We start from the raw sequence: 72,089 nt of genomic DNA on the forward strand, positions 1-72,089 counted from the left end.
TGTACTAACTGTTGACAGATCTAAAGATTCCTTCGGAGGCATAGAACTCAAGAACGTAAAAATAGCAAACTCGTTTGATTACGTCTGTTTGTGAGATAAAATGAATGGCCGTGCCATGGGAAAACAACATAGGGGTGTGCGACCAGCATGGATCCAGACCAGCCTGTGCATTCGCGCAGTCTGGTCAGGCTCCATGCTGTTCGCTTTTAAAGCCTATTGGAATTGGAGAAACTGTTAGCGAACAGCATGGATCCTGACCAGACTGCGCGGATGCGCAGGCTGGTCTGGATCCATGCTGGTCGCACACCCACTATGTTGGTTTTCCCATGGCACGGCTCAATGTGAAATTCTCTCAAGCATTATCTAAAACTGTCCATGCTCTCAATCAAATTTCTACTCCATTGGTTTACGTATATGTATCAGCATGAAAAATGGTCCTTTTCATATTTTTGAATCAGCTAAACAATTATTCCTTCACATTGACATCAGGCTATTATAAGAATTTGTAACCGCTCTTCAAGTGTTTCAATATCTCAATTTTGTAAATATTTGTTTATGTTGGTTCTTTAGATGTCATAACTTCAAAAAGGCTTGATAAATGTCAGTGAATTTGATAGTATATCGAATGTTATTAGTATGATTTTATGACTGTGAATATAGGGGCAAAGTATGTTTGTTTTCCTGTTACAACACCTTTAGATTTCCCAGCGATTGGTTGGTGATAGAACCGGTGGAGCAAACTTACCAATGTATCACGAAAAGATCTACTGATGTTATAATATAAACAATTGTGAGCTAATGCTATTGTAGCCTTAAACGTGTAAAAATAAATATATTGTCAATTAAATTCAGTGCGGAATGTTAGAATGAACTACCCTTATGTAGAAATAACTTCTTACCCTTATATAAAAAAATGAATAAACTCCATAGCACTTCACAAACTATAGATGGGTTAGTCTGACATAATTTATCAATCGGCATTATTTGTTTATTATAAATCGATCATTTTGAATTTCAGGTCTCTTCTTCATGCTCTTCTCATCCTGCAGAAGTTATTTTTACGCATTTTATATCTCTTGGTAACTAAAATATATGAATGGCTAATGTTTCAGTGTCAAGACACAAGCTTTGTTTTCACAATCTTATCAAGGACATCCTGTCTGAAACCATGTGTCAGATCTGTAAATTGTTACGATCTGATTCGTTTTTCAACTTTGGTTTGAATAGGAAGTGAGAGTGTAGAAGCAAAGCCAAAGATAAAAAAGATCGAAACAGAAATAGCGTGGTGAATTTTTAGAATAAAATGATGCAAATATCGCATTAAGAGCTTCGGTGATAGAAAATCTAGTTCTTGAAATGTGCTACTTAATTTGAAATACCTAAAATATGATGACAAGTGCCAGACTTATAGTAACAAAAGAATTATATTACAGTAAATCAAGGGAATATTGTATAGATTAACTAGTTGAAATCCTACATATCTGTTCTGATTAGTTAATTATCGTACATGTACTGTGTAAACCGATCCTCTCACCAATATTTCAGTTATTCTCTAAATGGTCCTATTTAACCATCGTCACGTGGACAAATTAACATAAACATATATCATTTAATGAATCATCACCAGATTTGAAATCATTTCTTAGGGCTGGAGAAGGATTCCATATAATATTATAAATGTTACTTTCAACATTATTTCAGTCATGTAACGGCGGTCAATTAACTAATCAGTGTTCTGGAGTCTCTACAAGTAGTAGATTTTTCCGTGCAAGTAACTGCCATTTCTCCAAATGATTCAGAAAGTGGAGGACAAAATCACTCTGACAATGTCTATTATCAATCGTCATGGAGAACATTCACCTCTCCGGGATTGAACTCACGACCCATAGATCTGCGCTCTACTGATTGAGCTAAAAATACTTGTTTGTATACATGAAATGTAAAGTGATTTTAACTATTTACGTGAGAATTTATACATTATATGTAATTCATTTCCGCTTTAGTCTTCTTCCTCAAAACTATCATATTTTCTTCGCACACATTTCTCAGAAGGTGTACAATATGTAAATATTCTTTTTATAGTTAGTTCAAAGCTTAAATTCAGTTTGTATTGCTGCTGAAATGCAAGAAATGCATTTGCAGTGTCATTTGTAATCATTTGCTCAACAATTTTTCTAACTGCACACCTGACTTTTGTTTTTATCTCTGCCAAATGTTGACAGATTTGAATGAAAATTGGACACATTGTTTAATGACCAGTTGAATTAAATAAACATAACAACGATATTCAATTTTTCGTACATTCGTTGTGCCATGACAGTTTAAATAAGGTACCCCCCCCCCCCCCGCCCACCTACCAAAAAAAATAATGTCATTGAATGAATGCAACTTGTTGCTGGTCTGTATGCGGCAAGTACTGTCATCTGCGGGATTAAACAATTTTGTCATTAATTTGGTGTTATTAATGACGTCACAAACCTGATAAAATTAATATGTACATATTGAAAATATTAACAGATGTTCCATTACAACTAAACAGAGTTGAACATTCAGAATATAATATTTTTGATATCATTGAATTAATAGGATCAAAGTGTACTACTGTGATTTGGAATTTACTAATATGACTTTTAATTTCAGGGTTACCTTATTGTTACCTTTACAGTTAATGAATTTCCATCAGGCTATGATCGTTTTTGTGTTAATTATAATAGAATAATCATTAACATTGTGTAAACATTCATTCAAATCTGTCAAAATTTGGCAATAAAGGGAAAAACAGGTGTGGAGTCAGAAAAGTTCTTGAATATATTGTTAATATATGCACCATTTTGCTACCGTTAATAACTTGGAAGTCATTTTTAAAAGTTCAGTTTTGACCTTGACATGTCTGTGACCTTGAAATTACATTGAAATAACCCTTGGATAAAACATTTCCAAAAATATTTCTCTAGTTCATCCACATATAAAGATTAGCAAACATGTCAAGTAAAACACACTTTGCCATCGTATGCCACTTTCCCCAGATATATATTATTCTATATAATATTATATATATATTAGATATACATTTTATATATTATCATCAGTTTCATTTACAAAATAGTAAAGGGCATCGAGACGCACTTTTTAAACCAATTTAGATGGTATATGAAAATAAAATGAGTGCACAGCGGCATAGTTTATTTGTAAATGCACTCATTTGACCTTTGACCCCATTGTACTGTAATGAGGAACCCTAGAAGGCGACAGCCCCTTTTAAATTTTATGTTCGATTCTAAGGAACACTTTAATACCAATATCCGAGCATTAACAAAAAATGCCATCAGAAGTCACATTTTCCCAAGATATTGGCAGACTATAAGCTTTTTGTAGTTAATTAAATTGAATTATCGTTAAACTACATAATCTTTTTATAATTTTGGACTTGAATTATCGTTATTGTTAAACTACATAAGTTTTTTGTATTTGATGGATTTAAATAATTGTTACGTATGCTTTAAACTATATTGTATTATCAAGGGGTGCAGTATTCCCATATACTGCTTAAGGGATTACTTTCGTTGTTTCTGAACTAAACGAATATTTTAGTAAATTTTGTAATTAGAAATTGAATTAAAATATGTAATTGAAATTTTGTTTTGCTTATTTATTTAAACATGAGCTGTCAAAAGTAGGTTTTATTTTGGTGGTTTCACAACGTTAACCAACAACGTTGTCACAACGTTGATACGACTCCACATTTTTACGTTGTCACAACGTTGTATCTGACCGCAACACAACGTTATGCCACAACGTTGTCGCAACGTTGACACGACTCCACACTTTTACGTTGTCACAACGTTGTTTCTAACGTTGTCACAACGTACATCACAACGTTGTAACAACATTGTCACAACGTTACTGTGCTTCCTGGGATATCAATATTCTGTTCCTTTGCAGACATTACGACGGCCGACCTCCTTACCAAAAGTTACTGACAGTGACGTATGTCTGCTATCTTTTATACTGTCGATGGTATCCCCAAATTTTATATCGTTTTCATGATCATAAGAATTGAGTGTCTTGTGGTGGTTTATTTGACAAAATGCATCAGCAATGTTAAATTGTCGATGACCAACGTTGCTGTGTTTAGCATGCTTGTGTACAATATGCTCAAAACATCAATGGATTACACACTCATGCTGACAAGATTAACGGCTAGATAAAAGTTATGGTGCAACGTTTGACTCTTTATAAAATATCCGCACAGGATATTCTTACATGGCAGCTTGTGTATTTTAATGATGGAGTAAATGGGCAGTTCTAGTTTTAGTCGATAAATTTCATCTTACTCCTCCTATTATCCCTCTATTGTTATTCTGTTCATACAAAACAACGGACTATTGTGTAGACTAGGTCAATCGTACTTGACAGTCCCGACTGGAAAGTCTGTTTTATGTAAACATTAATGATTGACAGTTTCGGACTCATCCGTTAGCTTGCCAACGCAATATGTGAATTACAAAGGTCCTGCAAAAGATTCCGTCACTAATAGACTTCTGTAGTTTTATCCTAAGTATATTATAAAACGCTTCATTGTACTGGAATGGTGTGTCCAAAAGCTCACGATATCCATGCAAATTGCTTTTCAAATGACCGAGTTGTTTAAAATTGAAATACATGCCATCTTGTACACTGACCAATGCACTTGTCACATCGTAAAATGGACGAAATACTAAAATTCATAGCTATATTTAATGCCGCATTAGGCTTGATATAGACTCAAAGCAGATATTTGATGAACTGTGTGGTATATTTGGACCTCGTGCCATTTCAATGCACACAGATTATTTTAGGTGGGTTAAAAATTTTATAGTTGATAAATTAGCTGTCGAAGATAACACCCGTTCTGGTAGGCCTTAAACCTCTGTTACCAAGGCAAACATCGCTGCTGTAAAAGATGTGGTTGAACAGGATGCACGATTGTCGGTAACAGATATAGCATATCAGAAGGCAGTTTGCAAACAATTATGAAAAAGCGCTTGGACCTGAGAAGTGTTTGCGCTAGGTGTGTTCTTCATTTGCTCATTGAGCAGCGAAAGAAACAGCGCCTTAAATGTACCGGGGAACTTCTGAAAACATACAGAGGTCGTGACAGTCGGGTTATTTCTAACTTGCTAACAGGTGACGAAACCTGGGTGCACATGTTTGAGCCACAGAGACGAAGGGCTGATAAAAAGCAATGGAAGCGAAAAGATAAAATATGCTCCTGTATTGCTAAAAGAACCATAAGTTCGAAAAAGATGTTGTACGCAATTTTCCTGAATTGTCCATCTTGACATACAGTCACTGGAAGATTCTACAAGAACTCTGTACTGAAGAAAGTGAAAGAGTTTTACAATAGGAAACGTTCAATCAAAAGATGGACAGGAGTCCATCTTATACACGACAACGTCTCCTCCCACAAGTTGAGTCTTTTTTGGTTTCTGAAAAGGCGGAAGGTGTAAACCATCCTCTTTATTCATCTGAACAGAGGCTTAAGAAAATGCTTTCTTGAAGTTCAGAAGTTCTCTTGGCAGCGCCATTTATCATCGTCTCCGGCAAATGCCAAAATAAGGACTATTTGCTTTTCGCGGTTGGGTTAAAAGTTTACAAAAATGTGTTATGGGAAAGGGGTTATACTTTGAAGGTTTGTAAAAAGAATAATTTTGATAAAACGTAGCACTTAAGAAATCCGAACCCAATGAAAGAACATTTTGCATGACCCTTGCACTCTTAAATATTTTATAAATCGTATGTTGATATTAAAACCATTTTATTAATAATTAAAACCTTGGAATAATAATTATTGACATTTTTTCTTTGGAAAGTCAAGCAGTAGAGTGAACAAGATTCCTGCCATTTTCGTTACTGCGAAACGAATTCGTTGTTGGACTTTTTCTAGATGTACACTGAAACTGACTTTTAAATCCCTGCCTGAAATTTCTATTCATGAAACCGTAGGTGATGGGATGAATAAATGAAGACGTATATGCAAGCAGAAGCATTAATGATTTGGCCATCGGTGAAATATGACGAAGGACGGACTTGAAGTCAAAGGCATTCCATGTGGTAAGAAGATATATCGGTGTCCAACATATAAAGTACTGTAGAACAATGACAACCAACATCCGGATCACTCGCTTCCGGTTTGTCAGAATATGTGGCTGCAAGGATGGGCGTTTGCTAACAACAGAACATGTCCGAATTCCAAACTTATCCTTCCGGGACTTACAACGAGGAGACGTATACTCAGTTGTAGCTTTTGGATTCTCTGAAATACATAAACTGACAGTGAATGTTCCAAAATGTATCTAATAGACTGAAAAATCTTATGAAATAATAAAATTATTAAAACAAGCTGTTAAATGTTTGGCATATATCAAAGAGGCTGATGAATGTCTAAAACACAACGAAATAAACTGACGAATGTTCTTAAATACATTTAATAGGTTGACTAATGTTCTCAAATATATCAAATAAGCTGGTAAATGTTATAAAATCGTCAACTAGGCTAGTCAATGTTCTAAAATACACCATATAAGCTGGTAAATGTTATAAAATCGTAAACTAAGCTAGCGAATGTTCTAAAATACATCACATAAGCTGACACATGTTATAAAATTGTCAACTAGCCTAGTGAATGTTCTAAAATGCATCAAATAAGCTGGTAAATGTTATTAAATCGTCAACTAGGATAGTGGATGTTCTAAAATACAACATATAAACTGGTAAATTTAATAAAATCGTAAACTAAGCTAGCGAATGTTCTAGAATATATCAAATAAGCTGACACATGTTATATAATCGTCAACTTGCCTAATAAATGTTCTAAAATACATCAAATAAGTTAGTTTGTGTTCTAAGATACATCAATTAGGCTGGTAAATGTTTTGAAGTACATCAAATAGGCTGGTTAAAATTAAGTAATACTATGCACTGATATTTTGGATTAAAACATGGTAATATTATAAAATTATGACGTATACAAAATTCTTTTTATGGCTATAATACCATTTTCTACATTTTCAAAATGAATAAGTATTTGCTAGCAGCAATATTCTTTTTTAATTTGCGGTAAATATCTTTATCTACTGGACAGCAAAAGAAAAAAAAACTATCCAGATGTATAACTGGGGTATTTTTAATAAAAAAAAACTTAAATTTATAAATTTGACTTTTTTTTTTCGAACCACTTACACTTGAACAACATCACATGTTAAATTTTAAAAAATCGATCAACAGTGAAGTCAGTAGTCCCATACTAGCCGTTTTGCACAAAATTCTGGCTATATCTAGCACGTAACAAATTGCGCGCTAGCGCTGAATTTGATTCAGTTTTGCCATGCAACCAACAATATTTTTTTAACTTTAAGCTGTTTTCCGAGTGAGTCAATCATCAATGTTTCCAGTGACAATACAATTTCACAAAGAAATTTTCTTAATTACACGCGCACGTGAATTTCGTGCAAAACGGCTATTGGGGGACTACTGACTTCACGTTTGATCTTTTTTCTTTTTTTTTAATTTAATACGTGAAGTTCTTCAAGTGTAATGTGGTATCACTGGCGCCAGACCAGAAAGAAAATGCCTCTATACATGTTATACCCTACCCATAGGTATTCTATAAGAACCATCGTCATGTAGGGGAAAATATGCTAACTCGTTTCAATCGTACATTTCTCAACTTAAACGCGCAGTTCGGTGAATGGGTACCTAGTATTTTTTACAAGCGATGTTTATCTTCCATCGTGCACCAGTCATATTGTCTCAATATTCCATATTGCTGAGATTATCAACATATTTTACGCTTTCATCTACGTTACAGAGAAAACTTGCGTGATCTTCCCTAATGAACATCCGGTCTAGAGGTCACGGCAGTGTGCACATGTTAGGCGAAATGTAAACAAAAACAAAATTTAAAACAAAAATCACAATTTTACACTAAAACTCGAAATGATGAAAGAAATCATCTTGTATATGATATTTAATTTGAAATCGTACATTGGTCTGGATCTGTTCTGTTTATTTTATTCATTTTGCACATTTATGCTGCATTTTCACATTTTAGCGGACACGTGTAGTAAAATGATGACTGACATACATTTTCACAACAGCCAATCAGAATAGTTTTGTAATCTAGAACGGAACTTCACCCGGGAATTTCAAGGAAGTTTTTTGTGTAACGTTGAAATAACTATAAACTACGTGTTGTTTCTCTTAGATAAGATGTATTGAAGAAAAGTGACCGGTACACAATGGAAGATAAATTACCACTTGTGTGATATCCATAGTACACATTTACCGAACTGCGTGTTTTATGTATGAAATGCGCGATTGAAACGGGTTAGTATATTTTCCCGTTCATGACCATGATTCTTATAGAATACCTAGGGGTAGGGTATAACATGTACAGAGGCCTTTTCTTTCTGGTCTGGTGCCAGTGTGTGGTATGAAGAAAACAAGTCAAATTTATAAATTCAAGTTTATTATAGTAGTCACAACTTGACCGCGATGGTTGACCTTAGGCTGATTATTCATATCGATTATTTCATTGTAGAAATAAGGGTAGCTTAGGGTAGCTGTGTATATTTATATGGAATTAGTCTGTATACGTACGACCCTTTTTCAATTAAAGGTTGTGCCTCATTATGTATTATAATTCAAAGGTCAACTATCGGGGTCAAGTTGCGTCCACAATACTAAAAATACCCAAGTTATACATCTGAATAGTTTCTTTTGCTGGTCAGTATATTTGATTTCCCTTTCTATATTTGTTTTATTTTCTCTGTCCATCATGAAATAATGCTAACATTATTCATAAATTGCATATAAAGGTAGTGTACACTGCATTAAGTTGAGCGAGAGGTGTTGCACATTTCATTACCTCTCATGAACAGACTCAATCAAACCGAGTCTGCTATTTTTTCTTGGTTGCATTCTTTGCTTCCAAGGGATCTTTTTACAGTTTTTATCAATATAAAAAGATAAAATAGTTTTTACCCAGAAATAACAATACCCAATGAAATCTTTCAAGTATATCTGTTTATTTGGTAAGCTTGAACAACGCAATGGGCGCATCATCAACATGAAGAACATGGATTTTAAACGATAAAATATAATATCTTCAAAATACTATCTAAACCCATCAAACATGCAGATGTACTTGACGGATAGAGTGTACTCGGCAATAAGAAGAAATTGGACAACTACATATCAAATTGAATAGGCATATTTGTAGAAACGTACCTATGGTGGGAGAATAGTTGCATTGATTTGTTGATATCCACAGCTTCTTGCTGACCAATCCGTAGAAGAGTCCCATCATAAGTAGTGGTATCAGCAACAGGAAAATTGACAAAGCAACATTGTAGGCTAGCTCCATTTTGTATTCTACTAGGGTCTGGTAAATACAATAGTTTTATTTCTTAACACCCATCGATATATAGATAATGAAGTTTGTATTCGAATACAATAGTTTAATTTCATAACACCTGCTGATATATAGTGAATGTTATATAAATGCCTCAGAATTGTTATCTTCCGTCCTTTCTGGGTATTCAAAATTAATAGATCAGGGGCTTCATTTTTATTATAACTTCTACAAACAATCAGTTTCATTAATTTTATTGATATTGATACTGTTTCAAGTTTTGGAAATCGATAGTTCTTCTTTATGTGCAATGGTTTGTTTTAACATTTTGCACATTTATAATTTGCAGTTGAAGTCATCAGCTGTCAGGAATTAAAGGCATTTTGCGAGGGTGTTCAATAAATTCTTAAATTGTTTTCCGTATGCCTAAATCATCAATCAAATAAAGACAATTTTCATGTCTTTCCTCGGTCTCTTTTCTGTACACCCACGCACACCGTTGGAGTCTTACTTTAAATGACCTAAATGCCGCAAAGTAGTTTCCAAGTGATATGCCTTTAATGCACTGACAAAAGGCAGAATCAAGAGTCAGAGGAATTGAAAAGTAAGGTGTTCAACTTTTAAATTAATAACAGGAGGACTGTCCTATTTGACTGCTTCGGGTGGACAAATTATCATGAATAATCTGTAATGCTTTTCAACCTACTCTGACGTTTATTTTGATACTAAAAGTAACATTGGTTTGACAACTATCGGTACATTTATTTGTGTAGGACCTGCCTTTGATGATTTTACACACTTTGCAAGGAATTTGTACAAATTGCCATGGGCCAAATTTTGTACAAAAGCTTCTTGTCACTTTTGGCCTTGACCAGCCTTGTCTGACTTTTTTACACGACCATTGCTTGTTATTTATGCGTCGCTGGGACTCAAAATAATAAACCAAAGTTTCATCACCAGTGAGCAGCCAAGAGGTTCTTTTGGGATGCAAAATTAATTTTTTTCCAGCAAAATTCTAAATGCTTGATCTTTTGATGTGGTGTCAAGAAAATGAATATCTATCTGAAATAAACATTCTTAAATTGTAAACGGTAAGTCAGAATATTATGGACGGTCCAAATCTGAAATGACCTTTGTTGAAGCTTTTTGGGAAAAAGTATATTGATAATGTTTTTCTTTGTTGCTTGCTATCGGCTCTACAACAACTCAGAAAATCTCCTTTTTTTCCAAAGTAAGCCCTCATTTCGAATGTGTGTATAGATGAATAATAATAAACAATGAATAATTTAGTAAGTTTTAAGTGTATCATATCGATTCTTCACAAGTATGTTGAGCAAACATTTTTTATCAAGTACAAGAAACCCAGTGTTGTTAAGTAAAATTATGGTTCCTATCGAAAATAAGAAGTTACAAAATTAAGTACACCATCGCATAGCAAAATCTGTAAGTAAAACAAATTTGTAGTCTGCGACGCAGAAATAAGTTAAGAAAACGAGAAATGATAATCAAACTTACATCAGGCCATATTTCGCGACAGGCGTGAACGCCGGTACGAATTTCGATGACACTATGAAAGGCTGCTATTGGACTCATTAAAGCCAGCACTGCTATCCAGATCCCGATGATCATCCGTCGGGCATGTGAAAGCGTTTGCCACCTTCGAGACCTGAGTGGTTGACATATGGCGTAGTAACGTTCTAGAGAAATGGCTACAAGTGTATAGCAGCTGACACCAACAGATACAGCTGAAATATAGAAATAATATGTATAAAAAAACTGTTAGACTTGCATGTTTTGAAAATTCAAAATCAAGTATGAAAGACTGATTTTGCATAAATATTCTAACTGAAAACACTAACTTTTTAAACAAAAGTTAATTATTTAAGATTCATAATTATACTGCTTCGTACAATATATTTCAGAAGATTATTGATGAGTCGAGAAATGACTGTTTCATTATGTTAAGGTTGTTCTGCATATTCGGATCATTTTTTTCTACTAATAGTATGTGCAATTTGCTTACACCCTGGATTTTTAAAATATACTTAGAAAATTTGGCAAATAAATGCTATAGAGTCTTGTGTTTAATTCTTGCTACATTGATTTGAAAAGCAAGGACCCCACACAAGTTTGCATAATGAACGTTAAAGGATGATAATATTTTCGCGAATAAATTTTTTTAACAATGTAGATTGTAACGAAAGTTCTCGCAAAAACAAGTAAACATGTGGTCTATAATATGGTGAACTAAAATGTAAAGATCAGTTTGCTTGTTTTAGAGATATTTGCGCATGATTAAAGAGCTCCGCTCATGACACGCTGGTTTTAAGACATTATTTTGAATCGTTTTACATGTCAAACGTTTTTATATCATATTGTATCTTTAACAGAAAGTAATGCTGCCGTTTGAATAAATCTTCTCACGTATTTTGCCATTTATTCATGAAATGATTTTTATTTCCGTATACCGAGTCCAAGCTTCATTCTACGTTTTCCGGATAAAAGACGTTACTCCGTTACTTCCGGTTTATCAAACGTGCAGAACTATCTTAATAAAGAAGAAGTAACTATATAAGTCACCCTAGTAAATACCATGATATAATATTATGATATTTCTTGGTCTGATATTCGTAAACATTTAAGACCCTTTCTGCCTCCGTTAACTCAAAATGTTTTGGATCAGTATGTGATTATCTATTCTTACACGACCCGTCATATTTTGTGATTTGTTCTTGAATAAAGTCACTGTTTGTCGTTCTGAAGTGTATTATTACATCATTCGGACTGCACCCTTGTGATATGATTCCTTCGCATATGAACTCCAAACAATGATTTTATTCAATGACAAATAACAGAATGAGATATATTATTTCTTAAATAGTATTAACCATTAATAAAGAAAAGTCGAAGTGTGCAGCCTCATTTTTAAAATGTCAAAAACATTGTAAACGGTCGTTAAGGCTTTATTAAACAAGATATAGTATTTCAATTTAAAAAAGAGAAAGGGCTGATAAAATTTAATAAAATAAATGTTCTTAAATTATCGTACAAAGTATTTGCAAAAGCCAATACTGAAGTTATTGCTAACAAATCTTTGCGAATTTTAAAATTTCAGTAATTTCCGTTAATTTAGCATATAACGTGATCGTTAACGCATCATTCAATTAATAAAAATAATATATTGAAAACATTCAAGAGCATTTATACTAGGAATTACAATTTGGTATAGCGTTGTGTAATAGCTGACGATCAACCTAACCAGTGAACCTTAATTATGTACCAGTACTAACCTGTTATCTGCAAGTAACTACCCAAGTCTTCATATGAATAAAAAAAGAGCAAGACGAATGATTTTATCAAATGGTCATGGAGATGGGGTAAAACTTTAGATTCATAGACCTATTGACCTAAGCTGGAGCACCACACAGCTGGTACTCTACAACCCAACTGAATTTCCTCCTAACTTTTTGATATTAGACTAGCTTTATTTGTGTGTATTTTGAATTATATCATTTTATTTTCACTGTTTTCCTATGAATTCGAAAACAGACAGATAATTCATAAAACTAAAATGTGAAACAAAACACAACTTGGTTGTTGAACATTTTTTAATATCACAATAATCATATTTGTACAATCTCCGAAGTATATGAAAGTCCTGTATGAAAACGATACGAATTGAACTTTGCCTTTATATTATCCTTTACACATAATAATACATAATCGTTGTTGTCTTTCGTCTTTCAAATAGTGCGGATTCAAGTCTGGTTTCGTGATATTTTTTCACAATATCTAAGACCCGTTGGAAACATAAATCAAACCAAGAAAAACTAATTGCAGGCTATATAATCTTAGTAATTAATAACACCACAGAATTCAGAATATAATGGACGTTTTACGGATCAGACCATATTTAGGATAGTTAAACAAATTTATACTGAGGTCTTTAGGCAACCAACGCAATGATTATAGTCTTTTACAAAAATAATATCGTATCCTGACAATAATTATGTCTTTTGTAAATTAGGTACAAAGCTATTTACAACTTTGTAGTTATGAAGAGATTCAAAAGTTATTGACATTTAATCTCAGTTATTGTGTAACAATGATAATGGATTCATTATTCACTATCGTAAAAATATGAAAATAAAAATGCCATAATAAAGGTATTTACACATACCAGTAGAAAATCTACTTATATATGTAAAACAATGATACAAACATATTCCAATGAAACGTGCGGTGCCCCTAAAGTGACATGTTACACACTTTTTTTTCAAGTTAGGTAATGTGAGACTTTTTTTTATTTCGTTTAAACGAAATAAGTTATTTCGTTTAAACGAAATGATTAGTAAAATGCAGTGTGAATAATATGTGATATAATAAATATATTATATTTTTATCACATATTTTCAAACCTGAAAATGCCGCCACCATTACATTTTAAGGGAATATTTCTTTAGATATCTCATAATTTAGGAAAACTTTAAAACAAATTCTGGCCGAGGAAGATAGTATGTGTTTCTACTCTGATTTTCCTTGTTTCTAACGTAATATCTTTTAATGGAGCAATATTTGCATCTGGAACTACTGAAGTATGATTTTCAAGTTATTTCGGCAAAGAGTGGTTTGGCAATTGAACTAATTTAACGATATTGAACAGTCAGAAAACACATCTGAATTTCTGACTAATAAATAAATTGACAATCTTTCAGTTGAAACATTTTTTTACGTTTCATATTATATAAAAAAGGTTCCCTCCGGGGTGGCAATTTTGAAGCTACGCAAATCTATTGCGCCAGTATGTCTTGTGTTAATATGAAAATGTAATATCCCTAGATTTTAGATGAATTAACACTTTCTCTCAAAACCATCCGCTGAGAGTACAGTTATTAACAAAATGAAAAACAAACAAACCATAATGCAATAATGATTACAGCATCAATCAATCTGGACAAACCCTAGATTAAATACAAACATATTAATTCAAATAATATTTTTTTGAACAGCCTATAAGTAGAGATTTTAATTTTGTTCTTAATGATTCTTTTTTTGAAATTCTACAGAATGTATTTTGGTGACCCGCAACTAGAAAAGGTCAATAATACAAAATATCTCCTATCACTCGGCTGTGAATAAATCATCTTGTTATGAAGAAAATCCAACATAATTGACAGTATTGCTTTTAAGAATAGCACATTATTCAATTTAATCATTTCCTGAAATCCAGCGGTAATATGACATAAAAATGCAAGAGTTTGAACCGGAATAGAAATAAAAAGATATAAATCACCCCAGACTTACTCTTGTTGTCAGTGCCATATGGTAACACAGCAAAGACAAATCGGAAGGATGGAGATATTTTACATTTTAAAATAGAGCGCCGTTCGGTGTGTTGATGTCTTCTATTTCTTACAAATCTGCATATAAATATACCTATATATTGTAACCGGTATGAAAATAAAATCACATTTTTGTTAAAACATCCACTATTATCTTTTCATTTTTTTCGAAGCAAATGTACGCTACCGAGGACACCTACACTAGTATTAAATCCGTTCAGGGACAGAACTATTTAGATTTCCACTTATTGTGCCTCTCAAAAGTAATAAAAATATGTGCTGATGGAAAAATATGAAAAGACCAAATTGTTATCTGGTTAGGTGTCGCAAACCGACATAATTAAGGTGAAATGCTGACATTTCCAGCTTTATGTGGTGAAGGCAGACTGCGGATGCCCCTCCAGGCAGTGTTTCAGGTATGGGCAGGTTCTTTTGTAGAACCATTTACCCTCCGTAAACAGGTTGGACGATTTCTGACATGAAAAATTAAACAATCCAAGCAAGGTTTCGACAATCGTATATATAGTTGTATAAGCAACGGTAAGAAGACAGATCTAAAACCTTTCATCGTTACGTGATAATAGTCAAACATTTGAAGGATATTACAGACGTTTTATTTTGATAATGTGTATTGATTTAACTGATGTCTGCTCATAAATATTGATAGACAAATATAAATATTACATACCAAATAGATGTTATCATAAACAATCCCAGACAAATGAATAATTGTTTTGTATTTATATAATAATTCATCAATTAACAAGAAGTCAAGGCGCATAATAAAGTTATTGCAATATCAATATGAAGTTCAATACATCGTGATATATAAAGAAAGGATATTTCGTTGAGAATGTGTATGCTACCGTAGACTTATTTTAAAACTATAGTCAAAACCTGTAATAAGCAATTAAACAAGAGACCTTTACCATCAGGCTGCTTAATGTATGGGATTAATTAAGACAAGACGAAAGGAGAACAAAACTTTTAGTTAGCTGAATGTCTGCTTACATGTATAAGCAAAGTGGCTATTTAATACAGGTGGTCGCTAAATCATGTTCGTCTGTGTTCGCTTCTATAAGACTCAGACGTTTTCAATAAAAATAACTAGATATACTATGCAAAACTATAAAAAGATAGAGAATGTGCTTGTATGACTAGACAGACATTGTGTGAACTGTTATGCCTTGTTCTTGCAAATAAACGTTTTCAAATCGATTGAAAATATTCAGAAATGATTAAATTAAAAAAGTCTTGTTTGATGTTTATGACAAATATATTTCACTAATCACTCAAACCATCGGCCGTCAAACATTAAAAGACAAGACTACATTAACACCACGCGAGAATTTCATGTCTGATAACATACAAAGTAGGAAGCATGTTCAACTTGTGTAAAAGATAATTATGTTTTAGCTGATAGCAGAAAGCAAGAATCAAACTGTCAATTTTATAATACTTTACAAATAGGGAGACAAATAAAATCATGATTCTAACACGATCCGATTCATTTTCCTATTAAACAAAGAAAAAGAAAACAGTGAATTATTATACAACAAATCACAGTTCTGACGTCATAATTATTACGTCATGGCGTCAAACTGCATAGCGGCACGCTGGAAAAGAAACCGATTGAAAACGGGCAGATATTTAATGAATGTCATCAAGGGTGTACTTAAAAATTCTTACTAACGTGCTAGAATCGAAATAATATATCTCATTTAGTGATTTGCTCTTGAATAAATCATTGTTTGTCGTTCACATGCGTATTATTTAAGAAATAATATATCTCATCCAGTGATTTGTCGTTGAATAAATCATTGTTTGGAGTCCAGATGCGAAGGAATTATATCACGAGGGCGCAGCCCGAGTGATATAATAAAACACATCTGAACGACAAACAATGATTTATTCAAGAGCAAATCACTAAATGAGGTATATAATTTCGATTCTAACACGTTGCCAAGGATTTTTAAGTACATCCTTGACGACATTCATTAAATAGTTGCCCATTTTCAATCGGTTTCTTTTCCAGCGCGCCGCTATGCCGTTTGACGCCATGACGTAATAATTGTGACGTCAGAACAGTGATTTGTTGTATAATAATTCACTGTTTTCTGCCTTCTTTGTTTAATAGGAAAATGAATCGGTTCGTGTTAGAATTTATAATTCCTTCGCATCTGAGCTCCAAACAATGATTTATTCAACGGCAAATCACTGGATGAGATATATTATTTCTTAAATAAAAAGCTGTGTTGTATGATTAACATATTAGTATAATTGTGTTTATTCTGGGATAATTATACATGTCGATGCCAAGCAAATAAGCAATTGCAACAGAACAATTTTATAACAACAGAACAGGGTAGATGATAATCAATTTATATATAAGTAAAATGATTGAGGAAAACATCCATATTGTTGCAATGTTTATTTGTTCGCTTGCTTTGGATTTGGCGCTGTTTTTGCAACTGTATTGAAGTTAAAATGTAACCGATCTTCCTTGACGCTATACCAAAACCAATCTTTTCGTCACAAGTAACTTTCCACTTTCTCCATATTAATGCTAGACGAATGATTTTAGACAAGAAGAACGTACACCGCGCCTATGGGATCGAACTAACTATCCCAAGATTTGTAAATCTCAATTGTTGCCTTATTGAGTTAAGCAGGCAAGCATCCATAAAAAGTTGCCCTACCTAAAGCAACTTGGAAATCATTGTTCTCTGATTTCAATCCATATAAAAAGAAGTGATAAACGTCAACTATTTTTAATGGTTAATTATTTTCATTTATTATTTCAAAGTAAGTACTGTTACACAAAAAATAACAATGATTTTCAATTTTCAAATTTACGAAAATATCAGTTTATGTTATTCTAGATATCAATCAAGGGCTCTCACTATAGATGATAAATGCCCCCAAAGCGGACCCAAGAATGCTACAGTTGTCTGCACAGAATATGTCAGAATAGTTTAGGCATGAATTAGTTTGTGAACTTGGCCTCGACCTAAGAGAACCGGGTCATAAGCATGACGCACCTTCTCAATATGGATAACATTGGTGTCAAATTATTTTCAAATTCCTTGATACATAGCAGAGTTATGGACCAGACAAGAAAAAGACCATGTTAACCTTTGACTTCCAAGTGTGACCTTGACCTTGGAGCTAGGGGTCTGGATCTTACGCATGACATGTCAGCTCATTATAGGGAACATTTATGCCAAATAATTTTAAAATCTCTTCATCGATGGCAGAGTTATGGACCGGACAAGAAACAGACCATGTTAACATTTGACCTCTAAGTGTGACATTGACCTTGAAGCTAGGGGTCTGGGTCTTGCGCATGACACGTCGTCTCATTATGGTAAACATTTATGCCAAATTGTTTCAAAATTCTTTTATGGACGACAGAGTTACAACCCGGACAAGAGTTTACACGGACGCACGGACGGACGGTGCGATTTTAATATTCCCACCATCGCAGGCATAAAATACAGTGAAGGTATACAGAAATACGTTTCACACACGCACGAGGTTTACTAATTGACAAAACACAAAAAATCAAAACAACTTCAAGGTGCCGTTCTCGTGTTAATGGAAGTCGTAATTAAATCTTGAGGGTTATCTTTAAGAGAAAGAGTACTAAAATTCTTCATCATAAACTGGTAACTTGCATTAACTGTTTCTCGCCACATTGTGATACGAACTAGAGTAATTAAGTTCTTTTCAGAAACAAAAGTCATATATTAACGCTTTTCATTGCTTTAAAGTAAGACATTTCCGTCGCAGCATGAACTAATTCGAACATTTCTCATCAAACGAATGGATTAGTCATCATCTTACAGAACCACCCTTCCAAATAGCAAAATAAAATGAAAATGCTAGTTATCAAGTTCACACTGTTTAGTTAATTATGCAATGTGCAAACGTTGCAAACTAGAAGCACTATATCATGTTGTAATCTTGTATACTTAGTATAACTGGAAACGGTCGAACTCAATTGTGTATTAACAAAAAACGTGATTGCAAAGTATATGTTCCATCCTATTTTACCAACAGGCTAGAATATAAACACTTAACTGTAATCATTGTTGTGTTTAGCTATCCGCAAATAAAACGAAAGAAGTTACACAATTTTAATTTTGTATCACGTAAGTGTCACTTCTATAACAACTCATTTTGTTCTGTAGATTTTTACTTTTTGACGTACGAATTGATATTTTTCCCTGACAGGACTGTTGATATATTGAAATTAAGCGGGTTTCTGCAAAATTACACCGATTGTTTAAGGCGTAAAATGATTGATTTGGTGAAATGCTGAACGGATCTTAGGTAAAGTATAGTTAAGTTTCTACGAAATACAGAACAAATACCTGTAAAGTTTTTCTGAAACTTAGGGATACTCTCACAACACAAAAATCTTAACCGGCTGCATTTCATTTTACAAATTTCTTTCTGCTAAATTAAATGCTATTTATCGCATGACACACTATTTTGAGGTCTAAATTTTTTATTTTATCCTCATAGACTAACAAAATCTAAAAAACAGTTTCCTTGATGACTTAAGTTTGGATTTTGAAACAAATTAGACTGTTGTCAAAAGAGTGCTGATGGGACATTTAAATGAAAATGGCAACATTGTCTTAATCAACGTCTACAACTGATAAATTTTGTGGTCTGATGAATAAAATGAAAACGGAGATATTAACAGTATAATTTATGCGTATTCTAACGTTAAGCAAATATTGTTTTCCCGCTAGATTGTTTTAATAAATAACCTCCTGTATTTCATGGTTTTATGAACGAGTGTCACTATTCTTGATGTATTGTTTTCAGATGAGTAAGTAATACTAGTGGATAGGAGTGATGATACTTCCAAATGACACTTAATATATCAAGCATAATTTCAGACGTCTATAGATATACGTAAAACTGGCTCCATTGGTCTAAGACTGAATTGGAATCTCAATGGTCAATCTATATTTTACCACGTAATATCGCTCTGTAAATATCATGTAGCCCTTTCATGAACGAGTTAGGTTTATATAGTGATTATTATACTTTGCGTTGTAAGGATATAATGCGTAATATTTTATGTATACGCTTTTTGTTGGAACCTCGATGTGCTTTCTGTAAATGGTTTGCTTTCGTTTCTTCAAACACTTTTCTTTGGTTTGTATTAATTTGATTTTTATCGATTGTAATAACGCTCCCAGATTTTTAATCTTTCTCAAGTCCGCTTCATTGAAAGGCAGTGCGAGTTTGAAATAAGAAGGTTTTTTCCATGAAAGAATATCAAGATATCTCAGGTACAACTGATCATGCTGAGTAAAACTTGAATAGATCATTTCTGCTCCATTTGAACACGAATGATAGCGTCTGGTCTTAACGCAGAATCAAAACATTCAATCTAGACAATTTTTCTCAAATCATTCATAAAACAGAATTACGTTTTGCAAGATAATTTTTAAAAACCTAAAGACTCCGAATATCCTTTTCGTGCAGAAGATATTGAATTAGACACTTCTTATGCGTTACTCAATTTCCATATAAACAGAGAAAAACAGAAGTATCAAAACTGTAACAATAGCTGAAACAGTTGGTTTCTACACTCATTAATCATTACCCTCGTGGGTATAGCTCACTTATTGAAATGGATGGTCAGGACAAAAGAGGAAACAACTTATGCGTTTTTCGCTCAAATTCTAAATTGCCCTAGAAGTTTTACATTTAAGGCAATTTTCTTTTGCAATTTAGCATGCATGATTATGAAAATAAATTGTGCGTCAAAAGCTATTACATTCTTACTTGATGAATTAAAGAATAGATGTTTGTTAAAGCTGTTTTTTCACAATTGTTATCTAACGGGAAGATTTGTCAGGTAGATATTATAATACTAATAGATCGAACCATACAATCATATTTTTTTTACTGCACTGCAGCTGACGATACAAATGTATATATCTGCAAATTAGAAAAAAGATTTTACGATTGTAATTTGCAGATCTTTTCATACACATGTGCCGTTACTCAACTTAATAAAAGAAGCAAATTGTGCCTGGTTATGATTTTTACCATACTTCGAATGAAAATATAGATAACATATTTAACATAATTAATCTTAGAACAACACAGGAACCTCACCACCTGAGCCTTAGGATATTAAATCATCCAGGTCACTACAATTTTACAAACTTAAGTGCAACAACTGTATGAAGACGTCAAGAAGTGATAGTAGAGATTGTTATGTAATATGGAATATGTACTATTCTTTCGCAATTATATTGTTCTATATAATACGATGTTTTATCACATTTTGTTTGTCCTAAATATGTGGGTATATATGATGTTTTCAGTCGATGCTTAATGAGAATTTGTTTACTGTTCTTACGTTATTACCTGGAAAGAAAGTAATAATAACAAATGTGCTGTTAATGTACTTCAATCTGCAGTTCCAACTGTAACTTTATAGCAACTAAACACACTAATAGCTATTCCATGTTCCGGATATACCGGACAATTCAATAATCTCTTAAGGCTGTAGTAATCGCCGGTTTCTGAAACAACTGTACAATTGTCAATATTATTACTTAACCAATTTCCTGTTTTTGATATACATTCATTGCACAAATTACTCGCTATAAATTAAACAATTACGGCGATTTTTGAAGGCATTACATTTACGCTTTGATAAATAACTAAAGTGACAGTGGAATCCAATATAGCGAGCTTTGTTCTGACCTTTTTCATTTTTTTTAAATAAAATAGAATATAAACAGAGGATATGATATTGCTGGTTTTTCAATCTTTCAAACTGTAATAAAGATCAAGTTTCTTTAATATCTAATTTATTAAATGAGTTGAATAAAAGAATAAATTGCAAGGCTCCATCGACCGAAGACTTCAAATCTCTGTCCACGGATGATAAACTTGTCACATTGTTCGAGATGTTAGCATGTACAAATAACTTAAGTGCGCGTGTTGCCAGCGTGGAAGGGAATGTTCAAACCCTAGCTTCAGCCCATGACCAGTTAAATGCGCGTGTGAAAACACTAGAATATAAGAGCATCGATGCTGAAGCTCGAAGCCGAAGGAACAATTTAGTTTTCCGTGGTATCGATGAAATTTACCTGTCGGAAGATTGTATTTCTCTTGTAAAAACATTCCTCCAAGATGAACTAGATATTGACCCCGACAGTATTTGTATACAGCGCGCCCACCGACTCGGAACAGTTAAAACGGACAAAATACGACCAATTATAGTCTGTTTCAGAGACCACCAAGATGTTGAGAAGATTTTGTCATGCGCTTTTAAACTGAAAGGTAAATCGAACTTTGGCATAAATCGAGATTATCCCAACGAGATTATGGAGGCAAGGTCGCGCATCTGGCCTAAATACAAAGCGGAAAGATCGAAAAACCCTCCAAAAACTGTCCATATCGGCTATCCAGCGAAACTCATTGTGCAGAAAAAGGTAGTTCAAGATGAATTTCCACAATGGCGCACCGTTATGCAAGGATCGAGACAAGTTGATCGAACGACAGTAAGCTCTTCATATTCAGAAGCGGCGCATAATCACCAGACCCAATCGCACGTGCAGCGTCCGTTGACTCGCAACCACGTGACCACGAGTAACGCGTTCAGTGTTTTGGCGGAAACGCAAGCAAACGACAGTTCTGAAAGTGACACGGAGAGCGATATGTTGGCCGAATCTCCGGCTGATCACGTTGATGCCTACAGCCAGTCGATGCGTGAACTCGAATCCCGGAAGGGAGCAAATCAATTTGTAACAACAGCTTCACTGCGTGTCACACCGACGAGCGGTTCTGCTCCTATTACCACAGACAGTGTAGGAGTTGACCTTTCTACAACCAACAATACTTAGAGTGCTGGGGGAGATGCCCTGAACATTTCATTCGAAAATAATACTCAAAAAACTGTTAAACCCAATACAAATGCCCAGAACAGTGCTTATGTGAATAAAAACCAGAAAAACTTCAAAACTGACAAACTCAAAGTAGGATCTCTGAACGTTTGTGGCCTGAAAAGGCGATCGAACTACACTGAATTTAACGATTTAGTTAACCAATATGATATTTTCTTAGTTATTGAAACTAAACTTGATATATATGACCATATTTGTCTAGATGGTTACTCATTTGTGAACATTCCAAGAAAACAAAAGGTTCTGAGGAAGTCAGGTGGACTTGGTGCATTCATTAAGAATGATATATTTCCGTTCATAGAAATTTTGAATACTCAGTGCGACTATTTATTTTGGTTAAAACTTAGCTCTAAATACACAGGTTTGAAAGATGATTTGGTAATTGGTACAGTTTATGTACCACCTATACAGTCACGTTTTTATACAAACGACGAATTTGAAATTTTTGAAATGAAATATCTGATATGTGTAACAAGTTTGAATATGTTTATATTTTTGGCGACTATAACGCCCAAATCGCAGAATTGCCAGAGTTTACTGTAAGCGATGATTTTTTTAATGATCTTTTTGGTCTCGATAGTGACGCAGTTCAATTTTTAGACCAAAAAGCCCGGATGGAATTTTATGATATACCTGTTCATAGAAAATCTCAGGATAAGAAAAAGAATAATCACGGATATAAATTGATCGATATTTGCAAAAATAATAACCTTGTTGCACTTAATGGTAGATGTGGCCGGGACAGTATTGGAAAAATGACCTTTAGAAATGTATCGGTCATTGATTATGTTTTATCTACGCTGATAGGCTATACATTATTATATGATTTCAGTATTGTTGATTTAGATCCTCTATACTCGGATGGACATGCATTACTAGATTGCGTATTGAATATAAAAAGTAATATTGAAAACAAAAATGACCAACGTATATATAATACGCCCAAATGGGACAGTAGGCTAGATAATGATTTTGTTGTTAATATATCAGATACATGTATTAATGAAATATTGTCTCAAATCACAAATACCGAACAGGATACGTCGCAAAATAAACTAGATAATATAACCGAACAGTTAAATAAAACACTTATAAATAGTGCAAATAAAACATTTAAATCAAATACTCAAGGTCATAAACCGATAAAAGAAAATGGTAAACCATGGTACGGCGTAGAGTGCAAAAAGGCTAGTAAAAATTATAATAAATGTCGTAAAAAATATAATAAATATCCTTCTGGAGAAAATAGGTTAATATTAAACAATGCAAGTAGAAAATATAAAAAAATAATGAATAAATATATGAATATCTTTAATAAAAGTAAAGAAACAAAACTTAGAGAAATGCAAAGTAAAAGTCCTAAGGACTACTGGAAATATTTAAATAAAATGAAAGTTAAGAAAACTATGGAAATGCCAACATTAGATTCTATGCATGATTATTTTAAAGAAGCGAGTAATAATCACACTCACGATAATAATGAAGATGATATTATTAATAATATAGATTTAACGCAGGATAATATTTTAAATTCATGTATAACCAGTGAAGAAATTAAAAAATGCATTAAAACATTAAAAAATGGTAAAGCTGCAGGCATTGATGGTATTTTAAACGAATACATTAAATCATCGGCTGAAAAATTATTACCGCTGTATGTAGCGTTATTTAACCTGGTATTGGAAACTGGTGTTATACCAACTCAATGGTCCATTGGTGCTATACTGCCAATTTATAAGAATAAAGGCGATTCCCTATTACCTGAGAATTATAGGCCGATAACCTTACTAAGCTGTGTAAGCAAGTTATTCACATCTGTCCTAAATAATAGACTAAATATCTTTCTAGAAGAAAACACTATAGTTAAAGAAAACCAAGCAGGCTTTAGGAAACATTATTCTACTGTAGACCATATTTTTACACTAAATTCAATTATAGAGATTCTAAGAAAATCAAATAAGAAGATATTTTGTTTATTTGTAGACTTCTCTAAGGCCTTTGATTCCGTCTGGCGAGTTGGATTGTGGAAAAAACTGTTAGAAAATAACATAAATGGTAAATTTTTTAGATTAGTTAAAAATATGTACTCAAATGTTAAGTCTTGTGTCTCACAAAATGGTATAAAATCACAATTCTTTGAATGTAATTGCGGAGTTCGTCAAGGTGAAAATCTCTCACCAGTACTTTTTGCATTATTTCTTAATGATCTAGAAGATTATCTAGAACTTAAAGGTCATAATGGTATAGAATTCATGGACCCAGATAATGAATTTGTTAATTATTTGAAAATATTAATTTTACTTTACGCTGACGATACAATCTTGGTATCTGAAGACCCCAACAAGTTACAGGAATGCCTGAATGACTTTGTACAATACTGTAATACCTGGGATCTTAACATAAATATTAGTAAAACTAAGGTTCTAGTGCTAGGTTCAAGAAATGATAACAAATTCACATTCAAAATTGGTGATACTCCTCTAGAAATAGTGCGATCTTACAAGTATCTTGGAACATATTTTTCTAAATCTGGAAGTTTTTTAACAACCAGAAAGCATTTGGCTGAACAAGCAAGAAAGGCGTTACATCTAGTATATCAAAGAACTTACAATCTCAATCTACCAATTGACCTAGTGTTTAAGCTGTTTGATCATACCGTCCTGCCAATTCTAATGTACTCAGCTGAAATATGGGGATATGAAAGCACAGCAATAATTGAAAAAGTTCACTGTGAATTTTTAAGGAAAATTCTAAATTTAAAAAAGAGTACCCCATTATACATGTTATATGGTGAAACTGGAAGGTATCCTCTTGATATAATAGTAAAAAGTAGGATGATTGGATTTTGGAATAGGCTTGTAACTGGAAGCCAAAATAAACTTGCATTTAAATTGTATCAATATATGAGAAGCAAACAAAATTTTGAATCTAAATGGATACTTAAAATTAAAGAAATATTAAATGAAGTAGGCAGATATGATATATGGCTTCAACAGGAAAATATAGAAAGCAAAACTATTAAAAACGCAGTAAAGCAAATTTTAATTGATCAAAATTCACAAAACTGGCATTCCTCTCTTGATAACTCAAGTAAGGGAAGAAATTACTCATTATTCAAAGATTCAATTAAACTTGAAAACTATCTCCTTCAACTTAATAAACAAGAATACTTAAGTCTCTTAAAGTTCAGGACTGGTAATCACTATTTCCCGGTAGAAACTGGTAGATGGATTGGTCAAGAAATACATGAACGTAAATGTTTAGTATGTGGTTCAAATGACATAGGAGATGAACTCCATTACTTGTTGAAATGCTCTTTTTTTGATAATGAACGAAAAAAGTATATCAAACGATACTATTACAATCGACCAAATATTCTGAAATACAAAGAACTATTGACAAGTACATCTCTTATGCAACTAAAGAAAACTTGCAAATTATAACACTTCTGTTACAAATAATTAAGTAATTCAAAGATTTAAATTATCACATAGGTAGCTGAATTAACACAGAGTCAGTTATACCTATATCTCTTAAATGAATTAGGTGAGCAATTCAGGGTCACTATGACCTTCTTGTAAAATGTTCCTACTATAATACTATTTGTATTATCTAATTCCCTGTGTATATACATGTCAGCTTAGTAGAATGCTGTCTGTGCATTTATTCACTTTTTGAGAAGATATAGAGCTTACTTAGATATTGATATATAACATCATGTACAACATGTATTAGTGTAAACTCTAATTCCCGCCACCCGATTATTATTCTAATTTATAATACTCATACCTTATTTTGATTAGTATTCCATATTACTTTATAGCTTAAATGTATCCATCCAATAGTGTCACTGTATAACGAACGTAATTCCAGATTCGTTTTTTGTTTACAAATATAATATTTCATTCATAATATAGCACGTGTTTCATAATTCACACGCTCTCAAGTCCAGTTACTACACAGACGGTCACGTGACCCAAGATGTTGTGCTTATCCTAGCGTAAAATGATATGTTTACAAACATTCGATCCGCCCACGCAATTATAAGGTGTCCATACCTATAATCCGTTTCAAAAAATGTTTGTTAGTACCAGTTAAACCTTAGGGCATTTACCCCCTCTCCCTCCTCCAACAACATAAACGAAGTAAAATCTCGTTTATTTATTTAAATAATAATTCAAAAAAAAAAAAAAAAAAAAAAAAAAAAAAAAAAAAAAAAAATTAAAAAATGTTCTTCTTTATACTATGTCACGTGTAAAAGCATGCTTTGTTTCATTGTATTATGCATTGTATACTCTTGTGTTACTGTAATATGTAACTAGAGTTAATAAAGTGATGTTCTGTTCTGTTCTGTTCAACAGCACCAGCAACCAAGTAAACTATGACAACCCGTCTACAATATTTTTCCGTTACAGCTTCTTTTTGTTGTCGGCCTACTTTGCGATGCATGGCTCTATGACTGTTTTTGGGGTGATCTGTGCTTCCGGGAAATCTACCCTTATCTTTTCATGTTTTGAACATGCTCAGTCAAACAGATCCTGCAACATTTTCATATTTGTGTGTTTGGCAACCTTTGAGCAACAGTTCTATCCGTATGATATCTTCTAATATCAGTTTTCCATCAATCTAATCAAGTAACATGTAAAGTTAATGACTACTGAGGTAATTCATTTAATAATTTAGGTATCGTACAATGCTTTATGACTTTTCATTCGCTAAAATTTTTAAAACTGTGTTTCTTTTAATAAAAGTTTAAAAGCACATATAATTAACTGTTACATTCTGAAAATTAAATATAGGATGAATGATTTTCAGCGACCTTCGCAGTGGTGTGTCGAAAAAGTATGTTGGGCCTATACATTGTGTTTGTGAGATTGTTAGATGATTTTTGCCTTTCAGTTTTTCATGCCAATGATGTATCGACTGTTCCGCTACTGTTATACATTAAATGATAACTGTTCTGGTGAAGCACCAATTAACGTAGTATTCTAAGTGCAATCTAAAATATATAATTTATATCATATAGAATAAGCATGAACAGGTTAACAGAGCCACACATTACAAAAGAAAGGCTACCTTAAATTGGCAGACTGAGTGTTTCGAACGTCTGTTTTAACGATACATTGTTCTCACATAAAAGCCAAGATGTTTACGTATAAAGATTCCGTGCGAAAAAATATTACCCTAGTCTTGTTGTCTGTATTACTCTTTCGACCAGCTAGTAAATCTTTTGTTCGACGCCGCCATGAGGCGGCGTCGAGTATATGGGATACACTTTTATTTTGGACCCTGTAAAGATGGTTATGAATAGTTTCGGAACGATAAACAGAACACAGTGAATATTTTGTTAAAGGACCCACGATATTGCACAATAGATTTTAGTGAATAAACAAAAAGTGGCAAGAAGAAAACATAAAAATATGTATGTAATGCAACTTATTATGTGATATAAAACAATGTTATCTGTCTTTCCTCTCCTTATTTGTTGAGCAGAAAATATTTTTTTATTTACAATTTCGTCAAAATGTTGATCCGATTTATTTATAAGGGAGGTTACTCTTTAAGTCAAGTTTTCTATTTCTGACCTTAGTATGACCTACTTACCTATGGTAGAGCACTCTCCCGTATTCTATAAATAGAACACACCGCAGATATACCATAATGCAACGCGTGAATTGCGAACAAGGGAGCGTTCATGTATTTTACAATAACCTTTCATTAAACTTCGAAAAGAATATTAAAAAAATAAAAATACGGAAAATTACACTTTGCCTGCATAAAATTCCTTGAAAGAAACGTATTAACAAATTAAATAAAGGAATCAATAAGCATATATATGTTGAAATGAACGTAGGAAATACCACAGTTAACTTATTTTTAACCTTTTGTCTTATTTTCTTTGTTGATATATATAGGTACAGTGATGTAATTTCAGAATGCGCACATTTTTGCAGATTCTTTTAACAGTTGTATATTTATATAATTGTTATGGTTATCTTATTTTGAAGCATAGAGTTTCCCATTTGTGACCACATGTTCAACTGGTCAGAATATTTCTAAATATTTTATAAACTTTTGATTCTAACCTTTGACTTTCATTTCTCATGATTTTTTTTGCGTATGTGTCATATACATGTACTCATTGTTTAAAGATATTCACTGTCAACTAAGGTGTGCAATAAAGGGCCATCATTTGCCTGAATTTGTCAGTGACAAGTTAATTACTTCTTTAAAATGTGGTTAGATCGAAATATCAAAAACCACTGGACCATAACTTATCAAAGCATCAGTGACTTTCAAACAGATTTCCTTGTTTGATTTATATTTTCTTTAATTTTATATGACTAGTCAATTGCTCTGATTGTATTATATCTTGTTACTTATTTCTTTTTCTTTTCCTTTTTTACTTTTATAGATAGTTTGTTTTGTATCTGTCCATTCCTGTCTTACTAAAAAAAAGATTTTCATTAAAACATTTCCTACACTTTGGCAGTAGGTTATTATGCTTGCTAAATTTCTTGTAATATTAGATTTGAATCTAGACACTAACATATTCCTAGTAACCTTACGGTTCAACCAAAGAGGAGGTTCAACCAAAGAGGACTTCGGGTTTACCGTTCGTCCGAAAGAAAAATGAATTCTATGATATTCCAAAAGTATATAAGAAAGATTCATGACATTTGCTTTGTGTATAGGGGCAATATAGAGAATATGCATGTTATATCATTCTTTTCTTGGACAAAATTTTTGGTTGCTTTGGCAACGGAAACAGTAAAATGCTGTGTATAATCTGCATCCTGAAATCTGTAATGTAGGTGACTAAGGTCCATGAAACTTTATCAGTGAATAGAAAACACTCATTACATTATGATAATAAAAATAATGGTTTCTGTGAACCACAACTTTGAAATAATGATCTTTTAACATTTCCTCATTTCCCAACAAACTGCATTTATGTGAAACTTCATACACATGCTCCTGCATATAAGAACTTCTCACAGGTGCTGACCTTAGTTGGTGAAAAAATTACTTTAATTTTGTATGTAAAGTGACCACCTACTCAATGTCAGTGTCATTGCAGGTAGAGGATTTGTATTGCATGGTAATACTTTTTTATCATGTTTATTCTTGACTGTTTTTAACAGTTTATAACATATATTGTATTATGTGCTTATGTTGATAATTTGTAACCAGTCAGTATAATACAGTAAAGATTAGGTAATTTCTCATATTGCACTAAATGTACTTCAGACACAACGCTTGGCGGCGTCTTTGATGGTTGCATCAATGAATTTCCTTGTATTTCTATTGATTGTCCTATTTGCGAATTGTATGTTCTAAACGTCACAGGCTGGCTTTGCCGAATAAGGGACAGAAAGCACTCAATCAACTACTAATCTCAACACAAGATAACGTTATCTCTATATGACCTCACTAATACAGTACTGTAATGCATAACAATGAGGTGGTTAACAGTGTGAAACGTAGAGCTTAAATGGTCAACTATATAAAACGCCAGCTATGTGTTAAGAGAAGTCCAAGAGAACGTACAAGTCTACACCGTTAACCTACTACAGTATTCCAACTTCATTCTGACACTAAATTCAAGGTTATTCATATGTGATAATGTGTATGTTGTATAGATTTGAATATCCAGGAAAGTTGTTATATCTGTCGATGTTGAATAACAACCATAAATCAGTGCTTGCACAAAATAAAATGTAGGAGTCATAGCCAAGTAGTTTTATGTAAGTTTCTGTTTCAGATAGAAATGATATTTCGACAAAGAGGGAAATATTGTTGTTTTGTTTTTGTCTGATTGTAGGTATGTCTGTCTGTCTGCATTTGGTCGGTACACCATTAAGTTATGAGAAATAACTATAGACGTTTCGATAAACTTTATAGGATAACAGCCTGTGGTCAGCAGATGACCCTTATTGTTTTTCGGGTTAGAAGTCAATGACACAATGACATTGCGACTAAATGCGGTTTCTGCTAGATAACTAAAGAATACTTTATACTAAAGCCATCAATAAAAAGAATTTGATCAATATCTTTTGAGCAGTTAGAAATTCCGTCAAAAATCTGTATGTTGTCAATGTTTTAATTACCAACTATGAGGAAGAGTTATAAATCTTAAAAACGGTCATTTGTCGTCAGACATAACGCAATAAGGAAACACAGAAATAGCTCCCATTGCGACAACATTCGCTACAAGCAACATAAAAATTAACAGATAACGACTTTACAACCTTTTCAAATCAGAACGATGTTAGGTTTTATTATTTTAGATATCGTGAAATCTCTTAAAGAAGGATTTTACGCTAAATAATATTCTTTGAATCGTCGTCGTATAATTGGAACAACACATACAATTAAAGAAGCTTACAGTGGCCTGAATATGCCAGCATAAATATAAATAAATTGTACGTGTTTGTGTTTTTGTCAAAACAATTTTATGACCGAGACATTATACCATGTAGCTTATGTCTTATATACATTAAATGGAAGTTATAAATTTAGATATGAGATTATTTATCCCTGCAGGGCACGCATCATCATCTAAAAATCAATGTGCAGCTCTAACAAATGTAGCATTAAAATCTTAATTGAGCCGCGCCATGAGAAAACCAACATAGTGGGTTTGCGACCAGCATGGATCCAGACCAGCCTGCGCATCCGCGCAGTCTGGTCAGGATCCATGCTGTTCGCTAACAGTTTCTTCAATTCCAATAGGCTTTAAAAGCGAACAGCATGGAGCCTGACCAGACTGCGCGGATGCGCAGGCTGGTCTGGATCCATGCTGGTCGCAAACCCACTATGTTGATTTTCTCATGGCACGGCTCTTATATGAACGAATCCTTCATTTTGTTTGTCATATTTCCTTGTTGCATATGTTCTAGACAAAAAACATGTTTTAGTAGGTAACCTAATGTTAATAAAATAGGTACTCTTCTTGAATGAAATGTATACACTTTCACAATTCACACAGGCAAGATTGGGTAATTTCCCTTTTTAAGGTATGCTGAATCTGTAACACCCAACATATATCTGTAATTATTATATCTCAGTAAGTGGATCAGGTCTTAAAACAGTGAACAACTTGAATTCCGTTTTGCTGTATAAATGATATATTTGGGACTATCGAGATAGGATCTGAGGTGGTTGTATATTTATTTTCTACCCATTTCCTATTATTGTGCATGTTGGCTGCATCATTGCTGTGGCATCGTTTGATGATAAAATTTCCAACTCTTAAGATAAATGGTAGAATATTTGAAAAAAATACCCTCATGTGTGACAGATTTAGCTGGGTAAAGCGTAGATAAGTAGGACAAACGAAAAAGACGTAGAAATATAAATTTATTCGTTTCTTCGTTATAAGTACGAAAGAACCAGACTGAGTGTAAGATTAGTTTATCTCACAATAGAACATTACTTTGTTGTCTCATCGGTGAGAATGATAAATAACCAAATCTTTGTTAAATTGATTAACGAGTACCATTTAATTATGTTCCGTCTAGTGATTTTGAAAACCCAATTACTTTGAACAGAATTACATTTGAATCCTTTTTGTGCGAGAAGTAGCCAGCCAAATCAGCAGGCAAGCAAACAATGTAAGAACTAAAAAAACATAACCTATGACAACCTTCTTTTTAGTTTCATATTTTGCTTTGAAAAGCTATCTAATTCGAAACTCCTTCCTATATTCAGAACAGATGGCAAATTAAATTCGTTCTGTGATGATACTAAATTTAGTAATCTTGTCGTTCATTAACAAATAGTCTGGAAATAGTAAATACTTGGGTAGGAAACTGCCGAAATACTAGTTAACTGAAAATCATATCCTGAACAATATGAATATTATTTATTTTAATGAACATATCTCAACGGAAGCGAAGGGGATATTTCAATAACAGTAAGACTGACCCTTAGAAATGAACGATAAGGGTAGATTTCTCTGAAGCACAGAGCACCTCAAACAGCTATATTACATTCACAAGTATGAGCTTTAGTTTCAATGCTACTGGGACACTGAATCCATGCCATATTTAGAAAATTCTCAATTTGTAACATGTCAAAAATAACAAATAATAGGAAATGTTTGTGACGCAGTGTATAGAAACGTAAATGGTGCCATAGTCAGTCTATGGCATAAAGAGATAAGATTACAAATATTGTTGATAATATAAATGATACTAGTACTCAGCTATAGAAAACTTTAATATCCTTATTTATATGTGAGAAGACTTACATTATTTTGATAAACAAATGCAATGTAAACTTAGCCGCCTTTTAGAGTTAGGTAGCCAGTTTTATGTCAGGTCCACTTGTTATGTTTGTGCGTGTTATCCTGATGACACTTAAAGCAGAAACGTTAATGCGACTGATCTAATACACACAACAATTCTTGTGTACTACAGAACAGAACACTAACAATTTGATGTTTAACATACTAGACAAAGTATCACATGTTTTGCAACTCGATTCAGTACAGGGAGATAACTTTAATGTATATGTTGTTTCTTGCCTTGAACCTCTGTCTGCATTTATATTGAAACAGGATTGAGTAATTCTTCTTTAGGTTTTGTTACAATATGTAATTTAATTTATCACGTGTTTTATTATTAGAACCACAAGGGGAGATAACTTTGACATATATATATATATTGTCCTTTACCTTAAATACATGGCTTTGTGATCTGAAAAAAATCTATAAATGAATTATTTTTGTTTGACTCTTCTGTAGACACATAAAAAGTTGGCATATTATGATGAAGCATATGGGTCAATTGTTCTATAACACAAATGGTTTTTCAGAAGTATTCATATTGGTATTACAGTTCAGATAAAGTGTCCTTTAACATGTACAATTATACAATGTAGTTTTATCTCTGTAAACAATACTGCTATTTCCATGTGCAAACTTACCGTAAATTTGTCGCCATAACTAATGTTTTACAAGACAATAATGCCGTGATGATTCAGCGATAACAGATGAGAAGAGACATATGAGTTACAAGTTTTCAAAAACAAATGACATTTGCACATGAAATAACCCATGAGATAACGAAACAAATGCCGAATTAAGTTTTTGTCCAGCTAATTTGAAAGTGTCTCTACTGTACTTTTTTGTTTTTAAATCTATAAGCGAGACACTGACAAGCAGTCGGAAGCCACTAAAGTAATAGAAAATGAAATACAATTTTGATCAATGCAACATAACATTCATGACACCTTTTTTCTCGTTTCACAGATTTTTTTTTTCATTTAAACGTTTTGTCAGCATTTATTGGGTACTGATGATATACTTCCTAAAGAGTATATGCGACGTTCCGTTGTCCATAATGTTGTTACATATCGTCTGTATTTAAATTATACCAACTTAACAGTGCTTCAGTATTTGAGCTATTTCATACAGTCAGGTAAGATCATAACAATATATAATAGAAAAGGAGTTTAGTTATTCAGTGGAACTTAACCGCTTCGTCATGGTCAACTTGATTACTGTAACAACACGCTTCTGCTATATATCAATTTCATGAATAAAGTATGGAAATATCTAATCTATTTTAAATTTTGCGAATATTTACAAATGTTGTGTATAACTTTCCTTTGGCAGTATCTGTCTTTAGTAAATTTTTATACATCCTTCGTATGTGAAAACCGATAACTAAGATAAATTAAAGCAGTTGTGATTTCTAACACTTGAAAGACAGAGAAATCAAACCAAAGGTATCGAAGAAAATGCGTTTTAGAACATTGAAAGTATCTTATAATAATACATATGAGCCGTGCCATGAGAAAACCAACATAGTGGGTTTGCGACCAGCATGGATCCAGACCAGCCTGCGCATCCGCGCAGTCTGGTCAGGCTCCATGCTGTTCGCTTTTAAAGCCTATTGGAATTGGAGAAACTGTTAGCGAACAGCATGGATCCTGACCAGACTGCGCGGATGCGCAGGCTGGTCTGGATCCATGCTGGTCGCAAACCCACTATGTTGGTTTTCTCATGGCACGGCTCATATGGTTTCTCCGAAAACAAAGTTTCTTGCTGATGACGTAGCTTCTGAAGAAAATGACAGTGTTTAGCAGAAAAAATAGCAATAGCCCATCTTTTCTTGTCTCTTTTATTATTAAAATCTTCAAGTTTTCTAAAATAGACAATTAAAAAAAATGCACAGTAAGAGTTATGTTAAGTTCTGCTTGGAACTTTGTAATGGATCGTCTCCTGAAGTTTCCACTGTTTTTCAAATATTTGCTTCTAGAAAAGTGATATTTTCAAATATTTGGGTAAATTCATTACAGATTGCCATTCTGATAACTCCAAAGTAACAAAAAGAAAACCCCTTCTTCTTCATGCATTTCCTGGTCGTTTTCAAACACAGCTGATATAATACACTTATTTTCATATTTCACATCTATTCATTTATATGTTTAAAAATGCTGAACTATAAATCCTATAGACTATGCTCCTAGAAATTTCTGAAACTGGTATGTAAGCCTATGTTTAAGACCACACTACCTAACAGTCCCCGAAACTCTCTATACATTGTTATACATCTTCCTCAGATGGAAATATAACTGAAAAATTGTTGAAAAAGACGTTAAACCCGAACACACACAATCCTCAGATGGAAAAGCAGTGAAACAATTCGCCAGATATTACTTTTCTCCACCAAAACCTTCTCGTTTTAATGCTATTCCTGTTCAATTGACTTGCAGTGAGAACACCTCAGAGCGCACAATGTCGAAAGTGGTTGAACAGGGATAGCGTTAAAACGAAAAACTTTTAGTGGGGAAATCGTAGTGCCGGGGGTACCAATTTCAAATAGGTTTCGAATTATGCGCATGATATTAAACATAATATATTGAATAAAAAACTTCCGCTCTGGTTTATAATTTTTGTTTACCTTTCCACTTTCACTTTCGAGCTCAAAATGACGTAGCGCGATCACGTGATGGGACACACTGGTTTTGTTTCGTTATCACTTAATTGTCACACAAGACTGTATTTTGATTTCGAAGGACGGAAGTAATGTATTTATTTTTTATCATCGAACTAGTGCACACAAAACATTGGCTTGACTGTTTTTTGTTTGTTTGTTTTGGGTTCAACGCCGTTTTTCAACAGTATTTCAGTCATGTAACGGCGGGCAGTTAACCTAACCAGTGTTCCTGGATTCTGTACCAGTACAAACCTGTTCTCCGCAAGTAACTGCCAACTTCCCCACATGAAGCAGAGGTGGAGGACTAATGATTTCAGACACAATGTCGTTTATCAAATAGTCACGGAAAACATACGCCCCGCCCGAGGATCGAACTCACGATCCCGCGATCTGTAGACCAACGCTCTAACCTACTGAGCTAAGCGGGCGGAACTGAAATTAGCTTTATTTGCAGACCTATGAATTGATAGATGAAAGCACATTTGCTGAAAAAAAAAACAATTCAAGACTTCATCGCATCATTGCAATATTGTCAAGTAGCGAGCAGTTTATTCATTTATAAAGACTGAGGACTTTTTGGAATGTTTTAATTCCCTTTATATTTTCTTACCTCAGTCTTGCTTCCGAAGTTTGATAAATCTAGGTTTAGCATAAACCTACAGATCATGTCAAATCAAACATAATCTATCTAATACAATCGTAAATAGCATCAATTTTGATAATTACTCTCTTTGACAAGATGAATTTAATGCCGCGCTAAAGACTAAACTGGAAATTAAACGTTTGTTTGATTTTGCACAATTTGCGAAGAAAACGGAATGTAAAATTGATATTGATTTATAATGTTTCCTTGGTAATCTCCTAGAAACTACAATCAATTGTAGAATTGGTGTTTTCATAGTCTGCCATGCAGTGTTGACTTTGGAAAGTCCAAGAAATAAGAAGACGTTTCTCTCCTAGTCTGTCTCATTGGGATTTCAATTGTAGTATTCTTCATAATATATGTCTATATAAGGCTCGATGTCGGATTCAAAGCGGCAAGTTATTCTTTATAACACTTGTGAAGTATGATTTATCTATTGCTCTGCATAATGCGAACTTTTTTGTGTTTCGATGATTTCTGTCTGTTACATATCGTTTGACGTATAATACGGTTCACCGTTGTATTACACATTTATATAGATGTCGCACTTTCCCCAGAGCTTAAGGATGTATGAGCGAATATTTTCTAACGTTAAAATTTTTTTCATACCCTGTGAGATTGAAGAACATTAGTTTCTAAGACAAACAAGAGCAGAAAAAAACACAGGTCACCAAACTCGTATTAATGTTACAGGGTATTTTCTATACCCACTGTTTACGCATTTCTGAAATTTTGTAAAAATAAAAAAAAAACGTTGGTACTTCATAAAACATATAATATCCTACTTAATCTTGTAGGGTTTTCAGGTTTTACAGGTTAATATGAATATATGGTGATGTCAGTATTATATAAGCATAAATGTTATTAACAAATGTCTTTAATTTTTAAATGTTGACATAATTACCCCACCCACTTTATTTTCAATGGAAAATACGTATTTAGATCTACAAAAAAATCTGACGTTAAGATTTTCAAAATATTTTGCAGCATTAATGACACACAAAAAATGCTTCAAAATGGAAAGAAAAAAAGTTGTCTAAGAGATTTATTAAGAAAAAACTGTTAAAAAGTGGCGACTTTTGGTATTTTTTGTTCCTTTTGTTTTAATTTATGTTTTCTAGATAATATAAAGTGCCATCTTGAAAACTTTTATTTTATTTATAGCTTAACATTATATGTATCAGTCAGAAAAATATCAAAACCAAACCTGATCTACTTTAATAGATATTTGAAATTGCCTACTCCTACCCCATTGTAAATCTTACGTCAATATTAGGCAAAAGCCAGCCAAGAATAAGGGTGAAATTCTATTTTTCGCAAAAAGCATAATATATTTGGTTAAATGATACATTATTAGCCATATTTTAATTATTTAGCATTAATTTTTGGCAAAAAGTTTGTTAGAAAGCTATATTCGAAGAAACATTTTTCAAAATAGCGGATATCCTGAAAAAAAAAACAACGCTCGCATGGATCTTTTTTTTTTTTTCAGATGGAATTATTTTTCACAAAATAATATTTGAAATAATATTTAAAATATTTTTTCAGACTCTTTACTTTAATGCAGTTAGCTACACATATATCTAAAATAGATAGTGCCTACTTGAATTTTGTATTTTTAGTTACAATGCTTACCGGAGAGGATATACCCAGTAAATTTTCATTCACCGTGGTCACACTTTTAATGACTGATGTTTCTTAAACATTGAAAAACGTCCCTTACTCAATGTAATTGTGCCTTTACATACAAAACAACAACAACTGCGCTTCTGTGGCTTGGCATCCATATTGTAACACATAATATTATGTATTATGTATTATATGTACATTTGTATTTATATAGCTAATGTGGCATTGTGTTGTTGTTGTTGTCTTTTTGTAGTTAGTTCTGTTCAAATGTGGTTTCAAACGTGTTACATAATAACGAGTTAAACTGATTGTGAAACTACATTTTGTAATCGGCTTACCAGCCTCGTTGTTATCCTGCTTTCTGGTAAATATTAAACGAAAAGGTGAAATGTCGCTGTAAGGTTAATATATTTGAATGTATTCTTCTATTTTCTACCGGCCTTCTCCGGGTGAATACATGTACTTATCTCATCTAATAGGGTTTCATTTAAACGCAATGTCAGTTTTGCTAGTTGTATATGTTATATGTGTCATTGTATATATATTTCTTTTGTACACTGGCCGCTGTTGTATTTGTGACTATGTATGTCATCATGGGCTTTTTAGCCTATTTGATTTGAAATAAAATTTCTGTCTGTCTGTCTTTGACGCATACGAATACTGTATGACCATACAACTCTCAATCTTGTGAAATAAATCAAATAAGAGGAGAAATTGCCACGCATAAAGGCATAATAGTTTATATAATAATTTTCTAGACTGTTCTGTCCCCTCCCCTGTAAATGAGAATGTACTAGCCACACTGAGGAACATTTTATCATATATATTTGCGTACGCACTGGTCACAATATACTATTCCTTTTTATATCAGTTAAGTTGGTCTGCAGTTCGCAGTTCGCAGTTCGCGTTTCGAATTGCGAACTGCAAACTGGTCTGCAGTTCGCGATTCGAATTGCGAACTGTAAACTGGTCTGCACTTTACGATTCAAATGTCAGCGTGTAGTCTGATCTACACTGTCCTGCGCATTGCAGACAAGAATGTATTTCACGGTTGGTCTGCAGATCGCGTTTCAAATTGCGAACTGCAAACTGGTCTGCACTTTACGATTCAAATGTCAGCGTGTAGTCTGTTCTACACTGTCCTGCGCATTGCAGACAAGAATGTATTTCACGGTTGGTCTGCAGTTCGCGTTTCGAATTGCGAACTGCAAACTGGTCTGCAGTTCGCGATTCGTGTTGTGAACTGCAAACAAGTCTGCAGTTTACGATTCAAATTTCAACGTGCAGTCTGATCAACACTGTCCTGCGCATTGCAGACAAGAATGCATTTCACAATTGGTCTGCAGTTCGCGTTTCGAATTGCGAACTGCAAACTGGTCTGCAGTTCGCCATTCAAATTCGAACTGCAAACTGGTCTGCAGTTCGCGATTCGAATTGCAAACTGTAAACTGGTCTGCGCTTTACGATTCAAATGTCAACGTGCAGTCTGATCAACACTGTCCTGCGCATTGCAGACAAGAATGCATTTCACAATTGGTCTGCAGTTCGCGTTTCAAATCGCGAACTGCAAACTGGTCTGCAGTTCGCGATTCAAATTCGAACTGCAAACTGGTCTGCAGTTCGCGATTCGAATTGCAAACTGTAAACTGGTCTGCGCTTTACAATTCAAATGTCAGCTGCAGTCTGATCAACACTGTCCTGCGCATTGCAGACAAGAATGCATTTCACAGTTGGTCTGCAGTTCGCGTTTTGAATTGCGAACTGCAAACTGGTCTGCAATTCGCGATTCGAATTCGAACTGCAAACTGGTCTGCAGTTTGAGATTGCGAACTGTAAACTGGGCTGCAGTTTACAATTCAAATTTCAAAGTGCAATCTGATCAGCACTGTCCAGCGCATTGCGGACAAGAATGCATTTCATAATTAGTCTGCAGTTTGCATTTCGCGTTTCCAACTGCGAACTGCAAACTGGTCCGCAGTTCGCGTTCCGAATTGCAAACTGCAATCTTGTCTGCTGATTACAATAAAAATTTCAAAGTGCAGTCTGATCAGTACTTTCTTGCGCATTGCAGACAAGAATGCATTTCACAGTTGGTCTATAGTTCGCAGGTTGTGTTTCCAATTGCGAACTGCAAACTGGTCTGCAGTTCGCGTTTCAAATTGCGAAATGCAAACTGGTCTGCAGTTCGGGATTCGTATTGCAAACTGTAAACTGGGCTACAATTTACGATTCAAATTTCAAAGTGCAGTCTGGTCAGCTAACTAATACAGATGGATAACTCTAGCTACCCTAAACGGTGTTATTTTATGCTAAAATCTTTAGATAACGTAGGTAGAATCACCTGGGCTACTCAGGTCAAACACTTGTTATTTTTGTATGGTTTGGGTTATGTTTGGGTTTCACATGATGTTGGAAATATTGACTACTTCGTTAGTATTTTTCGTCAAAGACTCATAGATTGTCATAAACAAAACTGGAAAGAGTCTATCGAAGAATCAAGTAGATGTCACCATTATAAACATTTTAAAACTTTATTAAATACAGAACGTTACCTTACAATAAATGTGCCATTTAAATACAGACTAGCAATGTCAAAATTTCGTTGTTCAAGCCATAAGCTGCATGTTGAAACTGGTAGGCACAACAATACACCTTTTGAATCTCGTATCTTCGTATCTGCCAATTTTGTTATAATAGAAGTAACACTAGTATTGTTGAATGTGAATATCATGCTTTTTTTCAATGTGAGAAATTTAGTGAGATCCATAATCAGTATCTTCTTAATTGGTATTCATCTGACAGAAGTATACAAAGTTTTTATAACATACTTAGCTCTGATAATGAAAAGGTGTTATATCTAACAGCATTGTATCTTGAGAAACTCTTAAATAATGTTTGACCTGTTAAATATGATATTCAGCAACCTATGTTTACTAGTCGACTGTGTGCTGAACCTATGAATATGTATTTTAACTTATCCGATTGTATATGTATACATTTTGTGGGATCACAACTGTTTATATATTTACTAACTATATATTATGTAGCGTATTTTGGGCCGGAGGCCTTTGTTACATTTCATAAACTTTTGACTTGACTTGACTTGACTGTCCAGCGCATTGCGGACAAGAATGCATTTCATAATTAGTCTGCAGTTCGCATTTCGCGTTTCCAACTGCGAACTGCAAACTGGTCCGCAGTTCGCGTTCCGGATTGCAAACTGCAATCCGGTCGGCTGATTACAATAAAAATTTCAAACTGCAGTCTGATCAGCACTTTCTTGCGCATTTCACAGTTGGTCTATAGTTCACAGTTTGTGTTTCGAATTGCGAACTGCAAACTGGTCTGCAATTTCGAATTGCGAACTGCAAACTGGTCTGCAGTTCGCAGTTCGCAGTTCGCGATTCGAATTGCGAACTGCAAACTGGTCTGCAGTTCGCGATTCGAATTTCGAACTGCAAACTGGTCTGCAGTTCGGGATTCGTATTGCAAACTGTAAACTGGGCTACAATTTACGATTCAAATTTCAAAGTGCAGTCTGATCAGCACTGTCCAGCGCATTGCGGACAAGAATGCTTTTCATAATTAGTCTGCAGTTTGCATTTCGCGTTTCCAACTGCGAACTGCAAACTGGTCCGCAGTTCGCGTTCCAAATTGCAAACTGCAATCTTGTCTGCTGATTACAATAAAAATTTCAAAGTGCAGTCTGATCAGCACTTTCTTGCGCATTGCAGACAAGAATGCATTTCACAGTTGGTCTATAGTTCGCCGTTTGTGTTTCAAATTGCGAACTGCAAACTGGTCTGCAGTTCGCGTTTCGAATCGCGAACTGCAAACTGGTCTGCAGTTCGCAGTTCGCAGTTCGTGATTCGAATTGCGAACTGCAAACTGGTCTGCGGTTCAAGATTCAAAATAAAAATATATTTGAGCGTTACTCTTATACTTTTAAGTAATAGGTCAGTATTTGCTAAATATAAAATTTTGAGCCGTGCCATGAGAAGACCAACATAGTGGCTTTGCGACCAGCATGGATCCAGACCAGCTTGCGCATCCGCTCAGTCTGGTCAGGATCCATGCTGTTCGCTAATGGTTTCTCTAATTGCAGTAGGCTTTAAAAGTGAACAGCATGGATCTTGACCAGACTGCGCGGATGCGCAAGCTGGTCTGGATCCATGCTGGTCGCAAACCCACTATGTTGATTTTCTCGTGGCACGGCTCATTAATGTTAATGGTCTGCACTTCCTCCCTCTTCAGTAGAACTGCAATGTGCCGGCAAGTCTGCGGCTCCTAGTTTTCGATTCGAACTACGAACTGCAAACTGGTCTGCAGTTCTCAGTTCGCAGTTCGCAATTCGTAGTTCATAATTCGAATTGCGAACTGCAAACTGGTCTGCAGTTCAAGATTCAAAATGAAAATGAATTTGAAGGTTACTCTTATACTTTAAAGTAATAGGCAAGTGTTTGCTAAACATAAATGTGAAAAGTCTGCACTTCCTCCCTCTCCATTAGAACTGCAGACAAGAATGCATTTCACAGTTGGTCTACAGTTCGGTGTTTGCGTTTCGAATTGTGAACTGCAAACTGGTCCGCAGATCGCAGTTGGCCTTTCGAATTGCGAACTGCAAACTGGCCTGCAGTTCGCAGTTCGCGATTCGAATTGCGGACTGCAAAATGGTCTGCAGTTCGCGATTCAAATTCGAACTGAAAACTGGTCTGCAGTTCGAGATTCGTATTGAGAACTGTACACTGTGCTGCAGTTTACGATTCAAATTTCAAAGTGCAGTCTGATCAGCACTGTCCAGCAAAATGTAGACAAGAATGCATTTCACAGTTGGTCTGCAGTTTGCAGTTCTCAGTTCACGTTTTCAAATGCGATCTGCAAACTGGAAAAGTAAAGAAGAAATGAAAAATCTTGAAATGGAGCTTCTCTATCTTGCAGGATTTTTTCCAATGAATTTAGTAACATTTTTATGGAGGAGCCGCCCATATCAATTACCGGTGACGAATATAGATAAGCTTAAATATAAACAATGAAAACATGTAGAAGTTATAGCATGTTTCACAGGATGTAACATTTCATGTTCTTTAAACTTAATAGTGACGTGCGCCGCGCATAGCGGGGAAACTAATACTTTTTCCTGGTGGTATCGTCTGCTGTTTAATTGAATTGGATATCCTCGGCAATGAACGTGTTATTACGAATATTAACGGAGATGTCCGAGGCACTTCATCCTTGCCCGTACAGTCTTTGTGAATTCTTGTCATGAAGGTTACTTTCTACCAATTCAATTCCTTATTTATTTCATATTAATAACAAAACATTCAGACCTCATTTTCAGCACTTTAGAGCATTTCAATGATATGAAAACCATATATGGTCATTTAGTATAACATGTCTTCTTATAAAAAATAGAAAAATATTGACATGTTATGTTGTATATAAGAAAAATAATCTGTTCTGAGAAACATCACCCTCTAAAAATGCCCCCATGAAAACAGCCGTTTAGCAATTACGCGTAGGTAGACATTTTTCGCAAAGAATAAAACTTCTTCCAGGAAGTTTACAATGAAAATGGTCTAGATCTATTCTCAATACAATAAGCAATAAACATAAGCCAAAAATTTAACTGTCACCTCCTCATGTCACTCATTATACCAGACTTCATCCATAGCATGGAACTACATTTTGGACTACTTCATGTAACACTGGGTAGTCACTTCCGGTTTGGTGTAATCCGTCCTGTATGACCAATCTTCTTGGTTTGTTTTATGAGTATAAAGGAGAGCTAGAATGAGAGAAAGAAATTCACTGGTGTTCTCTTAGTACCTTTTACTGCCAAATTCCTTCTACGCTCAGAGTAGTAAATGTACTCTTACGAGCAATACAGTAAAATTCATAGAAAACTGATTTAAAATCAGTTAGAATTCTTATGATTACTTCAATTAATTCACCAGTCGGTGTGGCAAGGAATATTTTGAAATATCTTTAATATTGTACTTTGTATTTCTTTACAGAGCGCGTGAATTTTTTTTTGTGAAAACTTTGTATTATTTTATCTTTATTTTATCAGTTGATATATATTGTGACATGTTTCAATGTAAACCCATTTACACCCATTATAAGGATCGTATACAGCCAAGTATGGCCTAATGTAACTCTTGAATGGCTTAAAGCCCAACCCGTTTACTGTCATGATGTTATAACATTTTTTCTTATGGAATGTTTTTAACTCAAATACATTTCTATTGTATTTAGGACTTATTAAAAGGTCATAAAACACATGAACTGACATATAAAAAATAAAATAAAAAAATCTTGTGCAGCTTTTGCAGTAGTGCGTTGTTCCTGTAAAATAATTCAGCTTTACATTGTGTGATTTCTATTACAGTACATGTGTGTATATCATTTCAATTTTAAACCAAAATTATATTGCCCTTTGTAAATAAAATCAACGAAACATTAATTGTAAGATTAATCAAAGAACGGAAATTTGCCCGGATATTGAAGTAACTAGCCGGAATGTTCAAGTCACTGTCAGCCCACTCAAGAATGCTCATCTCACGTCTGACTATAGCTCACCTGACTTTGGATTATTTCTGACATATAAAATATTCAGATTGTAACCTACAGGTTAATGCAAGCTTGACATATCTGCGTCGAAGCCTGTATTGATTGTCCAGTGAGAGAGAGAGTCTAATTTTGCGATGAACTGCACCTGAGACGGGCTAATTTTGCCATGAACTTTACCTATTTCTAACTTTCTGAAACAGAACAATTTGATAAATAGTAACGAATATTAACGAAAGTAGTCTTTTTTTTTTTTTTTTTTTTTTTTTTTTGTTATTGAGGGTAGAAGTGTGAGAAGTTGTTTTCATGTGTTCTGGACATTAGAGTGTTTTTTGGATTTATCTGTGTATAGTTTCTATTAAAAAATATATCTAAAGAATAGTGAATGTATGGACTATGTGATGAGAAAATCTATTTTGATGCAAGTGTCTTATTAAATGAGAAATTACCAATTTTCTGAAGAACAATAGAGAATAATAGATATAATAGACTGCTATTGGAAAAATGTTCACTAACAATTCAAGTGTACCAACTAATCCATCAATTATGTTTCATTGTGTTCCATTGTGTATGGATCAATGTGAAATTTTAGGACACCTAGAGGGCATAGAATATATGGTAATCAAAAACTCAAACTTAGTTATGGGAATAGATATCTCTTTGTATCGAGCAAGGATTGGATTCTTTGGAGGTGGTCGTCATCATGCTGCTTATAAAAATAGTCGTAAACATTTACAGAAATATGTATACAATCCTTATACCAAATCATCAGACATTTATGTGCGAGTTTTTTCTTCTTGTATAGTGATCTTGGTATCACTGCTAGGGTATAAATATGTAATGCTGGCCAGTCAGAGCATCAACTTCAATGATGCTGTTGGTATTGACAATTGCTCGAAAATTCCTTCAGAGACTCGTATTTGCACCAACTACGGAACCAGCTTGGATATGTACAGTGCAGAGGGTGACATGTTTACAAGCATGTATGCCTTTTTTATTGAACGTCTACTCCTTTTAGCATCTGATGTCGAGTTAAACCCAGGGCCATCTTCAGAAACACAGACCATTCTAGACGCTATTGCAGCTTCCAACTCTAAAACTTCTAAAGAAATAAGTGAAGTTAAAAGCGAGATCCTATCAGTGAAATCTGAATTATTGAATGTTAAAGCCGAAATATCCTCTGTGAAATCTAGGGTCGAAGAGGTGGAACAAAAGCAATCTATGTTAGAGCACAAGGTGGTCGAAATTGAACACAGGCTTTGCAATACAGAATATGGAAATGAATTAGTAACCAATGATTTAGATGCTCTTGATATGAAATTTGATAACCATTGCGACAAATGCGAAAAGCTTGAGGAACAGGTAGATAAATTAGAAGCTGAACAACGTAAGAACTCCCTGCGTATATTTGGCCTTCCGGAACAAGTAAATGAAAATACAGATACCTTAAAGTCATTTGTCAAAAGTAATGTTCTTGATATTGCCTGTCCAGATAAAAGTATTGATCAAAAAGAAATCAAATTTGCAAAGAGATATGGTGAAACTGATAATGATGAACCACGTATGGTGCTTATAAAACTTAGTGATTTCAGCCTGAAATTGAAAATGTTTAACGGTCGTGATGAGCTGAGGGAAAACGGAATTCGAATTTCAAATGACCTAACAATAAGACAGCGTACAGTTTTGAAATCATTGAGAGCCAAGGGACAAAAAGCTTATTACAAAGGTGGGCGGCTACAAATAATAGCAGATGATACTGATGAAACTCATGATGCATTTAAAACTCGCATATTTAAACGGGGCGTGCGCAAATCTCCAAAAGTGGATCTGATATAAGTATAAACTCAGTAATTGAGAATACAAACCAAAAACATGGAAGCATAAGTACTGATATCTAGGATCAGTCAAGGCCCTATACCTACTACCAATCTTAAAAAACTTTCCTTTCTAGAGTGGAATGTAGAAGGCTTATCTAACAAATTGACAGATGCTGATTTCATAAAGTATTGCCAGAAGTTTGATATCATTGGTTTTATTGAAACGTGGGAAACTGATGTGCAGAAAGTGATTCCATATTTTAATGATTTTAAAATATTTATATGTCCAGCCATAAAATCTAAAAGAGGTGGTCGGAATATGGGTGGTGTAATTGTTTTGATTAGGGACTATATGGCTAATATGTTAAACAAGTTAGCCAGGATTTCAGTATGGCGTTATATTAGAAATAGATAAACATGTAACTGAGTTTGAGAAGAAACTCTTATATGCGTGTATATATTTTCCACCAGTTGGATCACCTTTCTATGAACAATAAGTCAGAGTCTGGACTACAGAGCCTTGAAAATGAAATTATTAATATGGAGAATCTACATGAATTTGACCTTATTTTATGTGGTGATTTTAATGCTCGTACTGCAGAACTGGATGATTTTGTATTGTCAGACAAAAATGTACCATTATTTCAAGAATATTCTAATATTCTTAATGATACAATTACTACAAACAGAGTGTCCTGTGACAAAGTTATAAATAAACAAGGACAAGAATTAATAGCCTTTTGCAAAACATATGGTGTTTCAATTCTGAATGGGAGGGTTGATAAAGATGCTTATAAAGGTGATTTCACATTTATTGATTCTGTAGGATGTAGCGTTATAGACTATTTTGTTGCATCTAAAGCTATATTTATAAATATGTGTAACTTTTGTGTTGATGCTATGTCTAATTTTAAGCATCTACCTGTAACATGTTCATTATGTACACAAAACAGAAATACAGTGAATGACAATATTTGTTAAGAGAACACTCAATCAGATTCAACTTTCTATAAATTTTATAGCAAAGATGAGGAGCAAAGGTACTATGAAAATATTGAAAATAGTGTTCTTAATGGTGATTTTGATTCACTAGATAGAAAGTTGTTAGACATGTCAGCAGATATAAATGATATCATAACAAATTTTGAATGTCTTATTTTAGAAAATTGTAAAGAAATGAAAAAAGTAAAAAAATGTAAAAGACAGTGTAATAAGAATAAATGGTTTGATAATGAGTGTGTAAAAAACAGAAATGTAAAAAATAAATTGTTGAGGAAGTTCCGATATAGTAAAGATGTTAATGATTTGACTTCTTACATAGAAAGTAAAAAAACATTTAATAGAGTTTGTAAAGCAAAGAAACATGAATATTATAGAAATAATCTTAACACTATACATCATCTGTCCGAGATTCAAAGAAATTTTGGAGTCAAATTAAATCTTCACAGAATATACCAAATACAATTCCAAAAATTGCAACTGCAGATTGGCAAGCACATTTGAGTCAGTTTTTTCAGTCAGGTTTTGAAAATAGCGATGATATCAGTGTTGATGATTATATTGATGAAAATGAAAATTTGGAATTCACTGATGATTCTGAAAATGTATTGTTCAATGGTGAAATTACTGATGAAGAAATTATTTATGCTGTAAATGAATTGAAGAGAAATAAATCCTCTGCTGGTCTTTTGATACCTGAGCATTTTATTACCACAGTGAATGTATTGTTACCTTATTTGCGCAAACTTTTTAATAGAATTTTGTGAGTAATGTTTTTCCTGAAAATTGGTCAGTATCTGTCCTAATACCTGTATACAAAAGGGACCAATAGATAACCCTGACAATTACAGAGGAATAACATTACTACAAATTTTGAGTAAATATATGTGAGTATTTTAAATAAAAGACTAACATTTTTACTAATGCTTATAGCAAAATCACAGAAGCACAAGCTGGATTTCGCTCTGGGTACTCAACAATAGATAATGGTTTTATTTTATATTCACTTGCAAACAAGCATTTATGTAGAAAAGGAAGAAAGTTATATGTTTGCTTTTATTGACTTTAAAAAAGCATTTGATAGTGTAGATAGACCAAAAATGTTCTCTGTCTTGTCAAAATATGGTGTCAAAGGACACCTTCTAGATTCTATAAAAAGTATATATAATTCAGTTAAAGCCTGTGTAAGAAACAGAACTGTGTGTAGTGACATATTTGACTGCCCTATTGGGCTACGTCAAGGCTGTAATTTAAGCCCTGTTCTTTTTTCATTATTTATAAATGAATTATATGTTGCTATGGATGAAAGTGGCCTCTCTGGTATACAATTAACTCCAGATATGATTCAGATCTTAATGTTACTGTTTGCTGATGATGTTGCTTTAACTGCAGATACAGTAAATGGTCTGCAACAACAGTTAAATATATTATCTAATTATTGTCATGAATGGAAAATGTGTGTAAAATATTCAGAAAACAAAAATAATTGTCTTTAAGAACGGTGGGCATCTATCAAGACATGAAAAATGGTTATATAATGGGGAGAAAATCCAAGTAGTAAATGTTTTTTTGTTATTTAGGTTTATTTTTAGCAGTAAACATTTTATGTATAAAATGTCGGAACATATGGCTTGTAAAGCAAAAAGGATCTTAGTGTCTCTTTTATCATCTTTGAATCATTTAATGCCTATGACGAAAACTACATTTTTTAAGTTGTTTGATGCTAAAAAGCCCCAATATTGTTATATGGATCTGAAATATGGGGTTTTAGATTATATGTATGAAATTGAAAAGGTACAAATGTATGCTTGTAAACGGTTTATGTCAGTTCCTCTTAAATCTTGTAATGCAGCTGTTGCTGGTGATTGTGAAAGATATCCTATGCATGTTATAGCATCAAAACGTTGTATAAGGTATTGGCTCAGGATAATAAATATGCCGATTATAGATATGTTAAGAAATGTTATCAGATGTTATATTATTATGATAGTATTGGTTACCAAAATTGGGTAACGAATGTAAGATTAAATTTATACAGAAATGGATTTGGGTATATTTGGGAAAATCAGAATTGTCAGAACCCTGAATTATTTGTATGCCAGTATGTTGCAGCGATTAAAAGATCAATATTTACAAGATATGGTCGGAAGAATGTAATAATAATGCCAAGTTGATCTCTTATAGGCACTTTAAAACAACCTTTATGTATGAACCTTATCTTGATATATTAGATATTAAGAAATATAGATATGCTTTCAGTACTTTGAGAATATCCTCACATCCGCTAATGATTGAACAAGGTCGTTATTTTGGTATAGACAGAGACAGGAGATTTTGTTTTTATTGCAAAATGTTGTTGAAAATGAATGTCATTTTAATTAGTATGTCCTTTGTATAAAAACACTTCGAGAAAAAATACATACCAAAAAATTCTATGAAAATCCAAATGTTCATAAATTTAATATTTTGTTGGCTTCCAAAAATGAAAATATTATTAAAAATACTGCAGTTTATATATATAATGCTTTAAAGTTACGGCTGTCTGAGATAGAGATAGTTTAAATTTTGTGTTGTATGTTTTACATATGCCATAACTATTGTATTTATATTTTGTATAAGTTTTATTTTATGAAAAAGCATTACTTTCATTATAGCCAAGATATTGGTCTTGCCTTGACAAGGCTGATAGTTGGGCATAGTAACAAAGGTACAGATATTAATCTATTCTGTCCATGTCTTTTCTTTATTTCGTTTCGGCAAGATACATGGACAGGCATGTATTGAAGCTTTAAAAAGTTAGAAATTATGTACAAACCTCTTTCTCAAAACAAATTCTTTTTATGACATGAGTGATATAAATAGTTAATATTTACTTCATTATTCCTTATAAGAGTTGTTGTATGTAAATGTTATGTTTGTATATATGTATAATGTATATGATTGATGGTGTATGGGCCGGAGGCCTAAATCACAATAAAGATTTGTATTGTATTTGTATTGTCCACACACAAGCAAAGTACGCAGTCGTATTTTGACAGTGTTTAAAGCGAAATATACTGGACTTATTGTACAAAATATTCATAGATAGTGTCATATAAAGAAGAAAGTCCGTATAATCTCGTCCCTGGCAAAACCAGCATATTACATACATCTGCTAATAAAATACCAACATTTAACACCATTCTTGCCGCCGCCTTCGGATATGTCCAAAGGTAGCACTGGAATGGCTCATCGACAGACCCGTTTTATTGTCTTGGTATTATAATGAATATGACATAAGAAATCTGCAAACGGTCAGTACTAGAGCCTGGGCTTTGATCTTGGCTTGAAACATTACTTTATAAATCTTGTTTGGTTTAATGTAAGTGGGGCTTTGATATGTGCAGGTGTCTAATACTTTTAGAGATTTTATCTATTTGTGCCATTGATAAGTAATTTGAATTAAATTGTCCATAACTAATTGGAACGACGACATTTTTTGTCGCAGTCGCATTTATGCACTCGGCACTAAGACCTGCATGATTGGTCAACATACCTTAAATGGGTGTAAGAAGAGAGTTGTGTTGTTTGCCTGTGCAAAATGTAACCAATCAAAGTGTGTAAATGATCCAATGGGGCTAAAGTGATTGAATATATGTCTCGCAATTTTCTTAAAAAATATATGGACATTAAACAATAAATGTCAAATAATTTAGTTGTCTCCTTTATTTGTTTTAATGTCATTTTTTACCAGTTCCAAATGATCGCTAATCAAAGTGCAATGCATTATTCACAATTTTAATTGTAAACTGCATAATACATTATGACAGAGAGAATGTTTAATGTCCAGTGATTAATCTTTTTTTTGTATTGTATTAAAAACCACTAACTTCAGGCCGTCTTTACGTATCTTTAGAGAACATCAATTTTTCCTACAACTACTTATCAGAAAAGCTCTGTTACAAATGATAATAACAAGAAAATGGGGGTTGGATATTCCTATTAAAATGCCTGCCACTTGTGGTCTGCTACCCTTAAAATAGCGCATATTTGCTCTAGTCCGCACAATAAACATTTACTTCCAGTTTCGATCTGCAAAACTTGCCATGTGGGGTGTATGAAAATGTAAACTGTCTCATTCCATGTAGAATGTATTCCAGTAGTGCAAAAGTGTGATTTATTAAAGCACTCGTTCTACACGAATGTGCCCAAATAAAATGGGTAAATTAGGTACCATTTATTATGGACTGATTTCGAATATACCACGAACATTTTTTTACCAGTTTACTGAACCTATTCCGAAAGGACAAAACATATAATGTATATGAGTCTGATTAGAGTAATTTGAAATTATTATTATTATACCATGTTTATATATAGTCCTTTTTATGATAAGCCCGTTTAAAGGCGTTTTACATAGCACAAACGCAGCCACTCTGGTCGCGAAAGTAATCTGACACCGAACGATCTCACCAGATGAAGAGCGAGATCCTTCAGAGCAGATGGAGAGAAATCGTGTATTTAGATACAGACTCTTTGTGGAAAGACAGACTGGTGCTTTGATATACCTTGTGCATGACACTTTAGACGTCTTCTTTTAGAAGAAGAACCGGTACAGGTCGCTTAGTCAGACCAGCTTACAGTTTACAATTTCGATTCGGATAAAGTGACTGCAGCTGAGGGACCATAACCTCTTTTAAGCAAAAACTTACCAAGTACTAAATTCTAGGTCTAAGAGTAATGTTCCAATATACTTTCATTTTAAATATTGAACTGCAGACCAGTTTGCAGTTCGCAATTCGAATCGTGAACTGCGAGCTGCAGACCAGTTTGCAGTTCGCAATTCGAATTATGAACTACGAATTGCGAACTGCGAACTGCATCCGCGCAGTCTGGTCAGGATCCATGCTGTTCGCTTTTAAAGCCTACTGCAATTAGAGAAACCATTAGCGAACAGCAGGGATCCTGACCTGATTGCGCGGATGCGCAAGCTGGTTTGGATCCATGCTGGTCGCAAACCCACTATGTTGATTTTTTCATGGCACGGCTCAAAATTTTATATTTGGCAAACACTGACCTATTACTTTAAAATATAAGAGTAACCTTCAAATTCACTTTCATTTTGAATCTTGAACTGCAGACCAGTTTGCAGTTCGAATTCGAATCGCGAACTGCAGACCAGTTTGCAGTTCGCAATTCGAATCGCGAACTGCGAACTGCGAACTGCAGACCAGTTTGCAGTTCGCAATTCGAAACGCAAACTGCGAACTGCAGACCAGTTTGCAGTTCGCAATTCGAAACACAAACTGCGAACTATAGACCAACTGTGAAATGCGCAAGAAAGTGCTGATCAGACTGCACTTTGAAATTTTTATTGTAATCAGCCGGCAAAATTGCAGTTTGCAATTCGGAACGCAAACTGCAGACCAGTTTGCAGTTCGCAGTTGGAAACGCGAAATGCGAACTGCAGACTAATTATGAAATGCATTCTTGCCCGCAATGCGCTGGACAGTGCTGATCAGACTGCTCTTTGAAATTTGATTCGTAAATTGTAGCCCAGTTTACAGTTCGCAATACGAATCCCGAACTGCAAAGCAGTTTGCAGTTCGAATTCGAATCGAGAACTGCAGACCAGTTTGCAGTTCGCAATTCGAATCGCGAACTGCGAACTGCGAACTGCAGACCAGTTTGCAGATCGCAATAAGAAACACATGCGAACTATAGACCAACTGTGAAATGCATTCTTGTCTGCAATGCGCAAGAAAGTGCTGATTAGACTGCACTTTGAAATTTTTATTGTTATCAGCAGACAAGATTGCAGTTTGCAATTTGGAACGCGAACTGCGGACCAGTTTGCAGATCGCAGTTTGAAACGCGAAATGCGAACTGCAGACTAATTATGAAAAGCATTCTTGTCCGCAATGCGCTGGACAGTGCTGATCAGACTGCACTTTGAAATTTGAATCGTAAATTGTAGCCCAGTTTACAGTTTGCAATACGAATCCCGAACTGCAGACCAGTTTGCAGTTCGAATTCGAATCGCGAACTGCAGACCAGTTTGCAGTTCGCAATTCGAATCGCGAACTGCGAACTGCAGACCAGTTTGCAGTTCGCAATTCGAAACGCGAACTGCTAACTGCAGACCAGTTTGCAGTTCGCAATTGGAAACACAAACGGCGAACTATAGACCAACTGTGAAATGCATTCTTGTCTGCAATGCGCAAAAAAGTGCTGATCAGACTGCACTTTGAAATTTTTATTGTAATCAGAAGACAAGATTGCAGTTTGCAATTTGAAACGCGAACTGTGGACCAGTTTGCAGTTCGCAGTTGGAAACGCGAAATGCGAACTACAGACTAATTATGAAAAGCATTCTTGTCCGCAATGCGCTGGACAGTGCTGATCAGACTGCACTTTGAAATTTGAATCGTAAATTGTGTCACAGTTTACAGTTCGAAATACGAATCCCGAACTGCAGACCAGTTTGCAGTTCGCAATTCAAATCGCGAACTGCGAACTGCAGACCAGTTTGCAGTTCGCAATTCGAAACGCGAACTGCGAACTACAGTCCAGTTTGCAGTTCACAATTGGAAACACAAACGGCGAACTATAGACCAACTGTGAAATGCATTCTTGTCTGCAATGCGCAAGAAAGTGCTGATCTGACTGCACTTTGAATTTTTTATTGTAATCAGCAGACAAGATTGCAGTTTGCAATTCGGAACGCGAACCGCGGACCAGTTCGCAGTTGGAAACGCGAAATGAGAACTGCAGACTAATTATTAAATGCATTCTGGTCCGCAATGCGCTGGACAGTGCTGATCAGACTGCACTTTGAAATTTGAATCGTAAACTGCAGATTAGTTTGCAGTTAGCAACACGAATCGCGAACTGCAGACCAGTTTGCAGTTCGCAATTCGAAACGCGAACTGCAGACCAACTGTGAAATGCATTTTTGTCTGCAATGCGCAGGACAGTGTTGATCAGACTGCACATTGAAATTTGAATCGTAAACTGCAGACTAGTTTGCAGTTCGCAACACGAATCGCGAACTGCAGACCAGTTTGCAGTTCGCAATTCGAAACGCGAACTGCAGACCAACCGTGAAATGCATTCTTGTCTGCAATGCGCAGGACAGTGTAGATCAGACTACACGTTGACATTTGAATCGTAAAGTGCTGACCAGTTTACAGTTCGCAATTCGAATCGCGAACTGCAGACCAGTTTGCAGTTCGCAATTCGAAACGCGAACTGCGAACTGCGAACTGCAGACCAACTTAACTGATATTTCCTTTTTTGCAAATTTTTACAGTTAAAAATCTCATATGAATCAATAACTTTACTAAAGAAGACCCCGAATATTTGTTTTAATGTACAATATGTGAAAGTGGCTCTTTCCTGCCACTGTTTAGAGTTTTTAAGGATGTACGAGCATGTTTTTCTGGATATCCGCCATTTTTAAACTGTTTCTTCAAATATTGCTTTCTAACAAAAGTTTTGCCACAAATTAATGCTAAATTGGTTAAATGGTACATTATTAGGGGTATGTCTAATTTTTGTTAGCCGGAGGAATCGTATATTTCCAGTCTGCTAGTCCATATATATCAATGAGAGTCAATGAACACCATAATTTACATTTTCATTCGTGACTGCGCCACTCGTGAAAATATTGCATTATAGTGTTCACTCGGTGAAATAAATTTCGACCTTACACTAAAACAAACAAATATCCTGTATGTCTTTCAATTTCTTACCACTAAAGACACGACGACCCTCAGAAAAGTTTCACGGACTTATTAATTCGCAGTGTTTTATACACACTTAATAAAAAACATGCGTTTGCCGTATATCATTTAAAATTTACATTCACTATATGACAACACTGATGCAATAATGTCACGTGTGGCCCCTTTTCGCGTGACAGCACACTCAATCTTACCTCATTTACAAAAGTTAAGAGCAAAATGCCGCTGCTCGAAAAAAATATTTTGAAAATTTTCTCTTAGAATCGACACGAATATGTTTTCCCCCTGAATTCAAGGGTAATATTTAAGTAGGAACTGTATTTCTATCAGAAGGCGAACTACAACTTAACGTGGGCGTTTTCTTTTTCTGCTTTATCTAGATGTTGAAAAGATCTATATTACTAACATTTATTTAGACTTTTTCTGGTACTCATAAAAGCATGCCACTTATTGTTGTAACACGCTGCTGTAAAATGTTAATATTTGGGTTAAATGCCAGGGTGATTCACGGATTTTCAAGTAGTCTCAATGTGGCTTATACGCATCTAAACGCATTGATTGCGTAAAATAGGCAAATGTTGTTTTTGTTAATCATTGCAGTGATTATACAAACGCTGATCAAGAAGTGATGCCATGGTGCTTTAATTCATCGTTATAATTTTTAAGAATATATCTAATGTTTATGCACTTCTGGCTACACGAGTACATTTAATTTTCTAGTATTTGTTCAATACACACACTTTCACCGTTCATGTAATACCACTGTTGGGATAATACACGTTTTTTGTGTATTAACGTCTGCAGAAGCCCGGTCGAGGTCACAAACATATCCCAAGGGCTTCTGCAGGCGTTAATACACAAAACAAACGTGTATTGTCGCTATTCTTGCATAAAAAACCATTACACGGCAACTAAATGCATTGTTTTCATATGTGATGACTTGACGATTCCGGTTCATTTTTATTTACCATTCTTGTTGTTCTTGGAAACGGTAAACATGTTTTAAATATCCATAACCGGGGCACACATAACAACAACACTATTTAAAGCGTGATTTGAAGGTTTTTGAGCATCTTATTTTTATTGTTAGCTATTATAAACGTTACATTACACATAATTTTGCATATAACTTAAAAATTTGATAAACAGGAACACAATTATTTTAAGAATAACAACTTTACATTCGAATTATTTTGAGTACGAACAAACAGAGTACAGGTGAGTACGAAGCTAGTGACTAGCTTTCCAGGTTTATTAAATGAATTCTGCGAAAAATCAGGTAAAAGCAAACCGACTGATACAGTAACTAACAAAAATCATTAATATAATACCTAAAAACGGGCAATAGCACAAGTTACACGCGATACTTATTTATTCACAGTTATTTACAATAACTGAACAGACGCTTTGTAAAGGGAGTAAACTCTAAGAGAAGCTAGTGCGTACATTGATGGGGACAGTACGTTTGAGGCTGGAAACTGATACAGCTAAACATACTATGGATTACATTGTATCTATAATGCTACAAGAAGAGGTTATTATGGAAGAAACAAGATGCAGATGCCAAATATCAGTCTGCGCAGAAATACATACATACGTCACTGACAAAGCATTTCAAAAATAAAAATCATGTATTAACAGCACGTGAATTGCCTTGTTTGCACACGATTTTTCTCCCGTTTATACATGGGCGGATCCAGTGACCATATCGTCGCTCGCTTAAACAATACTTGTTTCTTCAATAATTAAACAAAAAATCAATAACTATCATAAAAATAAATATGCTAAACCGTATTAGATTGTAATGAGGCAAAGTAACATGTTTTGGCAGTCTGTCGTTTAAATTTTAGTGACATCATCGTTGGTAAAGCTTCACAATTGTTACTGCTTGAGCATAAAATTTATGATTTTTGACGTTAATATTGCCAATGACGTGCCAAGAAACGTCACTGACACGTCAATATCTTCCGTAACTGTTATTCCTTTACCGTATTTATGTCGATATTGAAATCAACATTTTAATATATTTGTATGTTATATTAAAAAATTAAGACAGATCGATGTACTTGGAATTTTTTTTTTGTGTTATTTTCGTTTTAATAATTAAACACGTAGTAACTGTTCTAGCGTCATTACTTTTTGACTAGCTGCCGTACTTGTTAGAGACATATCTTATTCACGATTTTGTTAAAACACTTCAATAGTATAATGTTATGTATATTTTTTTATTACATTTTAATGTTTGGTAAATTTTTGCAATAGGTTCGCTAAAACATTGCAATAGTTCTGACGAAAATTCTATCAAATAGCACAATGAAATTAGCAAAGTAGCTAAAGCTGTTCAAACTACATTAATTTAAACTTACCTTGAAAGTATCTTATTATAATGCACATTGCTTCACCAAAAATAAAATTAATTTAAACTTACCTTGAAAGTATCTTATTATAATGCACATTGCTTCACCAAAAATAAAGTTCCTTAGCAATGTGGTTGCCACGAGAGAAAACGGCATACATAGCACAGACAACATCATGTCACTGGCTGCAAGGTTCAACAGAAATAAATTTGTTATAGTCCGCATTTTCTTGTCTCTTATTATTGTTAAAATCACCAAAATATTCCCTGTTATAGACAAAACGAAAATGATACTATACAAAGTTATACTTAATTCCGTTGGAAATTCTGTTAAATGTCGTTTTCTGAATTTTCCATAACTTCCGTTAGTAATATTTAATCCTTCAAATGTGTTGTTTTCCAAAGTAAGAGCATATTCACTACCATTCTCCATAACTGAAATAGTAACTCAAACATCCACTGTTGTAAAAGCAAAACACACAGATTGTTTTTATTTGATTTTGATGTATTCCCGAGCGTAATCCGGCACTGCTGGTATATCAAAACATGATAATTTATTTCTTTTCTTTTCTATTACAATTATATTTTTATATTTTTTCAAATTCCGAAACTAAATTACATCACCTATTAATTGCTCCTGTTCACTAAAAGTGAAACTGGTAAAATAAGCTTGCGGCTTTCTGTAAGAGCACTGTAAGAGCACAATATCCGATAGAACTATTGAAGCGCTCTGTCCATTGTAACACTCAGCCCTACAATGATTCCTTTCGGTTTTGTTTATGATATTGTTAAACAAGTGTTACTGTATCCAAATAAAAAGTTTCCAAACATAGGTTTTAAAATGCTCACGGTATTTAAACTTAGTATTCAGTATTCCCATTATGTGTTTGTTTGTTTGTTTGGTTGGTTCGTTGGATATAACGTCACACCGACACAATGATAGGGCAACTTGTCAGCTTTTTCATGACACATGTAGATAAAGGCCTTAGGTGCCCCACCGAATATTAGTTCAAGCATGGGCGGGCACTAGATAGAATCTGAAAGTTTTTAGACATAAAAGAGCGTTGCAAAAAATGACACAACTTGATCTAAAAGGCGGCATAATTAAGAATTCTAATATGCTTTTCTCTGTTAAAACACTCTTACGCTAGAATGACGTCACATTTACGTGCGATGACGTCAATGTTTTTGTTTGCGACAAGAAAGAGTGCTACTATATTTTATCTACTGTTTTCGATTAATTAAGAGCATATTAGAATCGAAATAATTTATACAAAAACCGTATTTTAACACTATTTATACACTCGGGCGGTAATACGTCGTACAAATAATTTCACTTGGGCTGCGCCCTCGTGAAGTTATTACGCCCGACGTATAACCGCCCATCGTGCATAAATAAGTGTTAAAACACTCTTATGCTATAAATTATTTCTTAAAGAATTTATAGCAAAACCGTGTTTTAACGCTATTTATACACAGTTGGGCGTAACTATTTATCGTGTGTGTAAAAAATGTTTAAACACGGTTTTGCTATAAATTATTTCGGTTTTCATATGTTTTATTGTAAAATTTAGATACAATAAGCTAGAACTGTTTCTTCTCGCATGCATGGTGCCAAATGGTAGGTCTCCACGCTCCTTTGTTTATACACGCCAGGACCGGAAATGGTAATACGTCTTGCGGAAGAGTTCAGTTTGGGCGAAAATGATGGCGAATTAAACTGCAAAGAGAATAGCCAACTCAGTATTTGTGTAAATCAATCACGGCTCTTTTTTCATTGTGAAACTTCGGTTTAATCATGCTATCGATCAATTTCTAGATGCGTACATGGCGCTAAATATCAAGTCGACGTGACGTCAACATATTATCGTTGTGGTGATTTAAGCATTGCCCGGTCATATTAGAATATGTAAAACATTACTTGTAACTAGGGATTTTGATAATAACTCTTCAAAACACACGTTTCAGATGTTTAGTACCTTCGTCTTTATTCAAGCTTTAATCAAGACTCTTTAGCCAGACGCTAGAAGGTCAGTCTGTTAGCACCGCATTGGTGGTGCATAAAAATCATTTGAAAGAAGAAAATCAATGTTGTTATTATGTCTGAAAATTGAAGAAGGCATTTTCACTATTTGTAAGCAATTATCTCCTGTCAAATGTCCAGACAAATTATTTATTTCTAATGTGGGTGTTTATCAATGCAAGTTATTTTTGCAAGCTGAAGTTAAGTGTGTTGAAATAAAATAAGCACCTTTTTAAGTATAAAATTATTAATGCGGAATTTTGTCTACATCGCCAAGAAATATGTTTTCAAGTGCATATCTTCTTTCAGTAATTCTTGTCTAGATACGCTGTTTGACTGAATAATGATTAGGTCATTAATAGTTAGAATTCTATCAAGTCATTCTATGGTGTACACAATGTTAGAAAAAAAGAACACCAAATAACTGAAATAAAGACATAAACGTTGTATTTATGAAATTTAGGATGTAGTTATACGAGCAGAAATAAACAACAACAGGTCATGGTCAGCGACCTAAGTGTAGTTTTTTTACAAAAGTGTATGGCATATCATCTGCTACTTACAGGCTTGTGTACAAATAAATTATATAGGGTACAATCCGGATGAACATATATTCATAAACTGTTCTTCTACAATAGTCCGATACAATAAGTAGGTACTGGTAGTCTATTTCTTTCAGATAAAATGAATTTTTTATCATTTACTTAAGCACAAGGTTTGCGAAATGACAAAAAAGAAACCAAATACATATTCCAATAATACACTGATCACTAAATCCTCGAACGAATTCAATTTTTTCGCAAACTGTAGACTAGAATTAAAAAAGAATTGTCAGATTGTTGCGGTTTGGACCATTTCCAGAATTCAGTTTCACGAAAACAACATGCAAAAATAATGAATACTGAATTAGAATTTTTCCCGATATTCTCCTAAAGCAAATCAAATGTCTTTCAAGCAGTGTTGACTTTGGAAAGACACTGAATGAGTAGACGCTTTTCTCCTAAAGTATATATCCCATGGGTTTTCCCTTCTGTTATTCAATTGCACAATCTATAAATTGGATTTATAACTGCTTTCTACTTTATATAAAACTTGTCATGTTTGTATTATTTGATTCTCTTCAAAGTATGTTCATTGAACTATATATACATGTACTGCTGTTTAGCAATTTTTTTTTACTATTTTGTCCGAAAAATGTATCGGCCGTTGAATGTCAAAACCTGTATTAGCGTCGAAAATAAATAAAATAGACAAAACATTCATATAGAACATTCTTGTACATTTCAAATCAACAATACTTTTGTGTTACTCACTGAACGCGGATCTAGATCTATACGTGACTCAAGAACGTCGTGTCGTCAGTATGACGTCGACAAAAACAATTGATTTGTAAGATCTCGTATTGGATTACTAAATTAAGCTATTGTTCAAAAATGTTGAAGTTCCAAATCTCTTCATAAACACAAGCAAATCAATTATTTTCTAGTATCTAAACTATTTATCATGCAATAATTATAAAATATCACATGCACAGGTTCCCTTATCGAACAGGACATATATTGTTTTTAAGCTTTAACTGCTATTAATAGTGACACAATATGCCATGTATGCTAATTTAAACAGCTCGAAATGTGTTCTATATATATCTTTATTTTGCTAATGACTATACTGTATGTTACATATATTTATTGTAATGCTATAAATTGTTCAAGTCGCTACTTCGTTATAAGAAATCTTTGATCAATTACTTGCATTAATCTGTAGAGAAGAAATTCAATCATAAAATGCAAACAGTGCTCGTTCCACTAATCTTCATCTAGCTTTGATCTAAGAATAAACATTGTATTTGAATATTACAAAGAATATGAAATATAATACCTTATTTAGCGGGAAAATAGGCAAGTAACGGCGCTTGATATTTTAAATTAGGCACATGACTCAAACTTGAGTCGATTTGGATTTATACCAATCATATAAAAAATTATCATCGATTTTAACCAAAAATTGCACTCTAATTTCAATATTAATCAAAAAGTACACGTTTATGTTAACTATCAGAACAGCAGTCTGTTAGTGCCATATGATGGCTGTAAAACGTTTCCTCGTACCTGGAGGGGAAAAAATCACTGAAACTACATTTACCTTTATGCAGATGTCACACCCTACACCTATGAATAACATGGAGATAAAACATGCTGATTTTCATAGATGGCTCATTTCTCCCATCAAAACATTTAAGAGACACAATGCACAATCTTAAATAGTCGCCAGTATACTTCCAATCATTTAGCTGTCACTGGTCATAAACTAAATAATTCCTAAGTAGATATTAAGACTAAGAAATGTAGCGACTCGGATTTTAGGAAAGCTATTTGAACACTATAGAGACGCATCATATTTTTTTTTTTTTTTTTTTTTTGGTTTTTGTTTTTTTTTTTTGCCAAAAAAATAATTCTGAAAGTACTTTGTTGATATTCAGAAGAATTTTACTGAAATTTCGGACATTTCGGAATTACAATAGTATCGCATCATGGAGAGATACAGTTTTAAATAATATAATATTTCACCCCAGTTTTAAAATCTCGTATGCGTGAAGAGAAAATAATGAATTGTAAGCGTTAGATTTTTGAATATTATAAGATAATGACAATATTACGGTGGCACAGAGGTGACATGCACTACTTTTTTTTCAACTGCACTTTTCTTTTTTAAGTCGTTCCCACGATATCCTAACTCGAGGGAACGACTTAGTATGTCGTGGTAACGAGTTACTAAGTCGTTGGAACGACATAAAAAAAGAGAAGTGCAATTTAAAAAAAAGTATTGCATTGAAAAAAAAAGGAGTAGCGCAATAAAAAAGTAGTGCAATAAAAAAAGAGTAGTGCATGCTAGCTATGTCGAGGGAATTTTAAAATTTTGTTCTGACAGTACGCTCTGTACGAAAAAAAAAATGATGCTTTCGGGTAATATATAGAGATTAGCAAAATAAGAAAGTCGGGTTATCTTTTTTTCTTCCGTATGACGATCATAATAAGTTTAACTTATTTACATTACAATAGCGGTACGCGCAATCCGATTCCCGCCGGGAATACGCTTAAAATGGGTTGCGCAACTTCCGGTGCTGGTGTTGCACGTAAAAAAGGACGAAATTGAGGTATGTATATGTTATGATTTTGCTTAGTATGAGACAAGAATAAATTTTCTCGAAAAAAGCAAAATGCTATTCGACACAAATATGATAATACATCATATGTGTAAAATATCTGGTTTGTAATTTATGATTCGGCTCTATTATAAAAAAAAACTCAGGCGACACGAAGCTTGAAAAAAGCATGAAATCAACAAAAATGGGAAGTTTCTGACCTCATATGCCTAATCTGAGGACATCTGATGCTTTATATGATAACTCAACTGTTATAAAGTAACGAATATCAAAATTATTTGCTTCAAATCCTGCTTACGGGGATATAATTGACAAAAAAAAAATCGAGAATGGGGTTGCGCACCGGGAATGGAGTTGCTCGTATACATCATAATATATATAATGTTTACGCGCAACTCCATTCCCGGGGCGCAACCCAATTCCCTATTATTTTTTGCCAATCTTTCCCCCAAAAGCAACATTTCATTCAAGTGTATGTAATATTCATGACTGTTTTGCACGTGTTTGATCATTACAAGCGTCGCATTTCCAGAAAGAAGGCACAAGAGTTAGAAAATTTGCATTTTTCATGATTCCATAGGTTTTTGACAGTTCGAGCCAGCAGAGTTTTCGTGATAACAGAACTGATTCTTAAATTAATAAGTTGGTATTTCACACATATGATCTTTATTCATTTTTGTGTCGAATAGCACTTTGCTTCTTTTCGAAAGCTCTCGTAAATGTGACATTATTTACAAAAGCAAAACCCCACCTACCTCGATTTTGTATATATTGATGCGCAACACCAGCTCCGGAAGTCGCGCAACCCATTTTTACATTCAGCGTATTCCCACTGTGAATTGGATTGCGCGTTTACCACCCGTGGGTAAGCTCTAATTATGAATAGAATCACATAATTTATAAAATATTCTAACACAAGAGACTTAGAGCAAGGTTTTAAATTCCGTGCAAGAGAACATTACCGTATTTCTCATTAATTTCGGAGAGATGTAAAAATGTTCAGAACACTGAAGGAATTGCGTGTTTCGTTTTCTTTAGTAAACGCAAAATGTACTGCAGTCGGTGGCAATGCTACGGAATGAGACAGCTATTACGTGTTTAATGTAATAAAACAGTTGTTCTTATCCGCGGATATATTAAGCACTGACAATATATTGTCTTTGCGCCAGACATGTCTTTATAAAGTAATTTTAGACGTGCTACGTACTTGTATTTTGTTGTTGCTGTTTTTTTTCATGGAAGAACATTAATTTTGATAATAAAGTATTATGACAATATTGAAAATAAAATCATTCTGAATTCTTGCGTAGAAGAATATTTTATGTGTGCCTTTGATTACCATTTTCTTTTCCAGGAAACGAAAGCATATTTTTGGCGTTTGGCGCCATCTTTTGCTAATTACAGCGCCCCCCATTACGAATTACACATTATTCACCTTAGATTCTGATCAAACATAATCAGACCTGGGGTGCGATGTAATGTGTTGTATATTATTTATATAAAAGGAAAATGTCTTCACAGTGCATTTCTGCATCTGAGTTGATAATTATCTACAGAAGTTAGGTCTGATGTAGTCAATTTTATTTCTATTTTGAAAACTCTACAATAGTTTACTTTTTACACATAAGGTACTTAATGATCCATTACACCATTTGGCTCCAGCATAAAGACTTCCTTTCAAGCCAAGCAGAGCTATCTGCTGCATTGTTATCATTATTGAGATGTTTTTCTTTGTATCTCATTTATGTATAACTCCGCAAATAGAACATACACCAATCAAATCTGAAGAATTGAACTACATGATCTGGATGGAAGTAACTCGGAGTCGCATACAACAAACAGGGTGCTAATTTATTTTTAATTGATTAACTGTAAATTGCGGTAATAAATTTTAAAAATGAGACACCATAAATGAATTAAAAACTTTAAAATTGATATATCCGTTATTGTGGTTGTAGACAGAACATTGAAAGGGAACAGAAAAAGAAAAAAATATTTCAAAGAACGTTTAGAACCCTAATTATGATGGACACGATCGATTTTGCCTTTGCGGCCAGTGTAGATCATGATCAGCCTGCACATCCGTGCAGTCTGATCATGATCTGCACTGGTCGCCATTTAGTCAGTATATTTTTGGTAAGCACCCCTTTGAACAGTTAATGGTACTACTCAAATTGAAAGATTGTCAAGTTCATTAAAGAAATTTAGCAGGGTAAGGGTTAGTTGAGTGGTGTGAATAATATTGGTACATTACTAACTAGATAATCATGTGGTATTTTATATTGCGGATCGACATTTCTCCGGATCAATTTTACTATGCACAGGAGTATTTGAATAGTCCATTTCCTTAGCATCTAAGATGGCTCATTATTTCTGGTAAATGTTAAAAGCTTAGATGTGATTAATTTCACAGTTGCAACCTGCTATTACACACTTTGAAAGATGAAACTCAATAATCATTAATGAAAATGCTTTGATTGATCTTAGAAAGTTATTTATTTCCTTAAATACAATAATATCTCACCTGTATCACGGGACAGAATATATTCTGGTGTTTATTGGTTTGTACGACATGACCGATGTAACATGAAATTATTGCCTTGAGCAAGACGAGAATCTATGTAAAAACTTTTTAATTGTGTTAAATGTCAACTTACGAAATAAAAACAAATATTTATTAGAAGAATAGACGTAAATGAATGGAATAATTATAATTCGGTAGTGTAGATATGTACTTAAGAAATATACGTCGGACTCAATAATTTCACGAGGGTGCAGCCCGAGTGAAATTATTTGTACGACGTATTACCGCCCGAGTGTATTAATAGTGTTAAAACACACTTTTGCTATAAATTATTTCGATTCTTATATGCCCTTAATCTTAAACAGTAGATAAAATATAGAAGCGCTCTTTCTTGGTCGCAGCAAAATCATTGACGTCATCGCACGTTAACGTGACGTCATTCTAGCGTAAGAGTGTTTTAACAGTGAAAAGTATATACAATAAATATTAAAGAACATGATCCGTATTATTGAATAATGTTTTCAACAATCGAGCATGGGTAAAAACCCAAAATTTGTTTTATTACTTTAACCTGATCTTAATCTTTCTTCCATTTTACAATTTTACCTGCATTGCAATTAAAACACTCGATATTCCAATAATAAAGTACTAGCAAATTTTACTGCACACGTGTAAGGCTGAAACATGTGCAGTGTATGTATATATATATATATATATATATATATATATATATATATATGCATTTTAATCATTTAGTGTATAAACTGCGGGCTCGCTCTCTAAAACTTCATACAGGTAACAATTTTCCCTTTGAAATGCCTCGGTTAGAACAAAGGAATACAAATTTTAAAACAAATTAATTCAACATTGAATACATTTGTTTAAAAACGGTAATTTTATGACACAGATTTTCGCAATACATATAAACTATCATTGTAATGATGTGTAAACTGCATGTTATAAATGTGTTAGAGCTTCATTAGATAAACATTGTGTAATAGGCTTATCTGGAAATAATATTTACAGGAAACATACCAAAGGTATTAAGTTTCATACAAGTAAATATCAATATTTTTCACCATTTCCATCCACATTAAAGCATTTGATGAACAAAGATAATTTTACTTATATTTCTGAAAAGAAACGATAAGGTCTTTCTAACAATTGTTTTGTGTAAAGCATTTGTCACACTGGACAGTACCAGAAATGTTATATAGAAGTCACAATATTAGGTCAGTTCTTAAATCACTGAATGTGTTAAACAGAACGTCCATCCTAAATTAAAGGCTATACATCATAACAAGAATTTGACAAAGTTTTGAGTAGGCGTTATTTACATGCTTCTGGACAATTCATTATTAGCATGCTTTAATTTGTTCTCGCCACAACTTAGATGTGTAAAATTAATTAAGTTTAGTTCGACAACTGAAAGTTTTTTTTATATTGCCTTTAATTATATTGATATTAACAATCGTGTTTGAAAGCCTGATTTCAAACGAAATTGGGGATTATTCATATTTCCACCAAAAAGAAGCTTATGATTTTTTGTACAGTTCACAAAACATTTAATGAAATTGCACACGTTTGAACCTATTTCATATTTTTTCTTGTATTCTTGCGAGTTATCAATCTAAGACAAATTGTAAAGTGCAAACCTATTAGAAAGATTCTGTGAAGTTTTTTGGACGAAACTGTGGTAGTTATATCACGTTCATCAATATATTGTTTTACTCTTCGACTACATCCGTGCATATTCTATACATGAAACAGTTAACAAGTGTTTTATTTTTACATAGGGAAACCATCATATCATGTTTTCTACTAATCTAGCTCTAATGAAACTTATTTCCTTGCAGACTATCATGTTCTGTTTGTCTGACAGGAAAGTTGATATATTGAAATTAAGTGTCTCCATTATATCAGATTTCAGCGAAAATTACACCGATTACATCTGGCATGGTAACAATTCTTTAACTATACGCTGAATAGAGCCATCATGAAATGATTTAAACAAATATCCCCTGAAATGTCAGTTAAGCAGAAAATAACCAAATAAATATAAATACCTCTCACGAATTTATGAAACATTCAACTAAGAATGTCAGTGTTACTTTGGCAGTTACCCTTTTTTATTTCATACTATGTGCAATTGCTTCTACATATGCCCTGCAAAAAAGAATCACATCAAATATAGATAATATATATATGGACCGAATAATTACAACGAAATAAAATTGTGATTTTTGGTAAAATGAATTTCAAGAATGTTTCATGAAATTTCAAACGTTAATTTAAAAGTATTATACGTACACCATATAGACATGTCAAACACTAAACTTTCACAATGATTTAGCTCCGTGTTGTACATGTAGCTGCATGTTAAACATTGGTTTACGTATGCTTTAATGTATTTCAAAAGCTTAAGTTTGCTTCGTTTATACAAAACATGTCCATTAAAACTTATTTATGCCTATCTCAAATTTATGGTTATTAGGGAATAAATATTGACATGACAACACAATTCATATTCAGAACATGTTTTAGAAGACATTAACTATAACATGTTACTAAGAATTAACATCTGCAGCACATGTACAGGGAAGAACATACTTTAGAACGCATTATTTTGTGAAGGATCTGTTCTAAACGGTTGTCAGACTGGTTCTATATTTTTAGCATTCATATATTAAATAACCGTCGATGAAGCAAAATAATAGGGCATGTGATAATATAACGTTACGGTTTCTATAGGAGTCTTTCATAATGGTATATGCATTAATTAAAAAATAGAATGAAGATATTAAATATTGAAGTGTGCATATAATTTCAAAACTTGCAAATTAATACATTACTAAAAATAGAGTATGAATGTTTCTTAAAGATAAGATTGTCCAAATAGATTTTCCTGGGAAAATAACAAGATGTACTGACACATCGATAACATAGTTGACGTCGTAATATGACGTAAAAGTGCATATCATTGAGCGATGTTTAATTTACACTATCTTGTTGTGGTAAGACTAGAAAAATAATAAAGATCAGGTGATTTCCAGAGATTTTCGTCTAACACAAGAAACTGTAAGATCCTTTTACCTTCCCTTGCCTAGAGTTGATGATAACCGGGATGATAAATTGCGCAAAACATATTATTTTACTCTATATAGATAAATTGTGGAGCATATAACATGTTTATCGATCAATTTATGTAATGTTCAACTTAAAAAGCAAACTGTAAGTTGACTTCACTCTCTTTTAAAAAAGTTCTTGAGTTGCTATTATTCATAGAAGCATTCATAAGTAAAGGGAATCAATCGAACGTTTCAAGACATCATAAAGCAACGACAACGAAAAATAAAAGTATTCAACTTCTGTCAAAAACAGTGCATGTTCGAAATGAATATAAATATTGTTTTGTGAAGAGTTTCAAAATAAACAAGTAGTCTTTCTTGAGTTTTAATCATATTATTAAATACAAGTATTTGGCTTTTCGATAAAGTCCCAAATGCTTCCATCCTCAATTAAAAGTTCCAAAAGTATGAAGGCACATAAAATTGATTAATGAATTTGAAAGCATTTTGTTGTAGCCTGTAATTAACCTGAATTATTAATTAACTGAGGATTGACCTCAATGTACCTTAATGTACATAGTAAAGCCGACTTCTGATTTAATGTTTATCTAGTGGACAGCGTCTAAGAAGGATTAAAATTTTGTTCAACTGGGGGGTTTATGAGTAAGTTAATTTCTGCAGTAAATATAAGTTTTACACCTATTGAGCACACATTTAAATTAATTTACTGTTTGACACAAACAGGGTGTTTATCAAATCTGTTTAATATTCATTTTCTTTTGGGTAGTGACAAAACTTTATTTTAAAGACAGCTTAACGGATCCTGTAAGGTATATCTGACAACATGCCAGGAGAACTTCAAATGTTCAGTTCAGATTGTCATCAGTTTAAAGATCATCGGCAATACTGTTTGTTACGTGTACCTAGAGTGTGTAATTTAAATTGTATATAAACGCGTCTGATATGTTATGACTTGTCATAAGGAAGTCTCTTTATAGAATCATTAGCTGTTTTGCTACAGGGACATTACCCTGGTCCCAGTCATGTATAAATTATATGCCAGTGTACTAAATGAAAGAATTTACAAATGGTGTGAAGAAAATAACATCATAAATGATGAGCAAAATGGGTTTGTCAAGGGTAGGAGTACCATAGACCATGTTTCTTCGATTACTAATATCATAGAGACAAGAAAACTTAAGAAACAGTGTACGTTTGCAGCATTCATAGATTTCCGAAAAACATATGATTTTATTAATCGAAGCAAACTGTGTGAAAGTTACAGAAATCAGGTCTGAATGGTAGACTACTTCAAGCATTTATTTATCTATTTTTATTTTGTTGGGTTTAACGTCGCACCAACACAATTTTAGGTCATATGGCGACTTTCCAGCTTTAATGGTGGAGGAAGACCCCAGGTGCCCCTCCATGCACAATTACTACTTCAAGCAGTACGTTCTCTTTATAAAGATGTAAAATGTTGTATTAGAGTGAATGGTTTTGATACATCATGGTTCAATGTAAACTGTGGCTTGAAACGGATTTTCATTATCACCTATTTTATTTAACATGTACATCAATGACCTGGTAGGTTATTTGAAAGAGCTAAATGTTGGTATAAAGATAGATAATGAAATTGTATGCATAACGTTATATGCGGATGATGTTGTCCTACCGGCTGAAACGTCTTGACGTCTTTTAGCTTTAAAATGTGTAACCAAAATATTGATATTGTTCATAGTTACAGATATTGAATGAGCTTGTGGATTATGCTGAAATGGCAAAGTCAGTAGCACTGTCTACTGGAAGAGCTCTTGGTCTACTCATATCAAAGAGTAAACAGGTAGGGGTTTTCAATACACGACATTCTCGAAGCTGTACGACAGCACGGTTTGGCCTATTTCAAACTAAGATGCTTTTATTTGGGGTGACCAGTCCATCTCTTGTATAAACGCTATTCAGAATCGAGCAATGCGGTACTTCTTAGCGGTTAGAAAATATACCCCAAATGTGGCGGTAATTGGGGAAATGGGGTTAAACCATTCACAGTACGGCAATGGGGGTCGGTTGTACGACAGTTTTGTAGAATGTCAAATATGGATAATGGAAGGCTTAACCAAACGATATTTGATTGTGCCAGACGGAGTGCTTCTTCCAGGTGTAAAAATCAGTATTTCCGAATATGTAAAACGTTTAATAGTTTTGATGTAGATGTTAATAACACACAAGTTTTAAGTGCAAAGAATGTTGTTGACATGGTTGAATGTAAACTAGTGTCAACTGAATTTGATAAGTGGAAAATGTTATTGAATAGGCATGTATCAAATAGAAGTAATGGTGGTAACAAACTTAGAACTTATAGACTGTTTAAAGAGGAACCTGGTGCTGAAAAATATTTGCAATATAATTTACCATTTCACCACAGAAGTGTTTAGTCAAATTTAAGTGTGGTGTGGCATCAACCCGTCTTGAAACCGGTCGGTTTGAAAATATAAATGTTAATAGTTGAACATGTTTTAATTGTAATTTATGCGTTGAAGACGAGATCCAAGTCTTTTTGCACTGTCCGGTATACAATGAAATCCGCGAGGATTTGTATGTGGAAATACGAAATGTTTGTAACACTTTTGAGATATTGTCTGATAGAGAGAAAGTTTGCTTTATACTTCAGAATTCTGATATTTTCTGCCAAAGCCTGCTTCCAAATACTTCAACTTAGATGCTTAAAATTGTTCAGGAGATAAATTTGATAAATTCGGTGTTCACTGTTGAACTTTGTTTTTAGAACTTTTAAGGAGTAATTTAGAACTTTAAAGGAGTAATTTTAAGTTTTAAAAGAAATTTTAAAATAATATGAAGTTTTTAATGGTAAGCTGATTGACTCTGTAGTTGTAATATAAAGTATTTTTGATTTTATATTTTACAACTTAGACGCAGATAATTTTGACAAATTCGGTGTTCACTGGTAAACTTTGTTTTAAGAACCTTTGAGAAGTAATTTTAGTTTGAGGTGAAATTTTAAAATAGTATGATTTTTTTTTTTGTTGTAAGTTGAAATGACTCTGTAGTAGTAATAAGTAATAGTTTGTTTTTATATTTTATCAAATAACTTCTAATAACTCATGAGAATTGGAAATTATAAATTAGCTTAATATGGACTTTGTACATCATGCTTAAAAGATTCTAAATAGGATAGTCATAAATTTTAGCTAGTTCATATAGCTATATAATATCATAGCCCAAACAAAACAAAACAAAAAATATACACATGGTAATTAATGAGCTAAATGACTGTAAATAGAATTTTTAGTAGTGATTTTTTATAGTCTATTATAATTCCTATGAAGGAGTAGCTTTGTGTTATATAAATGGTTTTATTTGTACATTGTACTGTACACAAAGATACAATGACACTCTAATAAAATATGAGTTGAGTTGAGCTGAGTTGTTAGGCATACTGTTTTTTTTATACGGAATACCATTTATCAATTAATTCTGCCTCTGTGCCTTCTATCAATAAATTCACACGTGTATGCAAGTTTAGATAAGATCACATTGGAAATGTATGAAATGATGTTACAGCAACCACGTTATGTTGTTTTTCTTTAATATTTCCTTAACAGACTGTAGTTAATTTTATGTATGATCCATGTTTATTATTCATTCAATATTCTGATTTCCTTTCTCTAATAAAAATCCACATCGTAGAGGGCACATTTTCTAATGTTTTTTTTTCTAAAATGATAACATGTTTATGTGTCTTCACGGAATGTGTCGCCATAATCCACATTTACAAGATAATAATTGTGTACTTGAACACAAATGAAATCCGCAAATAACGAGATCAGACACATAAATAACATGATTTCGGACACAAATTACATTTTCACACGAACAAACCGATGATACACAAATGGGTCAAAATAGCAATTCTTGACACC

The 72,089-nt window shown here is 33.6% G+C and overlaps 1 protein-coding gene across 1 annotated transcript; it reads right to left on the reverse strand.

Moving 5' to 3' along the window:
• Positions 1-3,914: 3,914 nt before the first annotated feature.
• LOC123556554 (cholecystokinin receptor type A-like) lies at positions 3,915-58,363 on the reverse strand. The gene is made up of 4 exons (XM_045347343.2): positions 57,443-58,363; positions 10,910-11,139; positions 9,271-9,424; positions 3,915-6,295 (listed from the first exon to the last, which is right to left on the reverse strand). The coding sequence occupies exons 1-4, from the start codon at positions 57,801-57,803 to the stop codon at positions 5,853-5,855; spliced, it is 1,188 nt and encodes a 395-aa protein (XP_045203278.2). The 5' UTR covers positions 57,804-58,363; the 3' UTR covers positions 3,915-5,852.
• Positions 58,364-72,089: the final 13,726 nt, after the last annotated feature.

This window comes from Mercenaria mercenaria, chromosome 5 (assembly GCF_021730395.1).
Source record: "Mercenaria mercenaria strain notata chromosome 5, MADL_Memer_1, whole genome shotgun sequence".
NCBI classification, from domain to species: Eukaryota; Metazoa; Mollusca; class Bivalvia; order Venerida; family Veneridae; genus Mercenaria; species Mercenaria mercenaria.

Coding starts and splice junctions, on each gene's coding strand:
- LOC123556554 (XM_045347343.2), bottom strand. CDS start 57,803: ATGGAGAATGGTAGTGAATATGCTCTTACTTTGGAAAACAACACATTT. Junction 9,425..10,909: donor GTCGCGAAATATGGCCTGAT/GTAAGTTTGATT, acceptor TGTATTTACCAG/ACCCTAGTAGAATACAAAAT. Junction 6,296..9,270: donor CAACTATTCTCCCACCATAG/GTACGTTTCTAC, acceptor TATGTATTTCAG/AGAATCCAAAAGCTACAACT.